At 38.0% G+C, this 72,089-nt stretch overlaps 1 protein-coding gene and 1 long non-coding RNA gene across 7 annotated transcripts; both read left to right on the top strand.

Annotated features, from left to right (window-relative positions):
* The first annotated feature begins 14,808 nt into the window (after nt 1-14,808).
* LOC137622337 (uncharacterized) lies at nt 14,809-32,992 on the top strand. 5 transcript variants are annotated; one of them, XR_011040431.1, is made up of 20 exons: nt 14,809-14,912; nt 20,961-21,010; nt 21,970-22,125; nt 24,872-25,002; nt 25,444-25,488; nt 25,763-25,846; nt 26,024-26,065; nt 26,235-26,282; nt 26,681-26,793; nt 27,925-28,013; nt 28,333-28,377; nt 28,565-28,644; nt 29,754-29,965; nt 30,360-30,401; nt 30,661-30,742; nt 30,917-30,959; nt 31,144-31,190; nt 32,130-32,217; nt 32,582-32,622; nt 32,820-32,992. It is a non-coding gene; the product is annotated as an uncharacterized lncRNA (long non-coding RNA). The 5 variants fall into 5 exon arrangements; XR_011040432.1 differs by having other exon boundaries at nt 32,576-32,622; XR_011040433.1 differs by having other exon boundaries at nt 24,872-25,007.
* An 8,536-nt stretch (nt 32,993-41,528) lies between these two features.
* On the top strand, nt 41,529-70,773 carry LOC137622336 (uncharacterized). 2 transcript variants are annotated; one of them, XM_068352919.1, is made up of 11 exons: nt 41,529-41,734; nt 44,845-44,955; nt 45,343-45,486; nt 50,193-50,315; nt 50,799-50,922; nt 51,762-51,922; nt 52,734-52,855; nt 59,869-59,987; nt 61,422-61,517; nt 66,205-66,344; nt 69,139-70,773. In XM_068352919.1, the coding sequence occupies exons 1-11, from the start codon at nt 41,594-41,596 to the stop codon at nt 69,286-69,288; spliced, it is 1,431 nt and encodes a 476-aa protein (XP_068209020.1). In that variant the 5' UTR covers nt 41,529-41,593; the 3' UTR covers nt 69,289-70,773. The 2 variants fall into 2 exon arrangements, with proteins under 2 accessions (XP_068209020.1, XP_068209019.1); XM_068352918.1 differs by having other exon boundaries at nt 41,530-41,734; nt 51,756-51,922.
* Nucleotides 70,774-72,089: the final 1,316 nt, after the last annotated feature.

Raw genomic sequence — 72,089 nt, 5'->3', positions numbered from 1 at the left:
TCCAATTTTTTGCCTCCCACTCGATCTTCTACTGACTTATAGTAGATCCCAAACATCTAAATTGTTTCACCTGTTCTTTTTTTTTTTTTAAATCTGTAAATCAACGCAGTTAAAGTTAGACTTGACTGTTAAGACTAAGCTTTTCCCGTTGTATACAAATTAATGAAAACTACCATTTTTCCTTTAAGTTCTGTTGGGAGAGGGGTTTCAGTGGTCCACACAAGACTTCTTGAATCCCCATAATAATTACCACACGCAAAAGACCTCTCAACACCGTAAGCTGTTAATATTGATTAACCGAAAGTATTATTATACAAGTGTCTTGCTCATTCACTACTGATCGTTTAATCTAAAATATGCCTATAGACCTTTAATAGGCTTTATTAAACTATTACCTCATACATAGACGTTTTTAAAGTCCTTTAAATTTCTTTTTTTGTTGAAAACAACATGAGCAAAAGTGTAGGCCTACTATTTTCATTTAGACTCGTAAAGGTTGTACTTAGCAGTTGGTCGATCGTCGCAATAAGGATGGAAGGAAGAGAAGATGGTGTGTGTGTGTGTGTGTGAAAGAATGACGCAGGACACTTATCTCCATTCTTATTTTATATATGACTGATCTATTCTAACGTTCTCACTTATATTAACGTTATTCCTCCTTGTTTTATCTTCTATTGTAAATATTTTATTCGTTATTTAATTTATTTCCTTCCCGCAATGGGCTGCTTTCCATGTTGGAGTCCTTGTGCTTACATTGCAATAAAATATTTACTTCTTTATTATCATTGTTACTAACTACGCTACATCCCTAGTTGGAAAAGCAGATTTTTATATAAGCCCAAGGGCTCCAACAGGAAAAATAGCTCAGTGAGGAAAGGAAATAAGTAAACATAAAATAGTGTGCCTGGTGTATTCTTAAGCAATATGTTTACAGTATTTTAACACTAGACAACCTGAAAGACATTACTTCACATCCTGTGAACCATATTCAAGCATTTGTTTCACTATAAATGCATTTAACGCCTAGCCATCCCACGTTAACACCTTTCTGTGCCTTTATATAGCATTTTATTCGCTACCCGGCGAACTTACAACAATTAGCCAACATTGAACAGAAATTGAAATCTCGCATAATCGACTTTGTTCAATTGTAACGAACTAACCGCCAGCTGTAGGTCGACTGAAGTAATGTTTCTCACCACCATTATTATTATTATTATTATTATTATTATTATTATTATTATTATTATTATTATTATTATTATTATTATTATAGGGCCATTGTCGTTAGACCTAAGCATTTTTTAATTTCATATGCAAAACATAAATTATTAAATTAACTAATTAGAGAAGCATTACAACAAATTAATCCAGGTATTTTGAGAGAGAGAGAGAGAGAGAGAGAGAGAGAGCTGTGTGTGCAATAGTCCCATGTTGTGCCAAGTCATGGGACTGGACAAACTCCTTTGAGCCAATATTGACAATTCTTTGTACTTTTCTTCCAAAGCTTGTATAGGAAGATAAAATACACATACACACACCATATATATATATATATATATATATATATATATATATATATATATATATATATATATATATATATATATACTGTATATATAATCAACCGTTACTACTGTGCATTTCAGGGCCGTGTCCAATTGATTTTCGTTGATAAAATCCTATCAAAACATCGGATATGGGTCACATTTTGGAAATAGGTATTTGAAGCCACAGCTTAATTGGCAAAAATATGCAGTAATGTCTAATTTGAATAATAAACGGATTTTGAGCGAAGCGAAAAATCTATTTTTGGGTGAGATAGCCATGGCGTCCTGATGGAAGGTTCCTGTTTGGTAGCTTCCTTGGGTATAAGACTACTAAGATATTCCCAGAGAATTTAACCACAGGTTATCACAGAATTCTAACTTCTGGAGCGAGTATCTCAAAGGTTTCCCTTTAAGACATCGTAATACAACAGGGGACACGCATGTCTGGTCGTGCCACATAGCTATCTCCACCCCGAACAGAGTTAACGCTTCGGTGTGTAAGGGCTGAGAATAGCTGGGAGCCGTTCCACAGCTAATCTCACTCGTGGCTACTACTGATACTCGAGACGTAAACAAACGGACGCCATTGCTCTAATGACGTCACGAGCGTCTTTATCCTGGCGCCAGTTGCTGCCCATCACCATGATACAATTGTGTAGGGTGGGAACAAACTGACGAAGTAGTAGGGAGGGTCCATCAGGACGCCATGGCTATCTCACCCAAAAATAGATTTTTCGCTTCGCTCAAAATCCGTTTTTTGGGCTCAAGCCATGGCGTCCTGATGGAAGAGTACCAGAGAATCAATGTATCGTGGTAGATTTTCCCCCAGAGTTAAGTGCCTAGGCATTGACAAAATAGCAAAGTAATCTTAGATAAGAACCATAGGAACGAAGTATCCTGCCCCCCATTGGTAGGAAGTTCCCATGGGCTATGCCGACGTCAAAGTGGTATTGAAGGACTATTCATCTTGACAGAAGAGCTTTTTAAGAGCTTAGAGATGAAGCAGAATGTTTGATATTTGTATAGGAACATTCTGAGTAGGTCAGTGGTGGTTGGGCACTGTGTGTAGGATTCATCTCCTGATTATCAGAAGTAAGTATTCGAGTAGGAACCTTACTGAGACAAGGTGAATATAATTTAAGGATAGACATCTTAAATTCTTCATGACCATAAGAAAGGAGGAATAAATAAAACTATGACAGTATGTATTTCATAGTAAGTAGGAGCTGAAAGAGACGCATAAGTAATAAAATAGAAATTTTATTTCACAATGCAGAAATTAAATAATTTACAGCAAAAGTAAAGTTCATTTACAGTAATAATAATGTACATAGAAATAAAGGCTTGCTCTTGAATCTGAAAGGGAATTTCAGGATTAGTAGGTACTCGTTCTCGAGGAACGCAAGTCTTTAAATAACACATCATGCTCAAGGCATGCGGCACTTGTGTAACACTATGACATTTCACCTGGGATAAGAACAGTTATAAAAGCACTAAGTGTTTTTAGACATCACTATGAATCACTCGAGGGTCAACATAGGCACCCGAAGAGTTAGAGTCCCAAATAACTCACTGTTCTACGCAGAGTTAGGTGCAGGTTTCATAACACTACCTGCGGCTACCACAAGATGTTTGATTTCGTGCACTTGTTTCGCATAATGTTTAAAGAAAACTCGCGAGGACTTCCAGCCCGTAAAGTTTTTAAGGCTCTCAAAGTCCATGCTCTGAAAGAAGTTCAGAGAAGATGCCACTTTTCTAGGATCATGACCAGCGGGTGTACTGTTCGGATCCGCTCTGCGAATGAAGTAGGTGATTTTCGCTCTTAATTGTTTCAGTGACAGGTCGCTGCCCGATGTTTCTCCTTTGAAGAGTTGGCCTCCACCAAAGTTTGAAGTTCTGCGAAGATAGACCTTGAGGCTCTCTACTGGACATAGAGAGACATCCTCCTTCAGGGGGCATATTCTCCAAGGGCCCCATCTTTTGGTGGGTAATTCATTTTTGGCGAGAAACGTCGGATCAGGGGAGAGGGTCACTTCTCCTGAATCAGCAAACAGGATGTGTCCCTCTTCTCTTGATAATGCCACTATTTCGCTGACTCGAGCTCCCGAGGCGAGAGCAAATAAAAATATAACTTTCTGAGTCAGATCCTTGAGGGGGCATGAATCGTTGTCCAAGTTGGAGGCGAAATGGAGCACCTTGTCTAGTGACCAGGAGATCGGTTTCGGAGGGGGTGCTGGGCGTAGGCGAGCACATGCTTTCGGCAGTTTGTTAAAGATGTCGCTGGACAGATCAATTTGGAAAGCGTATAGAATTGGTCTAGTCAAAGCCGATTTGCAGGTCGAAATCGTATTGGCTGCTAATCCTTGTCCATGAAGGTGAATGAAGAAGGACATGCAGAAATCAATGGTGATTTCTTTAGGATTTTTTGCTTTAACAAAGGAGACCCATTTCTTCCAGGATGATTCATATTGCCGTCTCGTGGATACGGTCTTGTATTCCTCTAGGAAGTCTAGACTTTTCTTCGAGATCCCAAACCTCTTCTTTGCGGCAAGGGAGAGAAAATCATGAGATGAAGGTCCTTGATTTTCGATGATGAAGCGAAGACAGTCGACTTCTGTACTTGTTGAGAGAGAACTGGGCCCGGGAGAGGGATCAGCTTGGGCTGCAGCTCCAGGACCAGGGGGTACCAGTTGCTCCGGGGCCACTTGGGAGCCACTAGGGCCGCTGTCCCTTTGAAGGTTCTCAGTTTGGAGAGGACTTTCAACAGAAGGTTGGTGGGAGGGAACAGGTATATCTTGGACCATCTGTTCCAGTCCAGTGACATGGCGTCCACCGCTTCTGCCTTGGGGTCCTCGTACGGGGCTACGTACAGAGGAAGTTGATTGTTGTCGCTCGTTGCAAAGAGATCTATCTGAAGTTCTGGGACTTGATGAGAGATGAAGGAGAATGATCTTGCGTCTAGAGACCATTCCGACTCTATCGGGTTTGTCCGAGATAGAGCATCCGCTGTCACGTTGCGGAATCCTTGTAGGTGAACTGCAGACAGGTGCCACTTCTTCTTCTCCGCCAGACGGAAGATTGGGAGAAGCACCTGATTTATCTGGGGCGATCTTGAGCCTTGGCGATTGAGACAACGAACTACCACCGAGTTGTCTAGGGTTAGACGGATGTGGATCGAGGGCGGCGGGGATAGCTTCTTCAGAGTAAGAAGGACCGCCATGGCCTCCAAGATGTTTATGTGGAACGTCTTGAATAGTGGAGACCAGGTCCCTTGAGCTTGTTTCAGGTGGGAGTGACCTCCCCAGCCCTCCAGTGAGGCATCCGTGTGGATGTTGAGTGAAGGAGGAGGGTGTTGGAGAGGAATGGACCTTTTCAGGGCCATTGCTTCCGACCACGGCTTTAGGAGGCGTCGAAGTCTGTTTGGAAGCCGTCTCTTGAGGTCTCTTCGAGCGATGGATGCCGATCGTCTCCAGACTCCCGCGGCATCCTTTAGCTGTGCACGAAGCACTGGGTTTGTCACTGAGGCGAATTGTAGAGAGCCTAGAACTCGTTCCTGCTGTCGTCTTGAAATGCGTTTGGATTTCAGTAGTCGCTTGACAGACCCTGCTATTTCCTTCCTTTTCTTCTGGGGGATGGAAAGGCGGTGTGACTGAAGATTCCAGTGGATTCCCAGCCACTGAAACTTCTGAGCTGGAGAGAGGCGAGATTTCTTCTCGTTGATCTTGAATCCCAGGTGTTCTAGGTACTGGGTAACTTCGTCGCAAGACTTTGTACACTCTTCGGGCGATGGAGCCCAGACTAGCCAGTCGTCGAGGTAGGCCATCACCTGGACGTTTCTTAGGCGGAGCTGTTGTACTATGGCGTCTGCCAGCTTCGTGAAGATCCGAGGGGCCACATTGAGGCCGAATGGCATGGCCCGGAAGGCGTAGCTTTTCCTTTGGAGTCGAAATCCTAGGTAGGAGGAAGCGTGATGGTTCATTGGAATGTGCCAATAGGCATCCGCCAGGTCTATAGAGACCGTGTAGGAACCTTGAGGCAGAAGGGTCCTTATTTGTTGAAGCGTCAGCATCTTGAATTTGTTGTTCTCTATGAACTTGTTGAGGGGGGATAAGTCCAGAATGACTCTGAGCTTGTCTGAGTCCTTCTTGGGAACGCAAAACAGTCTCCCTTGGAACCTGGTGGACTTTACCTTCCTTATCACCTTCTTGTTCAAGAGGTCTAGAACATATTCTTCCAGAATGGGGGTCGATTGTTGGAAGAACCGCTGGAAGATTGGGGGTGGTTGCACCCAACTCCAGCCTAGACCGTTCTTGATGATGCTGTGTGCCCAAGGATCGAAGGTCCAACGATCCTGGAATTGGCGGAGTCTTCCTCCCACCGGAAGCACTTCATTGCTTCTGGTGTCCCGAGGACTTGTTGCCTCGGCCGCTAGCTCCCTTTCCTCCTCTACCTCTGGAGGGACGACGAGAGGCGTCTCTGCCTGCACCCCTGGACGAGCCTCTACCTCTGGCATGAAAGGTAGTGGATGGCTGTTCAAAGGCAGGGGTGAAGACCGGTGACTGTGACAACACCGGTTGGGGGACCAATTGAAAGGTCTGTTGTGGTTGGGCAACCACTTGGGAGGTAGCGGGTCCCGGAAACTGACGTCTTTGTTGACGTTGCTGGGGTTTCGGTTTCGGAGGTTTCCTCTTAGGCTGAGGTCCATCGTCCTGAGAGGTTTTCCTTTTCCTGGACATGCCCCACTTGTGGAGAAGGTTCCTATTCTCCGTGGCGGCTCTGTCCGTTATTTCCTTGACAAGGTCCGAAGGAAACAGGTGCTTTCCCCAGATGTTGGAGGAAATCAGCCTCCGGGGTTCGTGTTTCACGGTGGCACCGACAAACACGAATTCACGACAGGCTCTACGAGCCTTTATGAAATGGTACAAGTCCTTCATTACCGTCAGTAAGTGGGATTTGGCCAGTACCATGTAGTGATCGGGTACTGCTGTGTCACAGGCCATAACTTCAAGTTGGACTTGATGAGAAAGAGACGCTGCAAGCCTCTCCTTCGTGTCTTGTTCCCGGCGAAGGAGGTGATCATTGAGCTTAGGGAGGTCTTCATTAAACTGACGTCCGGCAACGTCAGGATCGAGCCTACCCACAACGAAAGTATGTTGGACATCTTTCCATTGTCTAGTGTCAGGGGGCGTTACGATGGAGAAGGGTCTGCACTCCTCCAGTGCAGGGCAGGGTTTCCCTTCTTCCGCCGCCTTAAGGCATGCAGCCAAGGCCTTTTCCAAAAATGGAAGAATCGCAGTGTCGGGAGCGACATAAGTAGGATGCTTCTTGCTCAAGGCAGGAAGCTTAGAGCAGGTAAAGCCCCTGCTCTTAAATGCGGAGGCTAGCATAGCCTGGGCCTTTGCGAGATCGAACACTATCTCTTCCTTAGGTTCGGTCTCCTCCTTCGAGGCAGGTTCAGAACGAAGCCGGACGTAACAGTCCGGGTAGGCCTCGAAGCTTGGGAAGAATTCCACATCTTCCAACGGGACCGTGCCGATTTTGTCACTAACAAAGATCCTGCCGGTCGCAATAACCATATGCTCTGCATACCTCCACGGGTTGGCATGAGAGCAAGCTGGGAGATCCTTAACCGAGATCTTCTTCGGTTCTCTGGATCCAATCATAGACCTGATGGACTCCTGGTTCTCCTTCAGTCTGTCGTCCATGACAGCTCTAATCAGTCGGATCAGTTCTTGTGTAGAGGAAGAAGGATCCGGGGTCGAGGAGGTAGACGGAATGGACACATCCGTCGGTGTAGGAGTAGGCGGAGGGATGGACGAGGGAGTAGCTCCAATCTCCGATTCGGTGTATTCCACCTTGTCTTCGTCCTCTTCGGCTCCTTGAGCCATAAGCGTCTTCTCCGTGTCTTCCGAGACGTCAGAGATCTGTTCATCCTCTTCGGAATCTAGGCGACACTCGTGCATGGACTGAGCCATGACCACATCAGGTTCCACCGTAATTTGGACAGTGGGGATTGCTTCCTTTGGAACCACTGAATCAGGGGAGGCCTTAGGGAACAGCAGGGACCTCAGTTCTTCGGTGGCCAGGTACGGTCCAGTGGCATTCCTCTGAAAACCACGCACCCACTTGCGCAGTTTCTCACGAGCAATGTCTCTAACCTCCGCTGAGGGAGGGTTATGGAAGGCCTCAACTAGGTAGGCCTGGCAGACCGTACAATCCAGTGGATTCCAGAACTTCCAATCCCCTCTCTTGTCTGAGCAAGGGGCGTGAGTCCTGCACGCCGTATGTCCGTAAAACTGGGAGCGTTTCACGGCACAGTATGCGAAATCGCACTTCATCTGCTCCTCCTGTGGAAGAAAGAGAAAATGAGTATGGGGGAGTCATAGGAATGGCTCTTAAATTAAGTTAATATTAATCATTAATTTTAACTTATATAAGGTGTGATGCATAGAGAGTGAAACAGTAAAGGAGAACACGCTCCATGCATCTCGCCCGGCTGGTTACCATAGGCTTGGTCCTGGGATAATCCAAATGACCGAGATCATTGGATATAGTTTCCTAGGATTCCCATTATATTGGAACTCCATGGAAAGCCAAGGACAAGGTTGGGATCGAATTCATTCGGTTCCCAGATAAGAGCCAGAAGGTCTCATTAAGGGTAACTGCTTCTGGCAACCAGCCGTGCTAAGATGCACATAGCATGCTGGAAATAGAAGAATGCAAAGAGACAGCATGATCACTAATAGAGCAGTACTAGGTACTGATCTTAGAAGCAAAGCAGCTTATCTATTTGCCAGGTAGGGCTATCTTAGTCTTATGATAGCTACAGAGAGGGGGTGCAAGTATTCTTGACGCCTCCGGGGTATCCGGCAAGCCGCCGGCACGCCGGAGCTCGCTCCAGCATAGATTCTGGCATTAGAACAGACAATTTTCAAAAGTCAGTTAGATACCAGGATGGCGGCCGCCGGCACAACGGCGGCACGCCGGCAGGGAGCGGCGGCTCCGGCAGCCGGAGGATGCCGGATTGGTGACTGGGGTAAGGATGGTACAGGTAGTATCGGATTGCCGGCAGTATATGCCGGCACTCCGGAGATCGACCGGCAAGCGGACGATTAGATAGGAGTAGGAGAGCCGCCGGTAGTAGCCGGCGGCAGCCGGCAGTCCCTCGGAACACGGGGGGCTGGCGGCAAGGGTAGGGAAGTCACCAAGAGGCAGGTATTGCCGGCATAAGAGGCGGCAAGAGACCGGCACCCAGATAGATAGAGAGACAGGGGGAGGGGGGGAAGGATGCAGGAAGTACCTTCAGGGTTCCAGACATCCCTCCCCCTCCCTGAGGGGGTGTACCCATGATAGAGACAGGCTCTATCATCCATATGCAGGGGTCACTAGGGACCGGGAGCAGGTAGCCCAAGGGAGGACTAGGGAACACCCAAGATGGGGGGGGGGGGAGACTCCCTTATGCAGAGCTACACTAGGAACTAACCTTATAGGACACTATGAAGGTATATGTACCAGAGCGGACTGCACAAGGAAGCTCGGGTAGCCCTACTCATCCACCCTAAGGAGGAGTTGTAGGACAGGGGACAGATGAGTATAAACTAACCTAAGCATAGGCTAGGCTATACAAGAGATAGGTGGGGGGGGAGAAGAGAGGGGTCTTCCCAGGAAGGGTTTCTGTACCAGAGCGGCCACAAAGGGAAGGGAGGACACTCCCTAACCTAAGATTAGGCTGATCGGCTAAAACGGTGCAAGAGTACAGTTTCAGCATGGAACAGAGAAACCTTCCTAACCCGACCTAGATCAGGGCTAAAAGTCCTGAACTAGGCAAGGAAGAAGACGTATCGCTATCGCAGGAAAGTCGCAGACTATCCTAGCCATAGAGGTAGGCTAGCCTAACCTCACTCTCAGACGCAATCCTAAAGGGGGTTCATTCCTTTAGGGAGGACTGAGAGGCGATATAATACTCTATTAGACAATGAATCCCTTTACTCAGAAAAGGGATCAAGGCTAATTAGAGGGAATGCCAAGGCAGGGGATGAAGGAAGCATATAGGGGCCCTAAGGTTAGGTTAGGCTAGTAAGAATCACTGACTAGCCTATCCCCTATATGGTCCCAGAAGGCGAAAACATTTGCATCACTAGTCAAAAGTATTGTAAAATAATAATGCCACTATCTTCATAACTTAGTCTAGGATCACTGATAAATCATGCATGAACACTTGTATATAGGCTCCTGGCCTGGGGGCTATAGTAGCCGACTGGTATGAGGTCAATCGATGACCGATAAAAGCGTCTAAACACGAAATAAAAGTTCCTAGCTATGAAGACTAAATAAACTAATGTATTCGATTAGTATATAAGGCCGGAAGCGTTGTTGTGGCTAACTAAATAAGACATGCAAAACAACAACGACGCCATAAAATGGCGGGTCCGGTAGAGGCACAGCTCTGCCACAAAACATCAATTATTTCGCAAAATAATATTTACTTTACGGCCAGAGCTTAATTAAACAATACTGGAACCTTGTACTCAACTTTCCAGAAGAAGGCGAGGCTGAAGGTAACGACATAGCGAAGATGCAAAACGATAAAGTTCACACAAGGGAAAATCCGTCTCAGTAGGGCAGCTACTAAACAAAGGATGAAGACGCTCGTGACGTCATTAGAGCAATGGCGTCCGTTTGTTTACGTCTCGAGTATCAGTAGTAGCCACGAGTGAGATTAGCTGTGGAACGGCTCCCAGCTATTCTCAGCCCTTACACACCGAAGCGTTAACTCTGTTCGGGGTGGAGATAGCTATGTGGCACGACCAGACATGCGTGTCCCCTGTTGTATTACGATGTCTTAAAGGGAAACCTTTGAGATACTCGCTCCAGAAGTTAGAATTCTGTGATAACCTGTGGTTAAATTCTCTGGGAATATCTTAGTAGTCTTATACCCAAGGAAGCTACCAAACAGGAACCTTCCATCAGGACGCCATGGCTTGAGCCCAAAAAAGGTACTTACCAGAGTAAATATAAGAAATTGAAAGGGTAACTTAGCTAAATTTAGACGCACCCAGAGAGAGGCTAGTTGTGACGTGAACTATGACATCAAACGTAATACCCAGTAAACTTTCCATTCACATTAGTAAACACGCCCATAACAGGAGGAGGACAGCAGAGCATTCATACGTTAAAGCCAATCTGTTGTACGTGACTGCTGTCTGGTGCGTCACTTATGGCAGGCCTGGCAAATTGTCCTCGTGGCTGCAAGACTGCATGCTGCGTGTTTTTGCAGTATGCAATAAAGAAAATAACCGGTTGCGTCATATGATTAATATTAACAGGTAAGTGGATAACAGATCATGCACAAACACCAAATGATTCAGACAGGAAGCCTAAATTAACTTTTATAGGGGTCATACTTGAATGAAGAGTTTGGAAAAAAAATGAGATATAAAAATATTTTGTTTATATTAATGTATTTCTAAATTTTCACAATAAGAATAAGAGATGACAGATTTGTTCTTGACTGCAAACTATCTCACTGACTAGCTTCATCAACCATATTTAACAATTTACCTAGTCTACTGGTCTCCTTATATATATATATATATATATATAGAGAGAGAGAGAGAGAGAGAGAGAGAGAGAGAGAGAGAGAGAGAGAGAGAGAGAGAGAGAGAGAGAGAGGAAGTGTACAGGGTAGCTGTTTGTATGTCTTCATTCATGAGTGGGAGGGCCTTCAATAATGACGTCTACATAGTCTCTCTCTGGGTGCGTCTAAATTTAGCTAAGTTACTCTTTCAATTTCTTAGATTTACTCTGGTAAGTGCCTTTATTATTCACATTAGACATTATTGCATATTTTTGCCATATTCATATGTAGTAGGTTGGCTAGGACACCAGCCACCCGTTGAGATACTACCGCTAGAAAGTTATGGGGTCTTTTGATTGGCCTGGCAGTACTACATTGCACTCTTCTCTCTGGTTACGGTTAATTTTTCCTTTGCCTACACATACACTGAATAGTCTGGCATATTCCTTAAAAATTCTCCTTTGTCCTCATACACCTAACAACACTGACATTACCAAACAATTCTTCTTCATCCAAGGGGTTACCTACTGCACTATAATTGTTCAGTGGTCACTTTCCTCTTGGTAAGGGTAGAAGAGACTCTTTAGCTATGGTAAGCAGTTCTTCTAGGAGAAGGACACTCCAAAATCAAACCATTGTTCTCTATTCTTGGGTAGTGCCATAGCCTCTGTACCATGGTTTCCCACTGTCTTCGGTTAGAGTTCTCTTGCTTGAGGGTACACTTGGGCACACTATTATGTCTTATTTCTCTTCCTCTTGTTTTGTTAAAGTTTTTATAGTTTATATAGGAAATATTTATTTTGGTGGTGTTGTTGTTCTTAAAATATTTTATTTTTCATTGTTTCCTTTCCTCACTGGGCTACTTTTCTCTGTTAGAGCCCTTGGGTTTATAGCATCTTGCTTTTCCAACTAGTGTTGTAGCTTGACTGGTAATAATAATAATAATAATAATAATAATAATAATAATAATAATAATAATAATAATAATAATAATAATAATAATAATTAGGCTGTAGCTTCAAATACCTATTTCCAACATGTGACCCATATCCGATGTTTTGGTAGGATTTCATCAGCGAAAATCAATTGGACACGGCCAAGCATTGCATAGTAGTTCACTGCAGAATAAAGGCCTCAGACATGTCCTACTTGCATCTGTTTATGGTCTCTCTATGCCAGTCCAAACCCACTAACCTCCTTAGTTCGCCAATCAATCATCTTCTCTTCCATGCTTCTTTTGCAATCTCAAGGAACACATTACTACTACTACTACTACTACTACTACTACTACTACTACTACTACTACTACTACTACTACTACTACTACTACTACTTGCTAAGCTACAACTCTAGTTGGAAAAGTAGAATGCGGATATTCTTAATGTCTTTCTATTATCTCTCATTCTCCTTATATGACCTACCCACGTCAATTTCTTTCTATCAAATATTGTTAGAATATCATCTATTTAAGTTTTCTCGCGTATCCATGTTACTCTTTCTATATCTGTGTTATTAGTTCAGTTCAGTTCAGTTCAGTTGTTGGGCGGAGGGATTCGCCTTTCCATCGGCACCTCCTTGGGTTTCTTCTTTATTCTAATTCTTTTATTTTCTTCTCTCTCTTTTTTTCCACATTTGATAAATATATTCTTTCCTTTTCCCTATTCCTTCTTTCTTGAACAGCACGTTTCTTATTATCTCCTTCTTTTCTTCTTCATACGGCTGTTGCAATTCCACTATTTTTCTTCTTTCGTCGCTGAGGTCTGGACAGTCAAGAATGAAGTGGGCAAGGTCTTCATTAACTGCCCCATATAATTTGCATTCTACCATACCTCCTGCTTCATGTCTTTTTCTATCATTTAATTTCAAACAGTTTGCCCTAGCTCTATACATAATAATAGAATTAGGTTTGTTATCATAAAACATTTCTTCTCCTATTTGCCCTTTTCCTTGTTCGTATATTTCTAAACTATTTTTCTCTTTTGTCTCATCCCTCCAATTTTTACCATCTACTTCTCTAATTTTGGCCTTGAGCTCTTCTCTTCCCATTCTCCTGAAGGTTCTATCGTTCATTTCCATATCTTTAATCCCTTTTCTAGTCTCTTTCATCCACCTGTTATTTTCTTTTTCTTTCATTTCTTCCAGAATTGTCTTCAACAAATCATTTCTCCCCTCTTCTATCCCTTTCACAAACCTTAGCCTTCCTCCTGCTATCTTAGTCTTCATTTCGGACATTCCTATCTCTCCCCATAGTGTTGCTACTGCTGCATATGGTGGTGCTCCCAAATTTTTTCTTCCTACTCCGTTTTCAATCTGCTGTAATCGTTTTATTTCACTTTCTGTTATGTTCATTAGTGCCGTGCCATACAGTATTCCCGGTAAGGCTACATTTTTCCAATATGTTTTTCCTATTAGTATTTTTTGGCAGCTTTTCGCAATAATTGAGTAGGTTAAGTTGGCTAGCTTTTCTGCCTTTTCCATCATTTTCTTCTTTTGTTTTTTAAACATATTTCTTTTCCCTTCTATCTCTGTTCCTAAATATTTTATGCCATCTGTTACTTTAATACCCTCTATTTCTTCCGGTTTTTCTTTCATATTATATATGATTATATGACTCTTACTTTTGTTTATTTCTAGCCCACAATCTCTACATATTTCTACCAGTATTTTTGTTTGCTTCAGCATCTACTATATTTTTTGCTACAATTAGACCGTCATCTGCAAAGAACAATGCCCTAATCTTTATTATTTCGTTTTCAAAGCCTTTTTCTTTTCTTTCTAATTCATTTATTATTTTATATGTAATTAGTTTAAATAGAGTAGTTGACCCTGTACATCCCTGTTTTATCCCACTCGTTACTTCAAATTCTTTATCTAATTCATACCCTATGTTTATTTTGGTTTTGTCTCCTACGTAGATTTCTTCCAATGTATCTATTACATTTGGGTGTATTCTATATTCTTTCATAATTTCTATAATTTTTCCCTCTTTATTGAGTCATATGCTTTCTTGAAATCTATTGAAATTACTATTAAACTTTCCTTCCTTTTGTAGCTTTCTTTTACACAGTATTGTAAATTATCAACATTATTCTTTTCATAGCTCGAGACGTAAATAAAAATGATGACAAGATGTAAATATGACACAACACGATTATGAAAAAGCCACAAATAAGATTTAATAGCACTGAAATGGATTTTGAATAAAAAGATAGATTAATATTAGTGTTTTGCTATTTTTATTAATGGTTAAGTCATGTAATTAAAATTATTTTTCATATAAATATCAAAGAAGTATAATTCTTTGGGTCGTACTTTCTACACACCAAGTTTGGATGTTCGAGCCTATATTTTCAAGGGACAATCAGTAATGATTATAAACAGATATTCTAACATATATTTAATGATTTAGTTTACATAATAAATAAGACATTAAAATACAATATAGAATTATAACATATGTTGGTAGTGCTGGTTAATAAACGTTTATTTTACTTCCATCACATCATCAAGAGGCTTATTAAATACAATTTAAATTATGAATATAATCTAAGAAGCTATTTAGAAATTCTAATTCAGCATATATAATTTTTAATTCAACAATTAACTAGAATTTTAACATATACTAGTGTTTTGAAAATTTGAAATTCAAATTTCGAATCGAACGGCTCTGGGCCTGGGGGGCTGGGGTGAGGACTGAGGATAACCAAATCTGCCATTTCACCGGTGGCGATGTTGTTGTCTTGTTGTGTGCGGTCCTCCTCTTCCGTTAAAAAACCTTTCGTATCGTAAGTTTGAATTTGTTTTTTTAATTGTAAGTGATACACTTTAGATATTGTAGTTATAACTATATACTAGTAGTATTATTCATATTAAGAGTATTATTAAAGATTCGTAACATGTTTGAGATAGTTTACCCACGTGATACCATGCGGTTCGAGATACCGTATTATTGTGGGTCATATATCCCTATTATCAAATTGATTTTGGTTTAGCAGTGCACACATATTTCAAGTGAAATCTGTGCAAGGGTGGCATGTAATAGTTCAACGGTCTCAACTCTCATTCTACTATGGCTGTTTCACGTGGTCTGAGAATGGTACCGTAGTGGTAATGCCATAATGCACATCCCCCCTGGGTAAGGACACGGCTTTTATCATTGGTTAGGTGGGTTTTTTAAGTTAGCTTCTCCCGCCAAAATCGTTTGTAGAACGACGGCCACAGTTCAGAGTATTTCCGTTTTCTAGGGGATCTGGCCGTCACCCTACAAAGGCTCCATTTTTACAGACTACAGATCTAACTAGGCTATTCCTTCGACCTCTTAGTTAACCTACTGTAATGACTGACCCTAGGAGGTGTCTGATTAATCCCAAATCTTAAGGTAGACTGATATTTGTAGGATAAATGCTGATAATTAGAGTAAATTGTTCAGCTGAAGCAACCTACATTATTTTATTGCACTGATTTTTTCTTTGGCGTGACGGAGAATTTATTTATTTTTCATTTATTTTTTCCTCGGTGATTCTCTTTTATGCAGTTATTGTGCCGTTTATTCCGGCCGCATTTTTTATGAATCTTATGCTATGGTCTTAATACATATGGTTCTACTATCGTTTTATGATTACTAGTGGTTACATAGCTTTCTTCTTTCCAATGGATGACTGCTTCATTTCTTTTATTTTTGGGGAGCACATGATTTGAATGGACTGAGAATCTCTTGGTGCGGATGACTTTTTTTTTTTTTTTTTAGAGATATGGTAAACCTACTATTACACTTTACAATGGTTGAAGTCGCAAAGTAAAGCTTATTTTAGATAAATATGAAATAATCTTATGAAGCCAGGCCCTTCCTGGTGGCAGAGTGGCTCGTTCGGTTGGACATAGTCACCCCCACCCAATGTTTCTGCTAGTGTTTTCGACATCCCTTGTGAACTGGCAACTACTAATGGTGCACCTAATATCCTTATAGAAGTTAATTTCTCAGGGCAGCTTCAAACTCCTGCTGGTCTCATGGGACCTGTGCAAGTTGGTGCATATGGCAGGAAATTCCCCCGGCAGGGTTCCCCCGTCCCAATCAACTAGGGAGCTGCTATTGTTCACGGATGCATCCATTTGCTCGAGGAGTCAGGGTCAGGAACTAGGACCGCTGAGAAGGCTCTACACTTTTTGGGCGTTTCAGAAAGGGATTCATTCCCTGGCAGTCTAGTAGTGGGGCGAGTGGTAACCCTAATATGTGGTAAGTGGTGGCCCATGTCAAGAAGCAAGGGTGCCTTCGTCTTGGCCGTTATCATACATACATCCTAGGAAATCTCTTGACGGTAAGGTTCATCTATGATGGTTAATAGATTTGGCAGGAGCAACCAGGGGATAGGCACAGAGTGGTCACCATACCCAGTCGTGGCAAGTCGGTTAATATCTATATTGGGTTCCCCTTCCCTTGCCCTCTTTGCAACGAGTCTTGATGAGAAGCCCACTGGTCCCAAACCCATCGGCATTCATGGAGGACGCCTTCCAGCTATTCAGTCTGGCTGAAGACGCTTTCTCCCATCTCCCTTCATTATCATCTTCATCTCCTACGCCTAGTGATGCAAAGTGCCTCGGGAGGATTCATTGGCCAGATACGTCAAAGGATAGCCAGTTCCTTGTTATGCGCAGTGCCTAACTAAGGCAAGTGATCCCTGCCGGTTCATACTAGTTCTAGTAAGATCAACTGCCAGGTAGCAGGAGTAGAAGCCGAAGAGACTGTCCATCGCCTTAAACCCATCCGTCACCCTGCTGCCAGTGCCTTCATCGAGATTCTAGAGGTGCATTTTTTCCACACCCATAGCCCTCATAACTCCACCAAGTTGCTCATCTGCTTATACGAGTATAACCGTTGGCATACACAGATTGCTAAGATATACCTCCTTCATTAGGCTGCGGCAAATCCTGAACAGACTCCTAAGAGTAAACATGGGTCTCCTAAGAATGTAGTACATTGTGATTAGGCCATGGAGCAAATTCTTGGTAATTTATTTTCCTAACTATACTCAACACAAACTACACTACCCGACCTTACAGGTGACTGAGCATGGCTTGTTGTGGGGAACTGTAATGTGGTCCTGAGGGCAGTCGTGGCCCATCATTGTCTGGTTGTATCCTTCTGCCATGGTAGTGTGGTGGGAGGCTTATCCTAATGTTTCTGGTCATGACAGATTCCCATAATGTCCCCAGAAAGTTCTTTGTGGTAACATAACTAGGAAGAAAATTACAAGTTAGTAAATCTGGGGTGTTTGTAGGATAGCGGTCACCTGTGTGTATTATTATGGCTAACTTAGAATACGGCAGTTTAAGGGGGGTTTGTAGGGAACATTATGCCCCTCCCCCCAGTTAGGTTTGTTGGTTAGGGGAATGTTTAGGTCCATTTTTAATTGATGCTTGAGGAACTGGCCGCTGATATACAAAGCCTCCCTAAATCTTATATTTGCTGACTTTTGTGAGCATATGAGTTAGTTAATAATGTTTATTGGACAAAAAATATTTACATTCAAAGATTTACAAAAAGAAAAAAACTCAGTCCAAGCCCATGTGGAGCAGAGCTCTTCGGGCAATAATACAACAAAATATCATCAATTAAGTAAAAATAAAAAATAAAGTAAATATGGATATAGATATACAAAATGTACGCATACATATACATAATCATATGTATACAAATAGATGCATATAAATGAGAATCTTAGCCTAAAAACAAATGGAAATGCATATTTATATGATAAGGAAAGATGGTATATGAAAGCTAATGGTATATACATTGAAAAAATTGCAGATATTAAGCAAAAAACTCAGTAAAAGAACTAGTTTTACAAATAAAAAAATATTCTAAACAATGAAACATACTTGCGTTTTGGTTAGGTAGGCAAGTATAAATATTTATTAATAAAGCTTAATACCCAGATAACAGGAGATTTGTATATGATTTCTTAAAAGACCGAACGCTAAGCAGTGCCTTTAGATAAGCGGGCAGAGTATTCCAAAGTTTAATACCTTGGTATAGATACGATTGCTCGCATCTATTAATACGTATGAAAGGGAGAGTTAAGTTTGAATTTCTTGTTCCATATGGATGAACTGATTGTTCCTGAATTATTTTTCGTCTTAAATCTGGAAATTTGTTCAAAATAAGTGTTTGGAACATCATATTCATTAAGGAGAGCTTATAATTGTCTTCCAGCTTCAATATCGAGAGAGACTGGAAAAGTGGCGATGTATGAGCTAAGTAATCACTGGAGCTTATGATTCTTACCAGTCTTTTTTGAATTACAATTAATGGTTGCAAGACATTTCTACTACTACTCCCCCACGCCGTATTGCAGTAATTTAGGTGAGGAGATACTAACGAGTGATACAATTTTTTTATAATATATAAGGGGAAATACTCTTTTAATCTATATATGATACCCATTACTTTGGCAATTTTATTAACTGTCATATTTACATGCTCACAGAAAGTTAGTTTATTATCAAGAATTATCCCTAAAAATTTACCACTGGACTTCTGATCCAGAGTGTGATTTCCTATAGAAACCCTTATGTTATCAGGAACTCTTCGTAGAGAAAAGATTATGAAGTATGTCTTTCTTTCATTTAAGGTTAACTTATTTGCTAGTAGCCAGTTTTTTACATGAGTTAAATCATTGGTTAGTGTATCACAGAGGGAGTAGATATTTTTATGTCTAAAGTGAAGCGTAGTGTCATCGGCAAAGAGTATGGAGCATAACCTACCTACTGATCGAGGTAGATCATTGATATAGGCGAGGAAAAATAACGGTCCTAGGACTGATCCCTGGGGAACACCTATTTTGACATCCATAACCTCTGAGAGATGGCCATCGAGGGTCACAAATTGTTTACGACTCGTTAAGTAGGATTTTAGTAAGAGTAATGCATTTCCACGTATTCCATAATGTTCGAGCTTTTTAAGCAGCACATCATGAGACACTGTGTCAAAGGCTTTACTCAAATCTAAAAAGACCGCACCAAGGTATTCATTTTTATTCATCGCATTGTAGATATTTTCAAGAAGGTCATTTACAGCATCACTTGTACTAACGCCACGCAGAAAGCCATACTGACAGGAAGAAAAGATATTACATCTAGTAAAGAAAGAGTAGAGTCGATTGTACAATAATTTTTCAAAAATTTTATTCAATAAGGGAAGGCAACTTATTGGTCTATAGTTATTGACATCCGATTTATCACCAGACTTATGTAGCACAGTAACGCATGCTATTTTTAAAATGTCAGGATAAATGCCAGAGGCAATAAAACGGTTGAACAATAAGGATATAGGAAAGGCAAGTAAACTAGCATTATTCTTATATAGTTTAGTAGGGGGAGAATGAATATTTGCTTTTTTGTTCTTTAGTTTTTTTATAATGTTGATTACTTCAAGTGGAGAAGATGGGGTCAAATATAGTGCTGATTTGAAGGAGGCAAATAGGAATGAAAATCTTACTGATTATTTTGAGGCAGGGCATCTCGGAGAGTAATGCCAATTGTAGAGAAATGAAGATTAAAAGCATTTGCAATCTGTTGGCTGTCAGTAATAGTTTCGCCGTTACGACCAATGAGTTTTCTTAGTGAAGTGCGCTTTTTCTTTCCAGGCCTAAGGGACGAAATTATGAGATCCCAGGATTTTTTAGCATCATTTCGGAGTTGATCAAAAGTACTATCAAAATATTTTTTCTTTGCCACGCGAATTAATGTAAGCAACATATTACAATAGTTTCTATAGCGTTGGGCACTATAAGCACCCAATTTCATTCTTCGATATAAATTATGTTTAATGTTAATTGATTTCAGTAGCCCTTTGGAGAGCCACTTATTCACCAATCTTTTAACACTTACATATTTTGTTTTTAAAGGAAAGCATTCATTGAAAAAGCTGTCTATTTCATCCGTAAAAGAGGCCGCCCCCAGGTGAGGATCTAATGAGGCTTGACCATATTCGGTCCAGTCTTTCCCCCTCAGGAGTTCCGTGAATTTCCTGTCATTCACTTCGCTCATATCTCTGAATTGAATTTTTATTTTGTTGTCTACGTTGTTTAATATAGGCATTAATAGACTACAGAAAATTGGGAAATGATCTGTGATATCTGCTAAGAATATCCCACTATTACCAACAAGATTATTTGCCCAGATATGGTCGATACAAGACTGTAGGCCAAAATTTGACGTACAAATAGGTTCTGGGAGCCTATAAAGTTTGTAAGTTGAGGAGAGCCTTATTGTTCTGTCTGAAAACCAATTAATTACTTAGTCTGGGGTATTTCCATAATTTTACCGTCTCTTCTACCTCTCGGTAACGCTTATGCCATCTGTGCCTGGTTATAGAATTTAACATTCTGTCGATATGGATTTTGTTCTAAATGCCACCAATGATAGGTGCATTGTTTTAATCAAATCTTGCACAGAAAATGTGGCAAAATTAATACCAAAGACAAGTTGATTTATTCATAGAATAAAATTTTTTGATCTGTGGTACATTATATTTACTGCAATCTATGACAGAATTATTCATACTAAAAGCTATAATTGTGTAAAATGAGTTCCAATTTGATATTTCCCATGGCACATATTTGGTTTTCTAAACTACTTAATCGACCAGGATTGCTAGACAAAAATTAGGTGAATGTACAATACTGTATACAGTACCATTATGGGCATCTTTTTAAGTTTTTTTTTTTTTTTTAATGGTGTACTGTATTATATTTTTTATCATCAGAAGTTTTAGTGTTAATACTGGCCAGAACTAATCTTTACATGGTAATAATTTTTTCCCCTCTTCGTTGCAGGGTGTCCTACAAAAATGTGATTTGAACATCGTGGAAACCCAACATGAAAGGTAAGCTTTTGAGTACCACAGCCAATTTTGCATGAAAACCCTTCCCTGCCAGGTACCACAGTTGAATGAGGTGTCTTTTGTTATAGGGAAGTGGAATTTGGGGTCCTGATGCCTGTCATGGCCCTAGTAGTGATCTTGCGTCGTAACCTTCTGCCTTGGCGGGTACCTACTGTACTTACCGTTTTTCAGGTTCTATATGGTAGGGGAACCCTACTGACAGGACCTTTACAGTAATTTTATAATGTTCGTTCGAAAGTGTTCAACATTTCACACCACATCGCTTGTTCATTGTTGAATTAATATTTCTGGTCATGATGTAATGTCCTTTTTAGACTGGCTACAGCTTCAAAATTTTTCCAATTTCCATACTGAATTTCCGTTGGGTACATGTTGACTTTCCGTACAGTATATGACCTTTTTAAGGCTGGCTACAGTTTAAAAAAAATTTTCCAATTTCCATACTGAATTTTTGGGGGTAGGTTTGACTAACTCATGGGAATATACTAGACCACAATCCACCTCCCAATTGAGTGATGCTTGTAATGTATACCCAAGGGACATTTACTGTTATCTATGCCTGCTTAATTTGTATTTTGTCCTAAAGGCCACCAATGATAGGTGCATTGTTTTAATCAAATCTTGCACAGAAAATGTGGCAAAATTAATACCAAAGACAAGTTGATTTATTCTCATTGAATGCAATTTTTTGATCTGTGGTACATTATATTTACTGCACTCATTAGTATATAATTTTTTTTCTAAAGGCTGTAATTATGTAAGGGTCCCAACATGCAATTAACCCTTGCACATTTTTATGGGTGGGTTTATTTTTCATTCCTGATGGTTAGTTTGGTGCAGTGTTTCAGCAAAATTATTCACAGGAAGCCTAAGAAGTTTGTGAATTTTCAATACAGGAGCTACTAAACTATACATGAAAATTTAAAACTTCTTTATTTCAGGTGGTCCGACCAAAATGCAATTTGAACAACTTGGAATCCCAAGAAAGACTGGAAATTTGTCGTTTGCATGGCTTATAACCTCGGCAAAATGTAGAGCATGGGCATTTCTTGGCCTTTTAAATTTCAAGATAACATAATGCAGAATGATTCGGCCAGGTATGTTTATGCTAAGTCCCTTGATAAGTTATTTTAGATTTATAGTTCAACTTACTGAGTGTGGATACCGTTCCGTAAAACGGTACTAGTCAGGGACAACCAATTTATATTGGTTTGCCATGAGCGATCAAACAAGTCTCCCGCCATCACCAATCTCCGCTTGCCAGCATGGTGATGGAAATGGTCAAACCTCAGAAAATTATTTCAGGAACACCCATTTTGGATGACATTTTCTTTCTATTTTTAACATCAATTTAATGCTGTAGAATATCCTCATTTCACGTTGCTCCCCAAGGTCTGGATTGTCTCTATGCATGTTAAGTTGCTGATGTGCCTGGCCTTCCCAGAATTAGTTTACAATGATGCATGAGTAAAATAAGAGATACTAGATTTTGACTTGTTTATTAGTGGTTGGTAAAGAAAATTTTAAGTGTTAGATGAATCTACCAACTGAAATTATACATGAATTTCCTAAAGTTGAAATCAGTATCGTCTGTGACAATAAATGCTTGTTAGTACTGTATAAAGAAAGTGATAATGTAATTATACCTAGAATTTAGTGTATGCAATTATAATTTGTCTTAAATGCCACCTGAAGGTTGTGCAATTTTTTCAATTAAATCTTGATGCAAAGGTGGCAATATTATTACCTTAACTCCACTGGAGATGGCTAGCATTTATTCTCATTGAGTAAGTGAAGTTTTTCAGTGGCACACGTTTACTATTAATGCGATGAATAATCCTAAATCTTATTGATACAATCTTCATTGTGTAGCACTTGTTATTAAATATTCCTAAATCTTATTGATACAATCTTCATTGTGTAGCACTTGTTATTGCTAGCTAAGCTACAACTCTAGTTAGAAAAGCAGGATGCGATATGCCCAGTGGCTACAACTGTGAAACTAGCCCATTGAGGAAAGGAAATAAACGACGGGAAGTAATTACAGTATCAATTTTAAAGAATCTTTTTTGTGTGTGTGTATATATATATATATATATATATATATATATATATATATATATATATATATATATATATATCCAAATAAGCCATATATATTTTTGATACATTAATGTCTGGATTCTCTTAATGACCTCGGGATCAGAGCCCCAGGCGAAATCACACAAAGACAAGAGCTTGGCTCCGGCCGGGAATCGAACCCTGGTCGGCAAGCTTGTACAGACAGTGACTAACCCACTTGGCCACGAAGAAAGATAAAAGTCAATGACAATTCTTCTGTACTTATACCTGTCGAATTCAGGTATTTTGTACTTAGAATTGAAATCAACCCATCTTCACCATCGTAGCTAATTGGTAGTTTGTTACTTGGCATTCAATTAATGATAAATTTTGCATATTTTTACGTTTATATATGGCTTATTTGAATATGAAAAACATGTAAAAATGTGCAAAATTTATCATATATATATATATATATATATATTCAAATACGAGAGGAGAAAATTACATAAGACTTTGTCACACCTTGGGCTGCAGAATATATAAAGGTATACTTGATTATTACCACCAGAGAATAGTCCAAGGGGGGTTTGTTGTTGGTCGGTACCATTTTGGGCCAGGAAATCTTATAGTGATTAACTGAGAGACCAATGTCTAGTCTTCAAAAATGTATGATAGCATTCTATATCTCTCTGCCTTCCTTGTGTTATCAACCGTTTTTTCTGGGCTCGAACCTGTGCCGCCCAGTGAATAAGCTCCATTTAGCACTTATTTTAAATTACCTAAGAATAAGTGCTAAATGGAGCTTATTCACTGGGCGGCACAGGTCCTTCGCCCAGAAATAGATTTTTCCTACGTCAAAATCCCTTTTATGTATGACTCACGGGTGATTTTTGTCTCCTGCGAGCTAGTCCAATAATATTATTAGGACTTATTATATACCAAAATAAAGGCCAAGAAAAGGACTTCAAAACAAGCTATCACATATTTTAATATCTTGTACACTGTTAGTTAGGAGCATATTTATGCCGAGATTTTTTTTTAATGTAACGGGAAATTTTTCCTTATAGAAATAATATGTCTGGTATTTGTGATTCAACTTCACATTCATATTCTGGTGTTTCAAGAGCTTTCCTTTGATACCAATATGTGATCCATTTCGACTTGAATGCCATTCTCTATGGTGCATTGTTTTTAATAAATCTTGCATGTATAAAATGGCAAGATTAATACCATTTAGCTCCAATCAAGAGGAAAGAATTTTTTATTCTCAGAATAAATTCTTAAACCAGTGGCACATGTTTACTGGTAATTTTCTGGATATCCTACTTTTCCTGCATTCCTGCTTCCTTTCCTTTAGTTTGTTTTATTGGTAATTAGGACTCGCTGTAGATGCCCTTGTCGGCCAAGAGGTCTCACAGGTCCCATAGTCAATTCATGTTAGCGAGGCAGATTTGCACCAACTCGCATGGGTGCCCGTTTAGCTCGGAAAAGTTTCCCGATTGCTGATTGGTTGGACAAGATAATTCTAACTTTTCCCGAGCTAAATGGGCACTGCTGCAAGTCTGTGCAAATGCACCTCATTAAAAGAAATTGAGTATAGTACCAGTCTATTAATTAAATCTTATTGGCACTACAAGCTTTGAATTATACTTGTTGCTATAAATGATCCCCTAATGACATTACCCTATTATCTGGTTCATTAGAGTTGTTGCTAAACTGCTCGATAATCTTCTTGTATAAGGTCCTACACACAGTAAAAATGTTTTTTTTATGCTTCAGGTGCTCTAATGCCAAGCAAAAAGAGCAAAATGGAAGCTTTAGTATGCTACCAGGGATAAAGAACTTTAGCCCAATTTTCTCTGCAAATCGGACGAGTGATGACTAACTGACGATATCACTGGTGGATTCTGGTAAGGTATATGCAATTCCTAATACTGTAGCTTTTTAGGTAAATGCTTCATATTTCATGTACTATTTGTGGCAAAATCTATTGATAATTTGATTTTTATTTACTGTATTATAGTGGCAGGTAATTCGTTGAAAATGTATACAGAATATAGTGTAAATTGCATGGTTACTGAAGTAGCATTTATATGATGATAATGGATAATCCATTCTCAGAGAGACGTGGAATTTGGGAAGCTGTGGGCATTTTGTTCGCAGTGTTCAGCGACGGAGGATCTAGGCAAGGTTCTCTTGCCCGGAACTTCTGAAACTGGTACACAGGTTTCCTGATGAACACACCAGATTATCTGGCTCAAAGAAGAATAAAAAAGCTGATTAATTTTCTGCTAAGTAGGGTTTTGTTCTTGTGATTTTGCATTTATAACATTTTTGTAATTTTCTTTCAGGCGATGAATATAGTTTTCAATCCGTGAAAGGTGGAAAATCTTCAGGTAAGTTGAGGCTACTTAATTTTTAGATCAATTCTCCCTATGGCCTGTGCTCATTCAAGGAATTAAGCATGTTTTATTTCCTTATTACAAAGGCCCAGAGAAAATAGCTTTTTACATAGAGGGTGTTTCTGAAACATCCTCCAGACAATTGCTATACAGTTAACTGCGTAATTTAGAACTAATATTTTAGTGATAGTGTTAATTGATATTTATATTTGAGATACAAGAGTGGTGTTTTTCATAGAGGTAATTATTATTACTTTTTATTTTTCAGTATGCTGAAAAACGTTGCGTGGACATTGAAATACTTGTCTGTAAGGACTGTGTGTTCTTCTGTATATGTGCTGTACTTTCACGGGTAAGTGTGAGACAACTTTTGGTCTTTGGATTCTGTAGTAAATGATGACTTTATTTTTCAAGCAAGAAAGAAAATGATTGGTACTTGAATCCTCTAAGAAGAACTGAAAGTTTTGATAAGGTTAATTAAGTTGTACTTTCATATTTTTGTATCTTAACAGAAGTGTCTTGTTTACAGATGTATGGAGTTCAGTGCTAGAAAGCTTCCGGTTAGGCTATGGTAAGGATCCAACATATTTGTTTATCTGGTTAACACTAAATGATTAAAAAAATTATTGGAATCATTGATGATGAAAGTTAAATATGCTTTGTAATTTTATGACAATGTTGTGATAACTGTTTGATCTAATGTCTAGTTTTGATTTACAAGAATTCTTTTGTATCTACAGGGGCAAATTAACGTAAAAAGCCTTCGCCTATCATCTTAGCTGTATAAGGTAAGGCGTACAATTTCAGAATTTTTTTTCCATAAATAAATTGCATGCTTTTAAAGTGGATATATAACATTTTACCAAGTGCCAGATTTTTCTCCTATGCTTTTAGTCCATTCAATCCATTTATCTGCAGTGGTCTGTTACACTAGGTCTCTTGAGACTTCAGTCATAGGCACCAGCCTTTAGTTAGTTAACTAGAGAATGGTAGTGTTATATAAAAAAAGAAAGTCTGGTAGTTTATTTTGCACATGATGACGTAATTTCTGTCTGATGTCGGAATCCTAATGCATTCTGTCCAATGTTAGAAAATCATTCTGATCTAATTTAGACTAGTTTTTGTTTTTGAGTTTTTTTTTTTTTTTTTTTGTTTGCTTTAACAATTGCCCCTTTTTCCCTTCAAGGGTCTAAACACAACAAGATCCTAATGTGCATGAGTTGTAAAGTGTCCTTTCGAAAAACACGACTAAAGTGTCCTTAAGAAAAACGACTGGCACTGGCTTCGAAAGACACACAGGTAACCTTTTTGGTTTTGATATGCATGTTAACATTGAATTATTTGGTTAATACAGTATGCCATAGTGGAAGGATGGGAAATCTTTCACCTTTGCAGAAGTGAAATAATTTTTGACTGATAGGTTCAAGCAAATAAATCGAAGTACAGTGAACCCTCGTTTATCGCGGTAGATGGGTTCCAGTCGCGGCCGCGATAGGTGAAAATCCGCGAAGTAGTGACACCATATTTACCTATTTATTCAACATGTATATTCAGACTTTTAAAACCTTCCCTTGTACGTAGTACTGTTAACAAACTACCCTTTAATGTACAGAACACTTAATGCATGTACTACAGTACCCTAAACTAAAACAGGCACAAATATTAAAGGTGATTTTATATCATGCATTTCCTAAACATGCTAAAAAGCACGATAAAAAATGGCAACCAATGTTTTGTTTACATTTATCTCTGATCATAATGTAGAAACAAACTGGAGGTAGAGCTTTGCTTATTACCCAGACATATTTCCCATACTTTTCCCTTAGAACTACATCACATCTTCCTACTTTAGATATATAGATATATATATATATATATATATATATATATATATATATATATATATATATATATATATATATATATATACTGTATATATATATATATATATATATGTGTGTGTATATATATATATATATATATATGTGTGTGTATATATATATATATATATGTGTGTGTATATATATATATATATATATATATATATATATATATATATATATATATATATATATATATATATATATTTATATGTATACACATATACATACCTACATATATACATAAATACATGCATACATATATATATATTACTGTATATATATGGGTTATGGAAAAAATCCGCGAAGTGGTGAATCCGCGATGGTCGAACCGCGAAGTAGCGAGGGTTCACTGTACATTGGTCTTGCCTTCAATCCTCTTTTACAAACACTAGAAAGGATATTATGATTAGCATGATGACGTAATTTCTGTCAGATTGTTGGTTTTTACCTCAATCCATGTTTGAAACAAAGCCTGAGATTTGTTGTAGAATAACCACTGAACGAAGAGTGATACTTTCGTTAACGAGCATACTGTATTCCTTTTAAGGCTGCTTATGACAAGTCTTGCATGGAATTCTGCACAAGTGCCTTTACTAAAAGCAGAATGTGATCATCTTTGAAAAGCAAGTTTATTAGGTGAGCAGTTTTTTTTTTTCAAATTAAGGTAATTTTAAGACTTTCCATAAAATAATCTATAGGTATTAGGAATTTATTAATTTTTTCCTGTAATTGTTCATTTAATTCGGTTTAAATATTTTTTTTAGAGCTTTCGTTGCTGTTATAGCCATTTCTAGTGTAGGTGTGTGCGTATAATCTGAAGTATTTTAATGATGACATCTATATACTTGTTGACAAATAATGATTGTATAAGTATTCGTACTGCCTGAATTTGTCAAGATTTGAATGTTTCACTATTTAAAAGAATAGGAAGCTAATATTACATTTACTTTTATAGGAATGTGGCGAGTTCAGACTGGATTGTGCGAAGAGTATTTTCTTGGTAAGTGGTAATTCTTCCTCGTATTATCCCTGCATAAATTCCAAAGCGTTTGCGTGATGACGTTATTTGCTATCTGAGGTCCATGTTGACAAACCTTACCACCTTAGTGTTACTGATTAGTTGAAGGTTGTAATTTAGTTTTGAAAGTAATATTAAGAGAACTAAGTCTGAATCTCTTTGTCTTCAGGTTCGGTGAGGGAGAGGTCAACCTTCAGTGCTGAAGTCTGGGCGTGAATTGTAGTAATGTTCTGGAAAATGAATACTTCAGTAAGATCATCTTGTGAATTTGTTTTCTTGCGTTTTTGGATGAATTCCAGTTATTTTCTTTAGTGTTTCTATTATAAGATTTGTATTTTAGTAATTTAACTGTCGGATGAACTCCAGTTTGTTTACTCATTGTTGTAAAGTATCCGTAGTACAAGCCAAATAGAGTAATTCTATAATATTTGTTACAATCAAATTTCAATCAAGGTTGCCTATAATGTGAAGGCCATCACTGCTATAGCTCAAATTTTATGGTGGTTGCTGTAATCATAAATTTTTTATTTTTTTCTTACCAAGCAGGCAGGACCTGTCTTGAATGCAAGATATGCCACATAAGATTGGTGCATTGTTTTTACTAAATTTTGCATTTGTCATGTGTGGCAAAATTAATACATTCACTCCACTGTCAGATACTGGGTTTATTCTCATTGAATTTATCTGTAAAGCAGTGGCACATATTTACAGAAATTCCTCAACTTACAAAACTTAACCCTATTACCCCCCGGGCTCTTTGGAAATTTTCAACCCTTAACCCCCAAGGGGTTATTTTTTCCCCAGCACATTTTGCAGTATATATTTTTTTAAATTGCACTAACAGCCTTAATTTTTCTCATAGAGAAGTCAGGTTGGTCTCATTCTCTTGGAAAATGCCTGAATTTTTAAAAAGAATTATCAAAAATATGAAAAGAAAAAAATTTCATAGCATTTTTTTGCAAGGACGTACATGTACATCCATGGGGGTAAAGGGATGAGTTTTGTGAAACGTACCAGTACGTCCTTTTGGGGGTAAAAGGGTTAGGTTCCAAGAAGCTGTTTACATGTCAAATTTTTTGCCCTTGGATAGGCATCATCTAACTCATGCATACAATTTTCAGCTGCAAATGTCAACAAATAGTCCCGTTGCATATGGCAAATATTTATGCTTAGTGCATTAAATTATAATTTTTTTTTTTACTGTATTTCATTATGGGCTCAATACAATATCTCATTCTTGTGGCTTCAGTTGGATCTGTTTGTAAGTTGGGGAGCTTCTACTGCTAATTGCTCTTATAATCTTACCTTGTCTTATGTAAGGTCCTATGCATAGTAACAATTTATTTCTTACTCATCAGGTGTTATACAGAGCTAAGATAATAAGATGGAATTATTTATTAAAGTACCGGGTATAGAGAAGGGTATGGCCCAGCAAGGGAACTTCAGTTACGTTGACTACTAACAGACAAGACCATTGGTAGTATTGCTGGGTCATGTCACTCACTCTGGAAGAAGCAGTTTTCTACAGAAGTGAAATTGTCACAAGGACAAATTTTGCAATTGTGGTTAGGTATGTATGCAATATCTAATATTTTAACTGTACGGTATAGGTGAATGCTTCTCATTCTATGTGCTGTACTTAAAAACAGTTGCTAGCATTAAGTGAATTTTTAAGTACTTTGTTACCCGAGTAAAGTCCCATTGACATGATGATAATGGATAATCCATTCTCAGAGAGACGTGGAATTCAGGAAGCTGCGGACATTTTGTTCGCAGTGTTCAGCAACGGAGGATCTAGGCAAGGTTCTCTTGCCCGGAACTTCTGAAACTGTTACACAGGTTTCCCGATGAACACACCAGGTTATCTGGCTCAGAGAAGAATAAATAAGCTGATTAGTTTTCTGCTAAATAAGTGCTTTGTTCTTGTGATTTTGCAATTATAACATTTTCAAATTTCCTTTCAGGCTGTGGTTGTTTTCAATCTTCAACAGGTGGAAATTTTTAAGGTAAGTTGAGGCTGCTGGACTTGTTCCTTTGGCCTGTGCTCATTCAAGGACTTAGGCATGTTTTATTTCCTTATTACAAAGGCCAAGAAAAAATAGCTTTAATGCATAGAGGGTGTTTCTGGAACATCCTCAAGACTATTGTTGTACAGTTAATTGCATTATATATTGCTTTTATGATATAGTGGTGAAGTGTTGATTGCACTTTATATATAAGGTACTAGAGAAACTTCAATATAAATAATTAAATTTTATCTTTCAGTATGATGATGAATGTTGCATGGTAATTCGTTGAAATACTCATCCAGAAGGACCCTTTCATCTCCAGTATGTGTACTATACCCGTAAGTAAGACAAAACTTTCTTTTTTTTATTAAATTGTAAATGATGACTTTATTTTCAAGCAAGAATAAAAATGTTTGGTACTTGAATCCTCTAAGAAGAACTGAAATGTTTCTGACAAGATCATGAATATTAGAATTTCATATTCTTGCATTTTATCGACATTTTCTTTACAGGTATATGGAATTCCAATGCTAGAAAACTTACAATTACGCTAAGGTAAGGACTGCCTCTTTTTTTTCTTTTCTTTTTCTACTTGATTGATAACTAAATGATTAAAAAATTGATTGGAATCATTGATGATGAAAGTTAAATATGCTTTGTAATTTTATGACAATATCTTAGATGTGAAAGTTTAGTTTAGTATCTACTTTTAGTTTAAAAAATTCCTTTCTATCTACAGGAAGGAATGTTCTCGGAAGTCTTGGACTAGCCTCTATACTGTACAAGGTAAGGCTTGCAGTTTCATATTTTTGTTATAAGTAACTTGCATGACTTTGAAGTGGACTAGATTTTTTTATGCTTTTAGTCAGTTCAATCGATTTATATGCAGTGGTCTATTGTAGTCCCTTTCCCCGAATGTCGAGAACCTTTTTTGTCACTTATTCTCATTGAGAGTTTGAACGGCACCAGCCTTTAGTTGCCCAAAGTTTAGTAACACAATTGAAGAAATGTTCATTTGCTAAAGTCTTGAAATATGCTCAGCAGGTTTTATTTGTAATGTTATTCTATAGTTATCTCAATTTTATTGTGCACTTGACAAATTGTCTGGTCAGAATTGAATGCATTTTGCCCAATGTTAGAAAATTTTAATATCAAATTTCGACTAGATTTGTGTTTGACGTTAGTTATTGCCAGTTGCCACTTTTCCCTTCAAGGGTGAAAACCAAGATTCTAATGTGTATGAATTGTTGAGAGTATATAATCATGGCTGGCACTGGTTTGTAAAGACACTGGAAACCTTTTGTTTTTTATATGCATGGTTAAAAGCCGCTCATGAATGGCAGAGGCATGGAACAGTGATTTTGCCCTATAACGCAAGACAATGCCTTAAAACCTGACCAAACCTGGCTAATACAACCCTGTTGTCATTGAATTTTCTTTATAACGCCTATTAGAAGAATGGAAAATTTTCACATTTTCATAACTAGTAAATTCTAGCAAATACATCTTGAAATTATTTTCCTTTACTTTCAGCCTCCAATCTCCTACAAAGACTAGAAAGCATATTCCACTACATTTCAATAATTAGCATGATGTAATTTCTGTCAGATGGTTGATTTTTATCTCGATCCATGTTTGAAACAAAGCCTGAGATTTGTCGTAGAGTAACCCCTTAATGAAGAGTGACACTTTCGTTAACATGTGCATACTGTATTCCTTTTTAAGGCTTCTTATGACGAGTCTTGCATGGAATTCTGCACAACTGCCTTTACTAAAAGCTGATTTACCATCTTTGGAATGCCAAGTTTATTGGGTGAGCAATATCTTCTGTTTTGCGCAATTGAAGAATGCAATTTTAAAGTTTTATTCCATGAAATATTGATTTATATTCTATTGGAATTTTTTTGCATCTAATTTGATTAAAGATTTTTTAAAACCTATCTTGAAGTTACTGTTTTATCATAGCTATTTGTAGTGTATGTTTTTGCTCAAGTCAGTAAAAAAATTTTATTTACCCACTTATTTTATTAAGGTGTAATGATGATACCTATATACTTATTGACAAGTAATGATTGTAAAAGTATTCGTACTGCCTGAAGTAATCGGTTGAAAATTTCATGTTATGTGAAGAGGATAGGAACCTAATATTACAAATGTACTTTTTTTACAAGAAACAGGTGGGTCCAGACTGGATCAAAAGAAGTATAGATTCTTGCTGGTGAGTGATGATTTTTATTGTTATTGTACTGTTTAGTTTTGAAGTTCCTAAGCATTTATATGATGACTTTATTTGCTATCTGAGGTCCATGTTGACAAACCTTACCACGTTTTTTTTACTGACTATTTTGAAAGTTGCATTGCCTTTTGAAAGTAATATGAGCAGAGTAGTAAGTTTTTTAATCCCTTTGTCTTCAGATTTGATGGTGAAGGGACTAATTAGCGATGTGGAGGTTGAAGTGTCCTTCTCTGGAGTTTGTGAAGTGGAGGAGTTTCTTCACTGATATGGAGAGTTCAACACTTCAGTTAAGGAAGTCAGAACAGTTAATATCATTGTTACTTTGTACTTGATAATAAATGGAATAAATTAATGTACTATGGTATCATTTCCATCATCCCTAATGTTATTCTAAGGTGTATATCATGTATTGCAGTTGGTTTGTTGGAAATATATTGAAATAGAAAGCACTTGTGTATCAAAAGAATGTGTTTGTATGTGTGACTAGACAGTATTGTAAAGTACTCTGTCCTGTCAAAATGAAGGTTTCTGATCCAGGTATATTTTGCATGATCACATCAATTTGGTATGGCTGAAGTTGCTTTTGAGTTCCTCACCAGACAATTTTGGTAGCAACATTCATGGATGGGTACTAGCCTATGGTATTGTTCTAAGTATCTTTTGAAGAGATGCTACTGGATTGTGGAGTAGTGCTTCAGTTGCTGTTGAAAAACTCGACAAATCTGGACCTATGGCCAGTTGTCATTTATTCTACAGTACACAAGGACAGATGTACGGTATATTTAATGGCAGCAGTAATTTTAATTTGATCAAATATAGATGCTACTTTGCTAGGTGCAAATGTTTGACCAATGGTTACGGGTACATTTGATAACCAAGGATCAGTTAGGTGTTGAATATTATATGTATGATTCAACTGTCGAAAAGTCTATAGCACTAGTGTATGGGTCATGACTACTACTCCTGGTCCCTGGGAAAACTTTGATTAGTGCTTTTAAGTCTATTAGTAAGTTGCTTCAAGGTTCTACCATTCCTCATGAAATTTAATTTTGAGGTATATTCAAATGAATCAATTGTATAAAAATGACATGGTTCGAATTGGCTCCTGAGAAACTCTTTCTGCCATATTGGACTAAATTGTGTTGTGTAATTTATTTATACCCGATAGGGCTATGATCATGTGTTATGTCAGGGGTGCAAATTTAAAAGCCAAAGGATGCCCGAAGAAGTGAGAGTAGAATTCAAATAGGTTTTTTAACTAATAAATAATGGTTAATCTTGCCATGCACCTACCCTCTTCAATAATACCTTGTCAACATACAGTATATTCAGGGTTGACATAGTGTCAAATTTATTACCACTGGTCTAGCATATCCTTTACATATTCTGTCCTCGTACACCTGATAACACAGGTTACCAATCAATTCTTTGCTTAAGGGGTTAACTACACTGCAATTTAGTGGATTCTTAATTCTTGGTAAGGTTAGGAGAAAGATGCAACTAATTGAGTTTTTGCCATGTCAGTCACGCCAATACACATATACCAATCTCCTCGAATACATTTGTATTTCTTTAGTTTTTTCTTCTCACTTTTGGTGTTAAGTTTATTTCCATGTATTAAAATCTTGTTCCAGAATCTTTTTATCGAGTAAATAGCCTTTTGAGAACAAACCTTGAGCCCATCTTGCCATCTCAGAATATAAAAAAAGAAATAAAAAAAATAATTCGGGTCATTTCAGGTATCTTGTCAAAATAATTTAGCTAATATCGCTATGTCGGAATGTAGCTAAGTTATATGGAGTTGGTCGAAGGTTGTTGCGAGCAGTGAAAAGTTTCTACAAGTAAAGCATGTGTTAAGATAGGAAATGAAGTGAGCGATTGGTTTTCGGTGAGAGATGTGCCGAGACAGGGATGTGATGTTGCCGTGGTTGTTTAATTTGTATGTTAGAGTGGTGAGAGAGGTGAATGCTAGAGGGTTGGACGAGGATTGAAACTGGTAGACGAGAATGACCATGAATGGGAGGTAAATCAGTTGTTGTTTGCAGATGGTACTGTACTGGTTGCAGACGCTTGGCCGATTAGTGACAGAATTTGGAAGGGTGTGTGAGAGAAGGAAGTTGAGAGTTGATGTGGGTAAGAGTAAGGTTATGAGATGTACGAGAAGGGAGGGTGGTGCAAGGTTGAATGGAGAGTTACTTGAGGAGGTGGATCAGTTTAAGTACTTGGGGTCTGTAGTTGCAGCAAAAGGTGGAGTGGAAGCAGATTTGTCAAGAGAGTGAATGAAGGATGCAAAGTGTTGGGGGCAGTTAAGGGAGTAGTGAATAGTAGGGGGTTGGGCATGAATGTAAAGAGAGTTCTGTATGAGAACCGTGTTGTAGGGAATGAAAGTGACACAGAAATTGAATGTTTGAGATGAAATGTCTAAGGAGTATGGCTGGTGTATCTCGAGTAGATAGGGTTAGGAACCAAGTAGTGAGGGTGAGAACTAGTGTAGGAAATGAGTTAGCAGCTAGAGTGGATATGAATGTGTAGAGGTGGTTTGGCTATGTTGAGAGAATGGGAAATAGCGGTCTGCTAAAGGAGGTGATGCATGCAAGAGTTAATGGGAGAAATACAAGAGGAAGGCCATGGTTTGGGTGGAGTGAAGGGAAGCGCTGGGTGATAGGAGGATAGATGTGAGAGAGGCAAGAGAGCGTGCTAGAAATAGGAATGAATGGAGAGCGAGTGTGATACAGTTCCGGTAGGCTATGGTGCCTTGGAAGACCGCAGAGGTAGGAGCAATAGGGGATTCGGTGTTATGAAGCTTCATATGTGGCGGATAACGGGGTAGGTGCGAATCTGGCACCAATAGCAGTACCAGCCGAACTCAGTCTAGTCCCTTGTCAGGCTGGGAGGAACGTAGAGAGGAGAGGTCCCCTTTTTTGTTTCATATGGTTGATGTCGGCTAATCCCCAATTGGGGGAAATGTCTTGGTATATTATGTATGTATCGCTATGTCGAAATATTTCTCATTCAAATTATCAATACTTTAACTTGAATTGTCTCATTACCAACATACTGGATTGAATATTTTCATAACGCTATTTGTAAAATCCTTAGAATCCACTAGAGGTATTTTTAGAGATATTTTTCTGCTAGTCTCAATGCCAATTCTTAAGCTTTTCAGTTAATTGGATTCACTATATGACCATTTTGTTTTTTCAACTTGATGCACATCTTAGAGAATCTTAATGTTTAATCAGATCCAATGAATTAAAGCAGATTCTTCATCATTGAATACATTTGATATTAATGGGGTTAATTTTCCCCTTTTTCTAGCTTCCTGTAACAGCAATTGTTTTTAAATTCATTCGTTGCTTAGATCTAAATTCACATTTCTATTTAGTTTACCTCTTTTGCTTGAAGGTAAACTCTGACATACTGTTCTATCTTGTTTCTCTTCCTCTGTTTTTTTTTCTTATCTTATTTTCAAGTTTTTATAGTTTTTGAAAGATTTATTTTAACGTTCTTAAACTTCGTGTGTTTTTTCCTTATTTCCTCTCCTCATTGGGCTGTTTTCTCTGTTGGAGCCCTTTGACTTACAGCCTCCAGCTTTTCCTACTAGGTTGGAAAATTCGTCTAATTTTAGTTGATCCTTCTGATGGTTTCATTATCCTACTGGTAGATTTTTTCTTTTAAATTAAGTTTTTAAACATGTCATTTTCTTAACTTTGGGACCAGGTTTGTAAGCATAAGTCGTGTTCTTAATTTTAGAACCATCGGGTTTGAAAATAACTAAATGATTTTGATATTAGTTAGATTACCAAGTATGTCTTTTTTTTTGTGGGGGGGGGGGCGTGTTGGGGTGTGTAGTAGCAGGAGTTGAATCTGCCGAGTAAGCAATGATGTTTCCAATGCTTTATTCCAATTCAGCAATTCTTGTTTTATGTTCTCAAATTGCAACGTTTCTCTTCCATAACTCCATTTTTTTTTTTTTTTTTAGATTTTCATCTTCGCGTTTTTTTTTTTTCATTGCAATTTTTGCTTCATTTACACGTCACACCGACAGAGAATTGTCTATAATTGCTTCACTGGTGTTAGCATCTATTAGGTCACTTCTTGTGGTGTTAACTCGCAAAATGAGAGAGAGAGAGAGAGAGAGAGAGAGAGAGAGAGAGAGAGAGAGAGAGAGAGAGAGAGAGAGAGCTCTGATACGTCTACAGTACACTGGCACGTCCAACCAATACAATATGAAAAAGTAAGTTTTTGGGCAGTTGATGAGAAATTCGTGCTCAAATTAATGTAAGAATTAGACGAGTCCTAAGTCTACGTAAAAAATCAGCAGAGAGAGAACGGACTCAATTGAATTTAAAAGGTTCTCAGAAATGCTGCGTACGAGATTGGTGCTGCTGCTTTTCCTAGAAGACGGCAGCACAGTTGTTGCACAATCAAGATATGATAACTATTTTGGTTGTTTGCGTCTAACATTATTTGATATATATATATATATATATATATATATATATATATATATATATATATATATATATATATATTATTATTATTATTATTATTATTATTATTAAATGCTAAGCTACAACCCTAGTTGGAAAAGCAGGATGCTATAAGCCCAGGGGCCCCAACAGGGAAAATAGCTCAGTGAGGAAAGGAAACATGGAAAAATAAAATATTTTAAGAATAGTAACAACATTTAAATAAATATTTCCTTTATAAACAATAAAAACTTCAACAAAACAAGAGAAAGAGAAACTAGATACAACAGTGTGCCTGAATGTACCCTCAAGCAAGAGAACTCTAACCCAAGACAGTGGAAGGCCATGGTACAGAGGCTATAGCACTACCCAAGACTAGAGAACAATGGTTTGATTTTGGAGTGTCCTTCTCCTAGAAGAGCTGCTTACCATAGCTAAAGAGTCTCTTCTACCCTTACCAAGAGGAAAGTAGCCACTGAACAATTACATTGCCGTAGTTAACCCCTGGGGTGAAGAAGAATTGTTTAGTAATCTCAGTGTTGTCAGGTGTATGAGGACAGAGGAGAATCTGTAAAGAATAGGCCAGACTATTCGATGTCTGTGTAGGCAAAGGGAAAGAACCGTAACCAGAGAGAAGGATCCAATATGGTACTGTCTGGCCAATTATATATATATATATATATATATATATATATATATATATATATATATATATATATATATATATATATATATATATATATATATATATTTCATATTGAGTTTGAACGTGATATCAGCCTTTTAAATAAGTAACTTGGAATTCTACACTGACTACATGTCTACATCACAATGATAACAATATTATATATATATATATATATATATATATATATATATATATATATATATATATATATACATATATTATGATAATAATTATTTTCTAAGCTACAACCCTAGTAGGAAAAGCAGAATGCTATAATCCTAGGGGCTCTTTCAGGGAAAATAGCCCAATGAGGAAAGGAAACAAGGAAAAATAAAATATTAAGAGTAACAACATTAAGATAAATATCTCCGATATAAACTATAAAAACTTTAACAAAAGAGGAAGAGAAATAAGATAGACTAGTGTGCCCAAGTGTACCCTCAAGCACTCACAAAGGCCCTTGGTAACAATGTAATACATTTCTATTCACCATTGTTATCATATCGTAGACATATCTTGACCTTGAAATTGCTTCACTGCTCGTGTAGCTAAATTGCTGTGCCGAAATTTAGCGATTGTATCAATAATACTATAACAACGTAAATCAAACAAATCATGGACTAAAAGTTCCCTCTCTCTCTCTCTCTCTCTCTCTCTCTCTCTCTCTCTCTCTCTCTCTCTCTCTCTCTCTCTCTCTCTCTCTCTCTCTCTCTTGCCTGCATACAACCTAAAATTGTTTCATTTGTATTGTACTTTATCAAGGAATAATTTGGTTTACCGGTAGTTTTTTTTTTTTTTTTTACCTTGTATTTATTTTTTTTTTTCAAATGTATGATACGTATGCAAATAAAACAATTTTTCCTTTGAACATATCCTCGGTATTTTAAAACTGATAAAAATCTAAATATTATTTTAGATCATCTGAAATAATTTTTTACAATTCCAAGCCAAAATCGTTCCGTAACTCCACACATCTACAGAATTGGCAAATGTATGCGTTAGTTTAATGTACATACAATTAAGAACATCGTATTTGTGATAACTGTGAAGCTTATTAGATTAAATGGCGGTGTAAACCAGTTCTGACAAGCTCTCCCTCTCTTCTGCTCTGACTTCTAAACTCGTATCCGCAAAATAAGTTTGTTGGTACTGTATCGCATATTGAATATTTGCAAAGCTTTTAAGCTTATACTTACTACTGCAATTCAGCTGATTTTACCTGTACCATCAACAACATTATTAAAGGAATTGTTAATTTTTACTTTTATCCCATTCTACCTTTAAATCATTTGGGATAATACCATGCTATAATCAGTTTTGGTCAGCTTTTTTTATTTGTAAATTCTTTCAAATCACTTAATTTCTTTTCAAAATATATTTTTGAAATTGTCCGAGTAACTTTCTTCAGAAAAAAAAAAACAAGAAGGTTGTCAATAAATGTTTATATTTAGTAGCTTACAACTCCTTTGGTTTGGTTTAGATACGACAGTGAATGCGTGCAAGAATGTAAAATATTTATTGAACACATAGGACACAGTAAAGAAATCCTTCTCTAGCTAGGAAAGCATGTTCACGGATTTCCTGGAAAATATAATTAACGTATGCCTCTCAGAATGGGAAAACATCACCAGCTGATGTAACTATTTTGTTTTTGCAAGGACGGCTTTCCTGGTCCTACTTTCATGGGAAAACCAAACTCAAGTTGTGTTATTTGATCATTTTGTAGGCCTAGTTCTATTTTTGTGTGTGTGTGTGTGAATTACTTTTAAGAGAGCAGAAAATCATTATTATGACAGGTCTTCATTATTATATTTGTTGTTTTAAGTATCCAATAAACTATTGCAATTAAACATGGGCAAATATTTTCATAAGCACTTGCACGGGAGATCGCGCACTCATAAACACACACATACACACACACACACACACACACACACACACACATATATATATATATATATATATATATATATATATATATATATATATATATATATACACACACACACACACACACACACACACATATATATATATATATATATATATATATATATATATATATATATATATATGTATATATATATATATATATATATATATATATATATATATATACATATATATATATATATATATATATATATATATATATATATATATATATATATATACTAAACTAGCTCGTTCTCATAAATTAAGACCGGAAAAGTTGAAAATTCCAATCATATCACACCACACACACCCAATTTATTAAATTTATCAGATAAGAACTGGTTTATCATTAATAAATTCCTCAGTATAAACTATATCTTCTTTGTTATCGTTCCTGATTTTAATTTGTTAATCCTGTTTACGTTATAGGGGATGACAGACTAAATCTACGCAAGCTCTGTTGCAGTTGATAATTCAGTTGAGCTTTTCGTTAGCTAATTATTATCATACACTTTGATGTTTTAGGGGTAGAACATCGAGAGAGGGGCAGATCATTAGATGGCGAGATAAGGTGAAGGATGATATGGAGAGGAGACGTTTGGTGGAAGAGGGTATCTTTGATAGAAGGCATTGGAGAGGGCGCATATGGCAACCGACCCCTTAATGTAAGGATAACGGTGGGGAAGAAGAAGAAGACGACTTTGATGTTTGATCATAATTATAATTCAATATTATTTCAGAATAGTTGTGAACTAATTCAATTACACTGGATGTAATTAAAGCTAGAAAAAACTTCAATATAACTGTGTAATTAAGTTGTCAGAATCGGACGTACAAAATATCTAAGAGGATTGCTCCACATCGTGCACCCAACAGATCGTGTTAACATCAGAATAGTTCCAGAACAGACGATTTCTAGCCATTGTAGAACCAGTTATTGAGTTTACAAATATTTGAACCCAAGATTATATAACAACTCCCTCTAGACATGAGTCGGACTGCATTAAGACCTCCGTGAAGTTACAGAGTTTTTAAGTTTTTCGATAATGAGGATTGGATAACCAAAGCGGATTACGCTGTGTGATAATCTAAATATTTGAAAATGTGTATGATGAATAACTCTTGTTGAACACATGGTTTCCATGAGTGACAGAGTCAGGACTGGGAAAACAGCCATGAAACAAACGTCACAGTGGGATGACACATTCTCTCTCTCTCTCTCTCTCTCTCTCTCTCTCTCTCTCTCAGACTGAAGAATTAATACAGTATTCGATTCCTGTCACTAATCAAGTAAACAGAAACTGTAATGGCGAATGCATGTAAAATATTTCACGAACACACACACATTTGTATATGTATATATATATATATATATATATATATATATATATATATATATATATATATATATATATATATATATATATATATTCTAATATATATATATATATATATATATATATATATATCTAATATATATCTATTATGTTAGGAAGCTATTTCGCATTATATGCAGGAGAGACTAAGCGTAAGCCAGGGTCGTTCTTTTGACAGCAGGTCGTAGGACCAGTGTTACTAGGTTGGCCCTTTTCAGGCTAAAAACTTCAAATTTGGCCTTTTAAAAAATTGGTTAGCCCGCAGAAATATCATAAAAGTTTGGCCTGAAATGCCATACTTTTGGCCTTTTTTTTGTTTACTAATGGGATGGCATTTTAAAGCTACAGCTGATCAGAAGTTGGCCTTTTCTCACTTGGAAAACCTGGCAACCCTGCGCAGGACTCAGAATTTCTAGCAGACGAATTTCGGCGACCGGGGACAGTTCAACAGAAGACCCCGGTGAGATAACGTCTATCAAAAAATGCTGACCAAACTCGAGCAATGCATCGTGGATTTGCACAAGATTGGAGTGGTGAAATTCGGTGATTTCACCCTCAAAAGTGGAATGCAATCGCCCGTTTACTTCGACTTGAGGATAATCATTTCGTACCCGAAGTTGTTGGTAAGAACTATGCAATTGAGGACACTGGACATTGGGGTTAAACCTCTATTCCGGTATCATATATTTTCTTTTAAATGGATATTGGCTATTTTATGATATATTAAACGGTTGTATAATACATTACTCCTTATATATTAACGTAAACCTCTCACATAGAGTACTACAGTAATCTCAGGAACAATTAAATTTAGGCATAAATGTAGTTCAAGGTCGAGAAATTGACATTGTAACCCATTAAGTAATCTCTTTTTATGTAATTTAAAATGCCCAACAGGCACATAGTCACGACATTATAAGTCTGAGAAAGAATATTTAAGAAATTTAATAAAATCTCTATATATTTATATTGTAAAATGTCTGAAAGGTATTTAGGAGCCTTTGTAGTTTATGTATTGTATAGTATTCGTATTTTCCAAATAATCTGAATTATAAGTTTCCTCAAATATGTTTCAAGTTTCAATGAAACTTGGAAAGAAGAAAATTAGGGAAAATTTAATTCATGATTAAGGTACTCAACTTAACCTAACCTGATATAGGACTCCATGACTAGACCTTCCACCATAAGGTAGGTCATGTCTGTGTAGGCTTCCATAATGAAACATGATTTTTTTTTTTTAAGGGCGTATCTATTTGTGTTTCCTTTGTATAAGTTGGAAAGTGTGACACTTCAAAGTCTGTCGACACCAAGCCCATTTTCAGTTCAATTGCTTCGCGGACGGATTTGCCTTTCCGTTGGCACCGCCATAGTTTTCTCTTTTATATTAGTTCTGTTATTTTCTTACTCTTTTTTTTCACATCTGATATACATTCTTTTCTTTTTCTATCCTTATTTAAACATTATCTCTTATTATCTTCTTTTCCTCCGTATGGTTGCTAGAGTTCTATTTTCCTTCTCTCCTAATATTATTATTATTATTATTATCTTTATTAATATTATTATTATTATTATTATTGTTATTATTATTAGCCAAGCTACAACCCTGGTTGGAAAAGCAAGGTGCTATAAGCCCAAGGGCTTCAACAGGGAAAAATAGCCCAGTGAGGAAAGGAAATAAACAATATGAGAAGAAAATTAATAGAATATCTTAAAAATGGTAACATCAAAACAGTTATGACATATATAGACTATAAAAAGACTTATATCAGCCTGTTCAGCATAAAAACATTTGCCGCAAGGTTGAACTTTTGAAATTCTACCGATTCAACTACCATATTAGGAAGATGATTCCACAACTTGATCACAGCTGGAATAAAACTTCTATCTAGAGTACTGTGTAGTATTGAGCCTTATGATGGAGAAGGCCTGACTATTAGAACTAACTGGATGCCTAGTATTACGAACAGGACATAATGTCAACGGCTTTAAAATTACCCCAGCTTCTATCATTAATGTTCGTTCCGAGGAGAGAAATAAAGATAGTGGCAGTTTGTTTCTTCTGCTGCATTTTAAATTAGTCATTATTAGCACATATCTTGGTGCAAATATATTTTATTAAAGACAACTTTTATCATTGAAAGAATTTATTGCACATGATTGTCAGTGAAGATTCACCTAGACAAGTAATTTTATCCTTAAAATCAATGTAATTCCTTTGAAAAATAATTATGGTAAAGTAAGTCTTTTATATAAGAAATTCCCAAGAATATTTTAAGTGCAAAACAATACAAATTGATCAATTACTGGTGGAATCAGTGGAACGTCACAAATTAGAAATTCAAATATTTTGTAAATTCTTTTCTCTTGAGCAGGTTGACATGAGTTTCGTCTGATTGATCTGTTTTAACAATTAAGAATATAAAATACAGTATTTTATATTTTTAATTTGTTACTTTTATATACATTAGTTTGCTGATTTTGTATTTCCTTTCCTCACTGGCTACTTTCCCAACCAGGATTTTAGCATTGCTAGTAATAATAATAGTAGTACAGTAATAGAAAAAAGCAGTAACTAGAGGGGCACTCAGTGGAGCGCAGACCTCCGCTGTGGCAGCTTATTTCTCTACCTTTTGTTCGACCTTGACCTTTGACCTTAACATGTATCAATTGGCGTTGATTTTCATTGTACACACAAATATGATCCAAGTTTCAAGTCTGTGACAACGATTTCCAAATTAGTGGCTGATAACGAGAATTGGACATTTTGCTTGACTGTGACCTTGACCTTCCAGAATTTATTAATTTTCAGCTTTTTACATGATAGTTAATTAAAATTGTGTCCAGGAATATGTTCACAAACACATGAATTACAAACATGAGTAGGTTTGAAAACATAACCTCCTTCCAACTTTGTTGGCTGAGGTAATAAAAATAGCAAAAGGAATTCTTACTGCATAAAATAAGCTAGCTCACATAATATTAACAAAGAAATGGCAAATGGTATTACAATATGTTAATTCATATCACTATTGTATACAGTAGAAATCCTCTGCAATTTTCATCACGCCCCCTCTTTTTTTTTCCATTGTCATCCCTTAAAACAAACATCTGTAAGTGCCATGTTCCAAGTGTTCTTTTCATTGATTGGATGCTTGTTCCTCTCTTTAGTGGGCTAAAATTTAACATCATAGATTAAGAGTCATGAATGAAATAAAAAGGAAATTGATAATCGGGGCAATTGCAAGAATTAATATTGTATCCGATTTCTGACACTACTTGAGTAAAGTGAAACTGTAACGACAATGTCATGTTGCCTTTAACAAATGAATACCATAAGGTACATACAGTGTTGTTCTCTAGTCTTGGGTAGTGCCATAGCCTCTGTATCATGATCATCTACTTCGGGTTAGACTTCTCTTACTTGAGGGTACACTCGGGCACAGTATTCTATCTCATTTCTCTTCCTCTTGTTTTGTTAAAGTTTTCATAGTTTATATAGGAAATATTTAGAAGTTACTGTTCTTAAAATATTTTATTTTTCCCTGTTTCTTTTCCTCACTGGGCTATTTTCTCTCTTGGGGCCCCTGGGCTTATAGCATCTTGCTTTTCCAACTAGGGTTGTAGCTTAGCAAGTAAAAATAATAATAATAATAAATATTCAGTCACATCAGAATTAAATTCTGTTGAGGCCATTTTGATACTGTATTGATGTACTATTTTAAATATCTTGTAGGAGACCGTAGCAGAATTAATGTGGGAAGCACGGCCGTGTGAAAAGTACGAATTGGTGTGTGGTGTCGCATACACTGGTCTCCCAATTGCAACAGTCATTTCCACCAAACAGGTAAGCATCTACCATAACTTAACAGTAACATAACGTACGATGCAAATAACTCCATTGGTTGTAAGGATATTATGCGATTTGAAGGCTTAGTAAAGAAAGTGGGTAGTATTCCACAAGGAAATTTGAAACACTATGGTAATGTAACTCAGTGTTATAGAATAATTTGACCAAATTTTGTCAATTTACTGTTCATTTCTTCTTGCTTCTATTTCATCATGTAACTGGGAGTACCTATTTTGTATAGCTAAACTAAACTAAAAAGATTTCTTCTTATTTGTTTATCCAATAGATGTAAAACACCATTTTTTTTTTTTTTTACAAAATACAGTCGTAAAAGCTTTTTTTTTTTATGAAGGATGGTCATATCAATGATTCTTATTTCCTCAGGACATTCCGATGTTGATCCGCCGGAAGGAAACAAAGGGTTATGGGACCAAGAAGTTAGTGGAAGGTAACTTCACAGACGGACAGTCCTGTCTCATGATCGAGGACGTCATTGTATCCGGGAGTTCCGTCTTTGAGACTGTCGAGGTATGAGGTTCTCTTACATGTTTGTCAGTGTTGTTCGTTTTACTACCTTTGTATAGTCGTCTCGTATAGTTTTCAGATTTTTTAATTTGTATGGGAGAGACTAAAATACAAATTAATTATAAAATTTTTACAGATATTGCGGCAACTGTACTGTATTGGTAAGGCAATAATGATAGATACAAAGGTTCATTATATCTTTCCATAGTATAGTGTTCCCATGAGGGATATTAATGTGACCAGCATATATTTACAGATCCGTTACTAACCCCCATTAATAAAGGGGCCGACTGTATTACGTTGTAAATTAAATACTTAATAACAATACTGTATCCAACTTTCTGAGAGACGGATAAGTTTGTTTCTACATGTAATACAAACCATTTACCTTCAATGGGAGTATGTCTTCAGCAAACTGGAACCAGCCGTTAAACTTTTAATTAGGCAAAAATAGTTGGTTGCCAGGTAGTGGGGAAGCTCTGCTCACTTGTCTTTTATAGCAACCTCCACTTTGACTTTGGCTGCCTGTGGATACTGATATATTATTTGGTGTCTGCATCTAGTTGTTTTAATCTTTAGCTTTTTCTTTGTCATGTTCGCGGGATTTTGGAAGTAAGAATAGGCAGCGATTCTGTTAACTGTACGTTACAGTTGCCTGGTTACCTGCTAGTATCCAACGTTCTCGTTCCTGTCGTGTGGCATGTTTGTTGCTCTATCCCTTGTGTGTCTGACATCGAACACGGCTACGTGATCCTAATTGAGTTTGCCTTGGATTTCGGTGGCGCTCCGTCGGAAGAAGAGTACATCTGGTTGTTGTGTTCTCTTCCCTCTGAGATTGTCATCTTCGGCAACACAGCTTCAGAGATGAACTTCTAGTTCTCCTCTCTTCTCGCTACATCTTCACTGAAGTATGATTGATAGTTATGTTTGCATATCTTCTACCAGTTATTTCCCTATGGTAGAGTCCCAGTAACCTGTTTTGCAGGAGTCCTAAGAGTTGTCCCTTAGTGGTAGAAACATTGGCGCACACAACCGTAGGGAGTGCCTGGTTCTTGTGCCGGTAGTGAGTGAGTTCTGAGAGTTATCCTTTTGTGGAAAGAAACATCAGTTCTAACAACTCTCGTTAAGACTGAACATATGCACTATCGGGGCGCTTCCCTTCCCCCCCCCCTTCTCTCTCTCTCTCTCTCTCTCTCTCTCTCTCTCTCTCTCTCTCTCTCTCTCTCTCTCTCTCTCTCAGAAAGATGAGTGGTACATACCAAAAATTTCAGAAAGATGAGTGGTACATACCAAAAATTTTCAGTATGCTCTGCTCGTTGACTGCCCTTCGAACATGTGAGGAGGCAGTAACATTTTCAGTTTTTCTAATCGTGAATGATGTGTCCAGCAAAGGGAGAAGGAGAAATGCTCACCTGCTTGTTCTCCTCATTAGAAGCAAGCAGCACACACATAATTGACATGCGCACAATTGTTAAATGACCGAACCACTTAGTCTGGATCTCCAAGGACATGATTATCTTTATCTTGGTCACCACGAGAGAGATCCCGAGCTTTTCCCTGTAGTGACAAGAAATAGCCTGCTTCTACATCTCTTTCAGCACGAGATAAGAAGCAGAAGACTACTGGGTCTCGCTCCCCACAGGACAGGATGGCTCACACTTCCAAGTCCCATTCAGGGCGGAGAAAGTACTGACGCCCCTGTTGGCTTGCTGACAACCAATCTTAATTTCAGCCATTGGTGTGAACGGATGGACTCACTACTGGAGTACTGGCTTATTTAATTTTTTTAAGGGTGTTTGTGTGTGCCTATGGTGAGTACAGTGGTACCTCTACATACGAATTTAATTCGTTCCACAACCGACTTCGGATGTAGAAACGAATTTTCCCTTAAGAATACATGGTAATTCATTTAATTCGTTCCTCAGCCTAAAGACCCATAATAAATCCTTAATAAATGGCTACACATAATTACACATAACAATAACATAACTGCATAATATGAAAGAGGCATGTAAAAAAGATAATTATAAAGAAATAATAAATAAAAAATGTGTTTTATTGCCACTTTACCTTAGAGACAGGCCAACGCAGGTGTAGGATTTGCTACGCCAGGAGGAGACGGACGATCGGCGAGAAGGTAGACATGGTGTTAACATGTTCTTTAAATAAATACTCTCTCTCTCTCTCTCTCTCTCTCTCTCTCTCTCTCTCTCTCTCAGAAAAAATAATAGAACTCTTGTTCTTCTTCACTGTTAGTGTTAGAGACGTCTATTAATTTTTTCTGAGAGAGAGAGAGAGAGATTAAAAAAAAATGTGTTGTGTACATATGATTTTTAACAGCGTTAACGAGTTGAAAGACAGTTAAATGTAACTAAAAAAACAATATCAGCGAATCTGAATTCCTTTATTAACTAAAACAAATATCGTGTGCGTATGCGCAAACACACACACACGCACGAGGAGACACGATCGGCGAGGAGGTAGAGACGGTGACTGCGATAACATACCGTAACTTACACTACGGAAATTTTAATCTAACTTAGCTTAATTATTTTATTTTTTATTTTTATATTTCATGTTTTTTACATTTTTTTTTCTTTTTATTTTTTATTTTCATCACTTTCAGTGACGAGTTACGGTATGTTATCGCATTCACCATCTCTACCTCCTCCCCGACTGTCTCTCTTACTGCGTAGCAGTTCTTGCACCTGTGTGTGTGTGTGTTTGTGCATATGCACACGAGTGTGTTTGTATCAATATTTGTTTTAGTTAATAAAGGAATTCAGATTAGCTGTTATTACTTTCTTTGTTACATTTAATTGTTTTTAAACTCGTTGACGCTGTTAAAAATCATATGTACTCTAAACACATTTTTGTTTAATCTCTCTCTCTCTCTCTCTCTCTCTCTCTCGCTCTCTCTCTCTCTCTCTCTCTCTCTCTCTCTCTCTCTCTCTCTCTGAAAAAAAATGATAGATGTATCTAACACTATAACAGCGAAGAAGAACGAGAGAGAGAGAGAGAGAGAGAGAGAGAGATTTTATTTAAAGAACATGTTAATGCTATGTTTAGAGAGAAACAGAAAAAGAGAGAAGTCTTATTTAAAAGAGCTTGTTAATGCTATCTTGGTTTTCTTTGCTTCACTTTTTTCTTTCTTTCTGTTCATCCCGCTGGCCCTTTTCACAAATGATCGTTGCCAACAATCTTTTTGTCCTTTATCCCTATCAACAAAAGGCGTTCTATCTCTTCCAGGGTATTGCTACGATGTCTTGTAATAATGGTGATCCCCTTCGATGGTTATTTGCTTTAATGGCTGCCTTCAGCTTGATGATCCTCAAGATCATAGGCCTATTCCGGCCATATTGTTTAGCCATACAGTATCACTCACATGCACACTGCTCTCATGTTTTTCTATAATTTCTTGCTTCAATTCTGATGAAAGAATTGCCTTCTTCCTGTACTGAAACTTAGCTTCTTAGGCACCATGATTATAGGTAAAATCAAAAAGGAAATGTGAGAAAAGGAAGAAAATAAGCACTGTTAATAACAGACCAAACAGAGGACAACCACACGATACACACAAGAACAGAGAACTGAGCACTCGACGCTCAATGGCGTAATGTTTACTTCGTATGTTGGAGCAACGCTTCGGATGTCGAGGCAGAAATTTGGTCGAATTTTACTTCGTATGTTGGAAAATTCGTATGTTGGGACATTCGTATGTAGAGGTACCACCGTATGCCAGAGAGATAGATGGACTTGCCTGGGGGTAGGGTTCACTCTCCTTTCCTGAGTGTATTGCTAACACCCAGGCCCTGTTGATAATCAATTCCAGGTTCTCTTCTTTTCAGATCTCTAGCCTTAAAGTAACTGATGATCCTGATCAATTGCTTTTGTGTCTTGTGAAAGTGCTTGGCACTTCCTCAAGAAAACGCACACAGCTTGTCCCCCCATTCACAATCTCTTCATAAGTACTGGAAGAGTAAAGAAGGTGACCAAGAATATGACTTCTGCTTGGATCAGAGGGGTTATAGACTGCACGCTTAGTCCCTCGTCACCTTCCTCTTTAATTAGGACATGAGTCAAAGCGCATGATGTTAAGGGTATTAGTACAACCCTAGCGTTCAGAAAGAATCTCTGTGGGGTAGGTCCTTCAAGCAGATGTCTAGAAACATCAAACTACTTTCACAGCCCACTACCTATAGTCTATTTTTTATAGCGGTGCATATTTGCACCCACTCACAGGGGTGCCCTTTTAGCTCGGAAAGGTTCCTGATACCTGATTGGTCGGAAGTATTTTTGTCCGAACACCTTCATTGTTCTCGAATAATTACCAAGTAATGTGAATCGAAACTTATTTATTAACCTATATTTCTCCATCAGATATATGTTTTGTCAATAAACAATGTGAAAGAATGAATATATTATAAAGAATCGTCTTGGTAAGTCTAAATTTAATAACACAATCCGCCGAAGTCAACGACAGCAGCTTGTTTTCGGATGCACGCTCTGTAATTTGCTTCCAAATTGCTTCCAAATTTGTCATTTCAAATCCTATGCTTCCAAGTGACCTTGTACAGTAAAGAACATTTAAAAAAAGTAATTTATAAATAAATCTTAATTTTTGTACCTATCATTTATATTTGTTATTCTTCATTTGTATATTAAAATATAGTAGGTGAAATTACAGCTTTTACTCTATGGTCTTCCAGACATTAAGAGAACTAGAACTTGATGTCAAAGATGCACTAGTGTTCCTAGACAGAGAGCAAGGGGGTGCAGCCAATCTCAAGTCCATGGATATCAATGTCGTATCTGTCATTTCAATGACAGAGGTGAGTAAAATTGAAGTTGGTGTCGTATTTTTCTTTTTCACTTAGTCAGATTATCTGTTCAAGAAACATACCATTTATAGACTTGTTTCAAAGTAATGTTACTGTGGCTAAACTTTCTTTTATGACTACATAAATCTCGTTGTTTTCCTTCAGTTGTCCCCCCCCCCCTGAATTATTGCTCACCCAAAACACCTGTTGTATATTTTCAATATCAGATTGCAGTAGACCTGTATAGTTCAGGGTATAAATGTATTAGATATATATGTAATGCAGTATGTAAAAGTTATGTGTCAGGAGGATTTGGTGTGTAATGTCCCCAAAAATCATTTGAAACATACAAAGCCCTATTTGCAAGTTGAGTGTAAATGATGATAATTCAAAACAATAATACTGTACAGCAAATCAAAATTTGTCCTTAAGCTACATAGGCCCTGAAATTTCCTCTGGACTAAGTCACACTTATTTCTTAATCACATTCAACAGATGATGTCCATTTTACTCAAACAAGGCTGCGTGACAGAGGAAGTTTCCGATTCTGTCCTGGAGTTTGTCAGATCCCATACTGCTACATCCATTGTCTCGAAGAAGAAAACAACATGTAATAATGGTGAGCTTTTTGTTTACCTGTCCATTTTAGTTGCTTCCATGTCTTGCTAGATTAGTCAATAAGTGAACGTTGATTTTGTGTGGTTTACCGTAATGTGATATAGATCTAAAGCTGTTGTGAGAGAGTACTTTTTATATGCGTTTTAGTAGAAAGGTCAATGGAATCTGAGAGTACTGAGACTTTGCCCCCATAGTCACCCTCGCAAGAGGTATCAGGGACGTAACAAGTATCATCTCCTCCTATGCATATTGGCGCAAAGGGCTTCGGTTAGATTTCGCCAGTCGTCTCTATCTTGAGCTTTTAATTCAATACTTCTCTATTCATCATCTACTTTGCACTTCATAGTTCTCAGCCATGTAGGCTTGGGTCTTCCAATTCTTCTAGTGCCTTGTGGAGCCCAGCTGAACGTTTGGTGAAGTAATCTCTCTTGGGGAGTGCGAAGAGCATGCCCAAACCATCTCCATCTACCCCTCATCATGATCTCATCCACATATCGCACTCAAGTAATCTCTCATATAGTCTCATTTCTAATCCTGTCCTGCCATTTAACTCCCAATATCCTTCTGAGGGCTTTGTTCTCAAATCTACTAAATCTATTGGAGATTGTTTCATTGTCATACCATGACTCATGTCCATAGAGTAATACCGATCTCACTAAACTGATATATAGTCTGATTTTTATATGTAATTTCAGGCTATATTATTACCAAATTTTGCTTAACCTAGTCATTGTCTGATTTGCCCTTTTCAATCTGATAGGAGTTCTCTTTAGAAATTGATAAATAAAAAACTTTTTGTGAGGGAACTCTTGACATAACTAAACAATGTTGTAGGTACAGATGTAATGGACAGAAAGAAATGCTCCCTGGAGTCGCGAATCGCAACGACTAGTCAGCCACTGACGAAGAAGCTGTTTGAAATCATGATTGCTAAGAAGTCCAACCTTTGCGTGGCAGCAGACGTGACAAAGTCGGACGAGCTTTTGGCCTTGGCAGAGAAGGTGGGTTTCAAAGTTCAGATCCTGATAAGAAAATTATTGTTGCTTTGAGTTTAGTCTCGTTTTGTGATTACAGTAGATGGCGTTTATTGTGATGGTAATGGTTTTTTATTTGTTACATTGTTACAAGGTACTGTACACTTTTACAGGAAAAACAATATTGGATTATCTTTAAATATCTGTACCTTCTGGTTTTTCCAAGTCACAAATATACAGTTATCTTGCTTGAGGGTACACTTGGCCATACTATTCTATGTTTCCTTATTACCTTTTCTCACTAGGTTAGGCTATATTCCTTGTTGGAACCCTTGGGCTTATAGCATTCTGCTTTTCCAACTAGGGTTGTAGCTTAGCTAGTAATACCAATGTAAATATACATTACTACAAAGTTTTCAAGTGCACAAAAATATTTTATTTCACTATGCAAGCATATAAATTATAGTAATATAAGTTACAGTCCTGTGAAATGTTTGAAAATTTGTATAGCCTTACCAAACCTTATGAAACTTCTTCATATAAATTTTTAACAAATTACTTGACTCCGCTTGGCAAAAAATTATTAGTGCTAGGAATTTAAGAATTTAGTTAGATCCAAATAAATTTCTATATTTTTCATATAAAGTTTTGAATATTTTATAAAATTTTCATACAAATATATAAGAAAATTCATGGACTTGATAGACCATATGGGGATGAAACCACATGACATCGAATAACGTATTGAAGGGCTTTGAGAAGATTTTTGTCTTCTCTTTAACAAGTGAGAATACAATGTATTTGCTGAAAAGCACTTTTTTTTTATATTTCCTTTCAGCTTGGACCTCACATCTGCCTGTTGAAGACGCACATAGATATCCTCACTGATTTCAGCAAAGATACGGTGGAAAACTTGAAGAATCTGGCTGTCAAACATAACTTCTTGATATTTGAAGACAGGTTAGTTAATTCTACAAGTCCTTACTTTTTATGGAACAGGTTTTTTGTTTCTTTAACTCACTTCAAAAGTAAGCTTTAGCCCTCCATAATATATTGTCTTGGGTGTTGTTGAATTATTGGTACCTGTATAGGGAGTACTGTAGCACTTATTTTTGAATATTTAACTTAGCCGGTGATTATAATAGCTGCAACTCTGTTGCTCGACAGAAAACTCTAAGGTAAAATTCGCCAGCGATCGCTACACAGGTTGCGGGTGTGCCCAACAGCGCCATCTGTCGTCCAGATACCCAGTACTCAATGTAAACAAAGAACTCAATTTTCTCTCTGTCGTGCTCCCGACAAGACGTGCTTATTCGCTGTTGCTAAACTGGATTTGTTTTCACAACTAATTGGTGAAGTACACTATTCTAGTTTTGAGCTTTCGCTATGCAGGTGTTTTATCTTCATCTTAAATCTTGAACTCGTTTTGGATAGATTTAATTATGGTGACAAAGAGAGTATGGACTTTCTTTCACTCTTAAATGGCCGACCCTTCCCTTAGCGGAAGTGTGTTTAGGCTTTTAGTAATTATATCACGTTATAGATTTTCCTCTATATATTTTATATCTCTCCGCCTTTATTAGGCCTCTTCGATTAACGTTCCATTTTTTATAAACATATAAAAATAATTTTAATGTTTTGTTTATATAGACCTTTCCTGAGAGTAGGCGGTCCTAACTTGGAAACCGAAGTTAATCAACGTTGAGCCCTTTATATCGTAATTAGCTTTTAAAGAGCTAAGGATTTAAAACTTTTTAAATATAATTTGTTATGAAAGAATTTCTTTGATAGTCTTCGTACTGTTTTCAAAGATGAACTAACGTTTAGTTTTTTTATGCTACGCAGTTGTTGACGTTCAGGACGTTCAACATGCGCTCTATCGTTACGATAGAGAGAGAGTGTATCACGGTTTCACTTTGCAGTATGAGTAAATCGATTCTGACGTTTTGTTCATTCTTTCTTAGCTTAAATGTTTTAAATTCTATTTTAAAGGAACTTTTTATTTGAAAAACCTTTCAGTTTTTTCCTTTAGTCAAATAACATGTTTTTTTTTGACGAAATATAATTGGGCTCTTCTCTTAGGTGCGAAATCAAGAGAGAAAGAGAGAGAGAGATAGAGACGGAGGGAGAGAGAGGAGAGAAAACGTTCCGTTCAAGCGGGTAACGTTGTTCTCGTGTTACTCTCGTCCCTAGTCGCTGTACGGGGAGGAAGGATAAAACGTTTTAGTTTTTTATTCTCGTCCCCAGGCTATGTGCGGTGAGAGATTGAAAACGTAGTTATATGAACTAGTGTTTAGTCTCTTTCCCAGCCACTGATTTTTTTTTTATCTTTAAATATGTTTTCTGTTTTTTGCTGGTATTAATGAGCTTGCATTATACGACTGATTTCGCAATTACTACCTTTTAATGAAGGGTAGAATTGCGTGTTTCAGGTAGAAATCAGTAAAATTTTCAGTGAAATAAGTGCAAAACAGAAAATCGAAGTGATAAAGTGATATGCGCAAAGTGTTACAGTGTTGCGTCCGAGGGTTCGTCTGTTCGTGCCTGTCGTTCACCTAGTCCGGGACCTCTTACATGCTCCCAAGCCCAGGGGAGAAGTAATGTTAAACGACTTATGGGTTCGAGAGGCCTTGACCAACGAACAGACGTTTTCCCTCTATGGTATCGGGTGTATCTTACCAAGATCTCCCCTACCATAAGACGAGAGAGACGTTGTTTCTCCTCGTCATCCGAAGGCTTTTCGCATAAGAAACCTGTCACAAGGTTTCGAAGCCCTTAAGCGAAAGTCAGTCCTTTCAGGACAGGTCCAGCATCCTGGTTACAACCATTAGGACAGCTCTGACCCTATGCAGTCGTCGGATAACTGCTCGCCGCCTAACAAAAGCGTAACACAGACTCCGAGAGTCTCTTTTTGTAGGCAAAGTGTTGCGGTCACAGACGTTACCCTCGTCTCTTACCACAACCATTTCCGTTGATCCTTAATGGGTTGTATGGCAAGACATGCAGTATATGCTTGCCTCCCTTATGGAAGACTATTCTGCCGATTAGTCCGTTGAGTCTAGCCGTTTATCTCATCGATATCCTGGCTTTCAGCCAACCTAACGTTCCTTTGTGCTTACTGTTGACGTTGGCGTAGCTTAGTCATGTCAGTCAGGTTGTTTAGAACCACACTCGATGCGGTCTCGTGTGGTTTTTCAGCCGCATTTGGACGTTAGGCCACTTGCTGAGGCTCCTGTTGACGTTCAAGACGTTCACTAACAATCGGAGTTGACTTGTTTTGACGCTGTGCGTCAACCTCCGCATTCTAGAGTTGTTTTGACTGCTCAGTCTAGGCAGTCAAAGCAGTCTCGAGTGGACGCTGTGCGTCCTCACGCACCTGTTGTGGTTGACAGTTCAGTTGTTGACAGTTCACAGACTGTCAAGCAGTTACATGACGTTGCGTTCTGGTCCGCTACTAATGCACCAGTGAGTGTGGACTGCTTGTAAAGCATTGCCACCACGGTAGGTCTCTCCCTTGCTTGAGACTCAGCTTTTATCGGACAAGGTTCCTGTAGATGAGGAAGTTGCTGTTCCCCCTCCTACTGATATTCCCTTGAGGACTCTCAGATGGAGAGGAGCCTAAAGCTGCTTAGCCTCCTATGGACTTTAATTAAATCATGATGATTTTTTTAAGGATCTTTGTCCGGATCTTTTTGTAGCTGCTGCTCCTCGTTCGCCTAAACGTCAGAGCTTACACTAGGCCTAGCTACTTCGAAGCCGTTGTTTTTAAGCTAGTGCTCTCTCGCTCTCCTAGAGAGCTTTACGTTGGCTAGGCGACTGGTTTTTCACCAGGAGGAGTTTGGGGGATACAGCCTTTGCTTTCCCTTCTTTTAAACTGGTTTATAGAGCGAGAGTCTGATATGACACGAGAGAAGTTCTCGGCTTGGGAGTTCATGCCTCTGCCCAGATAGACTTCTCAATTCTCGTAGACTCTCCCTGGCGCCTGGCCAGGAGACGCTCCAAGTTGTTTACAGGTCAACTTCACAGCTGTTTTCGAGCCTTTGAAGTTTTGCTGTACAATTATGTCACGCATAACAAGGCTTTCAGGGATGGTAAACGGTACCGCCTCAGTCGCTAACCCCGTCTGTTGCCACACCTGCTCCCGTAGACCCTAAATGGGCTTTGCTGCAAGACATGCAGTCCAAGCTTGCGTCCTTGATAGAGGACTTTAATGCGGAGAAGGTTGCTACCGAACCTTCTGGCCAACAACCTTCCAACCGGTCAGTTGTGCGCCCTGTTGACTCTGAGGTAACCTACTCGCGTCTGCCAGTTGAGGTGGTTCCTCCACCGATGCGACCCAGTGTGGGTTGCCACCCGCACGTTGAAGTTAAGCGACGCTCGGAGGTGGTTGTTGACGTTCAGGACGTTCAACAACCAGCAGAGGTGACTTGTTTTGACGCAGTGCGTCAACCTCAGCAACCCGGTAGGGTGTTGACTGCACAACCCAGACGGTCTAGACAGTCTCGGGTTGACGCTGTGCTTCCTCGCGCACCCATGGTTGTTGACAGTTCACAGACTGTGCAGCAGTTCCATGATATTGCGTCCGGCTCCGTCACGCATCCACCAGTGCGACCGGACTCAGCGAGCCAGACGTTGCCCACTCCGTTGCCGTTTCCTCATCAGTTTTCGGATGAGGAACCCTCTGATGAGGACGTTGCTGAACAACAAGACGATCAGCCCCCAGAATAGATCAAGCCCTGCTATCCATCCAGAAGATGCTGAAGAAGGAACGCTGCTCAATCAGGCTGTGGATGAGTCTGGTAGGGACGCTGTCATCCGTGGAACAATTTGTGTCACTAGGAAGACTACACCTCCGTCCTCTTCAATACCATCTAGCTTTTCACTGGAAAAAGGACAAGACGCTAGAAGCGGTCTCGATCCCGGTTTCCGAAAAGATAAAGTCTTGTCTGACTTGGTGGAAGGACAATATCAACCTAAGAGAGGGTCTTCCCCTGACTGTTCAGACTCCCAACCACGTTCTCTTCTCGGACGCATCGGACGTGGGCTGGGGCGCGACACTAAACGGTCGGGAATGCTCAGGACTGTGGAACTCGAGTCAGAGGAGCATGCATATCAACTGCAAGGAGCTGTTGGCAGTACATCTGGCCTTGAAAAGCTTCAAGTCTCTCCTTCGAGGCAAAGTGGTGGAAGTTAACTCGGACATCACCACGGCCTTGGCGTACATCTCCAAACAAGGAGGTACCCACTCACTGACGTTGTACGAGATCACAAGGGACCTGCTCATCTGGTCAAAAGGCAAGACATCTCCCTAGTAACGAGGTTCATCCAAGGCGACTTGAACGTCATAGCAGATTGTCTCAGTCGGAAAGGGCAAGTAATTCCAACCGAATGGACCCTCCACAAGGATGTGTGCAAGAGACTTTGGGCCACTTGGGGTAAAACCATCCATAGATCTCTTTGCAACCTCGCTGACCAAGAGGCTTCCAATCTATTGCTCTCCAGTCCCGGACCCAGCAGCAATACATATAGATGCTTTCCTCCTAGATTGGTCACATCTGGATCTCTACGCATTCCCACCGTTCAAGATTGTCAACAAGGTACTGCAGAAGTTCGCCTCTCACGAAGGGACAAGGTTGACGTTAGTTGCTTCCCTCTGGCCCGCGAGAGAATGGTTCACCGAGATACTTCGATGGTTAGAAGACGTTCCCAGTAGTCTTCCTCTAAGGGTAGACCTTCTACGTCAGCCACACGTAAAGAAGGTACTTCAAAGCCTCCACGCTCTTCGTCTGACTGCCTTCAGACTATCGAAAGACTCTCGAGAGCTAGAGGCTTTTCGAAGGAAGCAGCCAGTGCGATTGCTAGAACAAGGAGAGCTTCTTCCATTAGAGTCTACCAATCGAAGTGGGAAGTCTTCCGAGACTGGTGCAAGTCAGTTTCTGTATCCTCGACCAGTACCTCTGTAGCTCAAATAGCTGTTTTTCTCTTATACCTGAGAAAAGGACGATCCCTTTCAGCTCCCACTATCAAGGGCTACAGAAGCATGTTGGCATCGGTCTTCCGGCATAGAGGCTTAGATCTTTCCAAACATAAAGATCTGCAAGACCTCCTTAAGTCTTTTGAGACCACCAAGGAGCGTCGTTTGGCTACCCCCGGATGGAATTTAGACGTGGTACTAAGATTCTTCATATCAGACAGGTTGGAGCCGTTACAATCAGCCTCCCTGAAAGATCTCACTCTTAAGACTCTTTTCCTGGTATGCTTAGCCTCGGCTAAAAGAGTCAGTGACATTCATGCCTTCAGCAAGAACATAGGATTTTCGTCAGAAAAAGCCACTTGTTCGCTACAACTTGGTTTTCTAGCCAAAAATGAGCTGCCTTCTCGGCCTTGGCCTAAATCTTTCGATATCCCCAGCTTATCGGAGATCGTAGGCAATGAACTAGAAAGAGTCTTATGCCCTGTTAGAGCTCTTAAGTTCTATTTAAAACGTACTAAACCTTTACAAGGCCAATCTTAAGCTTTATGGTGTTCAGTTAAGAAACCATCCTTGCCTTTGTCAAAGAATGCTTGGTCAGACTTTATCAGATTGTTAATACGAGAAGCTCATTCACATCTGAGTGAGGAAGACCGAACTTTGCTTAAGGTGAAGACGCACGAAGTTAGAGCTGTAACAACTTCCGTGGCCTTTAAGCAAAATATATCTCTGCAAAGTATAATGGACGCAACCTATTGGAGAAGCAAGGCAGTGTTCGCGTCATTTTACTTGAAAGATGTCCAGTCTCTTTACAAGAACTGCTACACACTGGGACCATTCGTAGCAGCGAGTGCAGTAGTGGGTGAGGGCTCAACCACTACAATTCCCTAATTCCATAACCTTTTTAATCTTTCTCTTGAAATGTTTTTATTGTTGTTTTTGGGTTGTCCGGAAGGCTAAGAAGCCTTTCGCATCCTGGTTGATTTGGCGGGTGGTCAAAGTCATTTCTTGAGAAGCGCCTAGATTAGGGGTTTTGATGAGGTCCTGTTGTATGGGTTGCAACCCTTGATACTTCAGATCCTAGGGGTCGATCAGCATCCTAAGAGGATCGCGAGGCTCCGTAAGGAAGACGTACTTAAAAAGGCAGAGTAATTGTTCAAGTCGACTTCCTTACCAGGTACCTATTTATTTTGTTTTTGTTATTTTGATAACTTCTAAAATGAAATAAAAATTCTTAGCTCATGATAATGTAAACATATTTTGCTGGTCTCTACCCACCCCCCTGGGTGTGAATCAGCTATTATAATCACCGGCTAAGTTAAATATTGAAAAATGTTATTTTTATAATAAAATAAATTTTTGAATATACTTACCCGGTGATTATAAATTAAAGGACCCTCCCTTCCTCCCCAATAGAGACGCAGTGGGACGAGGAGAAAATTGAGTTCTTTGTTTACATTGAGTACTGGGTATCTGGACGACAGATGGCGCTGTTGGGCACACCGGCAACCTGTGTAGCGATCGCTGGCGAATTTTACCTTAGAGTTTTCTGTCGAGCAACAGAGTTGCAGCTATTATAATCACCGGGTAAGTATATTCAAAAATTTATTTTATTATAGAAATAACATATTTCATTAGTGTAAGTCCGAAGCTTATGTAGATAGTTTTTTAGAATTACAAAATTCTAGCCTTTTTTTTAAGTTTATCTTTACTGTATGTACAGTAGTAATTCTTTAAAGATTACTGGAATGTACTGTAGTCATTTTTTAAAGATTACTGTAATGCACTGGCATTCATGAAGATTATGGGAAATAGCTTTTTATGATTTATTCTGTAGTCTGGATACAATCATTGTGCTCTTGGCAATTTTATAGTTTTTGCTCTTGTTTTAACCCATAACTGGATAGTTCTTCCTTCTGTAACTATCCTTAGGGCTTTTATTGCTATTAAATATTTCAAATGGAGTAATAGTACAGTATTCCCCGTATTTGTTTTATTACAGAAAGTTTGGCGACATCGGAAACACTGTAGCCAACCAGTATGTTGAGGGAATGTACAACATTGTCGACTGGGCTGATTTGGTGACGGCTCATGGCCTTCCAGGTGATGGGATCATTAAAGGTCAGTTTTTACTCTTTTAAGAAAAACAGAGGACTTCTCTTACATTTTACTGTTTTTTTTCATGGCAGCAGGTGATATGTCTTGGCAGTATTCATAGGTAAAATTAACTTTTAAGTTTAGAAAGCATGTGAAAAATGGGCACTGTAGAAATAGAATAATAGTATTAGCTAACTAAAGAAATCAATTACTTGAATACAAAGGTAGCAGGTGTGACTGGAAAGACATATAGTATGAGATATACTGAGACTTCAGGCTCTTGTAGAGGATAGACAGAAGACGAGGGAAACCTGTATGTGGGTATGGATTGGAATTAGAATATCAAACTTACCAATAAAAACTGAAAGGAAATGTTTTGAATAGTAAAGTAAAAGTTGCTTTTATTCGGTCTTCAGCTGCTGACCCATCTTAATTTGTTGGACAAAACTTGCAGTCTTAAATTCCTAATCCTTGATCTGGATATTAATCTCTGGCTGAGACGTTCAGTTAATTCTTTGTTCTGGTTGCCTAATATATTTCATAATTCTGACTATCCCTTGCTTTTAAATCTTCCGAGTGACTACCATCCAGCATGTTGTATAGAACTAGATATTTGGTCTTGCCTTCACCATCATAAGTCTCAATACAACACTGTATTTTAGATGTTCAATTCCATCTGTTGAAGAGATTGTGAAATTATCTAACTATTCTGATAGTTGAATCAGTGGAACTTTAGGTCAAACTTATTGCATAGGTTTTATTTCATAGTTTATACATTACTCATGCATTTAATGTTCTTACTGATCTTAATACTATATATGTTATCATACTTTTTTCTTATGGTTTCTTATTTATAGTTTGCTTGCTACTTCTCTATTTCCTTTCCACACTGGGTTGCCTTCGTTGTTAGAACCCATGGACTTGCTGCATTTTGCCTTTCCTATTACCTGTATTATTATTATTGTTATTACTTGCTAAGCTACAAGCCTAGTTGGAAAAGTAGGATGCTATAACCCCCGGGGGCCCCAAGAGGGAAAATAGCTCAGTGAGGAAAGGAAACAAGGAAAAAAATATTCTAAGAACAATAACAATATTAAAATAAATATTTCCTATATAAACTCTAAAAACTTTAACAAAAAAATTAGAGAAATTAGATAGAACAGTGTGCCGGAGTATACCCTCAAGCAAGAGAACTCTAACTTGAAACAGTGGAAGACCTTGGTACAGAGACTATGGCACTACCGAAGACTAGAGAACAATGATTTGATTTTGGAGTGTCCTTCTCCTAGAAGAGCTGCTAGTTAGGTTTATAGCTTGGCTAGTTATATACTGTAATAGTGTTGACTCCTTTGGCATTGCTTCGGAAGATGCCATTTTTAATCTACTTTGTATTCTAATGTTAGGACTCTGCTTCTGACCTTATTCAAGGTATCAAAATTTGTTGTTTTCAAATTTTAGGTTTGATGTCGGGCACCAGTGGGAAACCTCGTGGCTGTGTTCTGGTGTCTCAAATGAGCTCCACAGGTGCTCTTACTACCCAGGAGTATGTTAATGGTAAGTCTTCCTATTTTGTAAATGTTAAGACTGATTATGTGACCTTAAGCAGTTGGTTTATGATTTGTCTCCACTGGACTAATTAGTAATTGTTTGTGTAATCTTATTAAATACTAATTGCATGATTGTTAAGGCTATGTTGATGTTACATTACTGTAAATTATTTTTAATGACATAGAGGATAGTAATCATCATTTATTAAATCATGCCATCATGATTTTCATCAACAGTGTGTGAACTACTTTTATTGCCACATGAATGCAATGCTGTAGTAGAGTATTTCCTGGTGTCCTTTTGTTATATTCCTATTTAATTTGATTTTTAAGATTTCAAGTTCTTTATTCAATTAAAGAGCATTAATATTTCTATGAGCCTCCCCTGATATTCATACTTCTCCTTAACTTTTTTTTTTATTTTAAGATTTTCCTGTTTTCTATCGCTTTTATTAAGTACAAGCCTTTAACAAAGGATTGAAACCTTCTAGCAGTAAGTGGTAAGAAGCCTAGAAATGCCACTTTAGATGTTTCTTGTCTTTTCAGTAATGTCTGGCAATCGGCTGCAATTACACATTCTCTAGATCATATATTACACAATAAGATGTCTTCCCTTGATTTGTTAGCAATTATTCCCTGGAATGTGCACGGGCATTATTTCTGTGAGAACATGATCTGCATTTCCTTTCTGTATTGTGTCTGGGGTAACACTGCGATTTGAATAATCATTGTGTAGAGTCTCTCGGTAGCACTCGTGGAAAAGTATGTTTAAACAGTTACAGTGGAATCTCTACATCCGAACGTACCTACATCCGAATTTTCCAACATCCGAAGTAAAATTCCAGCAAATTTTTTACTCTACACCCGAATTTTACTTTGACACATGAAGTAAGCAATTTTCATCGTACCGGTTGTATCCAAATTTTTCGACACGTGAATTACAATTCGAACACGTTCCTACTCTACACCTGAATTTTTGTTTTGACACCCAAAGTAAACAATACTCGTACGCGTAGTCGGTGCTCATAGATCCTAATGTGTTTTTTATTTCCGCCGATAGAAGGCAGCACTTCGACCTCGGAGGGACCCTCAATTAGCGCAGCTTGGGTCAGTCCTCTGTTCTCGTCGGCTTCTTGCAGTTGTGCCCTGTGCGTTCTGCTATTATTGTACCGTTTTAATCGTGATTTTTTACGTGCATCCTTTTACGGTAATTTACGTAAAGTAAGGGTCCTAAAAGGCTTAGTTTTGCAAGTGGTAGTGGTGAGAAAAGGAAGAAGGAAATGCTTTCTTTAGATGTAAAGCAGGAAATTATTGAAAAACAGTATGGCCGTAATATGTCGACGATCTCGACAATCCATAAACAGAAGGAAGCTATTAAAGCAGTGAAACCTAAGGGGATCACCATTATTTCAAAACGCCGTCGCTCTATCATAGAAGAGATGGAACGACTTCTGCTAATCTGGATCAAGGACAGAGAGATTGTTGGCGACACCATCACCGAAACCGTCATCTGCGAGAAGGTGCACGCCATCTTTACGGACTTGAAGGAGGAGAGCTCTGGAGGTGATGCTGGAGAGAGTTCAACCGAACCTTCCTCAGACGATTTCAAGGCATCTCGTGGCTGGTTTGAGAAATTTAAGGAACGGTCCGGGATTCATTCAGTTGTTCGCCGCGGAGAGGCTGCTAGTGCAGACGCAAAGGCTGCAGCTGACTTTGTCAAGAACTTTGAAAGGATCGTGGTGGAAGAAGGCTACGTAGAGCAGCAAGTGTTTAATTGTGATGAAACCGGGCTGTTTTGGAAGAAGATGCCCAGTCGAACCCACATCACCGCCGAAGAGAAGAAATTGCCTGGGCATAAGCCAATGAAGGATCGGTTGACTCTTGCCCTATGTGCCAACGCTAGCGGGGACTTTAAAGTCAAGCCCTTACTGGTTTACCATTCCGAGAACCCTAGAGCCTTTAAGGCACACAACGTCGATAAGGACCATCTTCATGTTTTCTGGCGATCCAACTCGAAGGCCTGGGTCACTAGGCAGTTCTTTGTGCAATGGGTTAACCAAGTTTTTGGCCCTTCTGTGAAAAAGTATCTTCATGAACAGAAATTGCCTTTAAAGTGCCTGCTATGCCTTGACAATGCACCCGCTCACCCCCCCGGACTTGAAGATGATATCTTCGATGAATTTAAGTTCATAAAGGTGCTGTATCTTCCACCGAATACCACCTCTATCCTCCAGCCCATGGACCAGCAAGTCATCTCGAATTTTAAAAAGCTGTACACCAAGCACTTATTTAAGCAGTGCTTTGATGTCACGCAAAGCACCAACTTAACTTTGCGTGAATTTTGGAGGAGCCACTTCAACATCGTGCACTGCTTGAAGATCATAGATCAGGCTTGGGTGGGATAAACTCGACGGACCCTCAATTCTGCCTGGAAGAAGCTGTGGCCTGATGCAGTTTCTCCCCGAGATTTCGAAGGTTTTGACCCCGAACCTGATCCTGTGGTGGGTGCAGCGGAAGACATAGAGGAAATCGTCACTCTTGGCAAGTCCATGGATCTGGAGGTCGACGCAGATGACGTTACGGAACTCGTCGCCGAACATCACGACGAACTTACCACAGAGGAGCTCAAGGAACTCCATGCTATGTCTGAGCACATGAGTGATGACGAGGAAGGGATCGAGGAGGTAGAACATGTGTTAGGTTTGGCGCATATAAAAGAGGTGTTAGGAAAATATCAAGACGTGGTCGACTTCATCGACAAATACCACCCAAAAAAATTGCAGGTTTGTCGTGTAGTTGCGCAGTTCGATGATGTTTGCCTAACTCACTTTTGAAACATTCTGAAAAGCCGTACCAAGCAACTATCTATCGATAATTTCTTTAAAAAAACTACGAAGCGAACTCGTGATGAAGAGGATGGAAGTGATTCAAAGAAAACGGCAAAGAGTGAAGCGAAAGAAAGGGAAACAAAGAAAACGGCAAAGAGTGAAGCGAAAGAAATTCAATCAATTTTAAGTGTAGAGAGTGAAAGTGATTAAAATTAATCATCAAAAAGAAGAAAAGAAAATGTAAAAAAAAAATATAAAATATAAAAATAAAAAAAAAAAATAAGCTAAGTTATGTTAAGGTTTACTTAGTGTAAGTTAGAATAAGTTACGGTAGTGTACGTTTATCGTAGTTAACCTCTCTACCTCCTCGCCGCCCGTCCGTCTCCTCTCTGCGTAGCAAGACCAACAACACCTGCGCTGGAGTTTCTAAGGTAAAGTGACGCTAAGAACCCGTTTCTTATTTATCATATTTTGATAATTCTTCTTTTTTACATGTCTATTATCTAATTTAGTGTGCATTATTCTCATGGGAAATTATGTGTAGTAGTTTATTAAGAAGTTATCATAGGTTTTTGGGCTCAACCACGGATTAATCCTATTTCAATGTATTATTATGGGAAAATTCGTTTCGACATCCGAACATTTTCTACATCCGAAGTCGGTTGTGGAACGGATTAAATTCGTATGTAGAGGTACCACTGTACAAATCAAGTTAACAGTTCTAAACAGAAAAGGAATTTTGTTCTTAGTTCAGGGGAGGAGTCAGGAAAGACTAGGCTAGTTGATTATAGCTGGAATCACAACAATAATAACATGCCTCCACCTTTGGCCAACACACAAGGTCACCCATGTTTTGTTAAAGTGGTGAAGCTTCATAAGCTCTTGACACTACATGCTTTCTTTGTTAAGATTCAGAAGTCCAGTGAATTCTCCATTAATAATAGTAATTCCAGGTCTTCACACCCCATTGCCAAACGTTCACACAGATATGTGCTAATTTGCGCAATAATAATTGATAACCTGGCCTCATCTTGGATTGTGATTTAGTAACGAGTCTTCATTCAATCATTGTGCCTCATAAAAGAAAATCTCTAAATTCAGGTAGGAAGTATAATTGAATCTGTTTCTCAGAGGTCATGTGATCAGTGTAGAGTACGTTCCTGGATAGTTTTGCGAAATTAGATTATATAATAACTGCTCAATTTATTCATGACTAGATTAGTACTGTTGTGACGGTTTTTATGAAACTAGATAAGTAAAAACTGAGAATCATTCATCAGTTTTCATCTAATAGCAAGCAATTGCTTTTCTAGTGATCCCAGCTGTGGCAAAATCACTCTAAAGCGCATGACTTATAGCCAGGGAGCAATTACGTGATGTTTCAGCCTTACAGTACTTGTGTTGAGATTTCAAAGCGTAACTAATGAAGGAGTAATAACAGAAAGAAACTGAAAATTGCAATTAAAAGTTTAATAACTTTTCTGTATATGTTACATTGTGCATCATCAGATTACCAGACAATTAATTGACATTCACAACGATAAAAGACACGTGTAAGCTCTACTAAGATTACTCTCCGTTGTGGGTTAGTGACCTTACTATACTGTAAGCATTACAGTACCAAGGGATCATTAGATTACAATTGTTTTCATCTTCATTCATAATACAAGTGTAAATGTTCTCTGGATCAAATTTCATATATCATTCCACTACTGTACCATATCTCCATTAGGCACTAGTCTTCATGGTATGTTGGCAACAAACATAGCAGTACAGCATTCAACATTACCTTGTAGTACTTTACCTAGCATGCACTTTTCTTCCCTTTATGGAAATACTTCTTTTCACAATGAAATTACATTTCAGGTTGTCAAAAAATTGCAGAGAAGAATGAATACTTTGTTGTGGGCTTCGTATCTCAGAGTTGTGTGAGCGAAAATCCGAGATTTGTCATCTTTACACCAGGCGTTCAGTACAATAAGAAAGGAGATGATCTCGGACAGCAGGTAAATTTACCTTCCTTTTGAGTATTTTGTCTACTGTATATGGTATTGTCTTCCAGGGTTCTAAACTATGTTGCCATATCTATTCAGTACTTTCTTTGCACTATAGTCAATTTCTTTTAGCGAGGCAGATTTGCACCGACTCGCAGCAGTGCTCTTTTACGGCGGAAAAGTTTCCTGATCGCTGATTGGTTAGAATTATCTTGTCCAACCAATCAGCGATCAGGAAACTTTTCCGAGCTAAAAGGGCACCGCTGTGAGTCGGTGCAAATCTGCCTTGCTAAAAGAAATTGACTACAGTGAACCCTCGTTTATCGCGGTAGATAGGTTCCAGACCCGGCCGCGATAGGTGAAAATCCGCGAAGTAGTGACAGCATATTTACCTATTTATTTAACATGTATATTCAGACTTTTAAAACTTTCCCTTGTACGTAGTACTGTTAACAAACTACCCTTTAATGTACAGAACACTTAATGCATGTACTAACGTACCCTAAACTAAAACAGGCACAAATATTAAGGGCGACTTTATATCATGCGTTTCCTAAACACGCCAAAAAGCACGATAAAAAATGGCAACCAAAGTTTTGTTTACGTTTATCTCTGATTATAATGAAGAAACAAACGCATTTACACATCTGTGTATAGGTTAGTTTCTGCATCGATTATATTGATTATTCAGTACAGTATGTTGATTTGGTTATTACTAATGTTTTACTTAATTTTTCTTAGGACTTCCAAATGAAATGTTTTTCTTTATGACGCCGCCTGAAACGACGGCGTCATAAAGTACGCTCAGTAAACAAACTAAGGAATTTAACGCTCATGATGAAAGTGATAAATAATGATATTACAGTAAAAGCTTTAATAAAATATGTTATTACAAATATTATTTACCGTATCTATATAAAATCATACATACGTAGCAAAGCAGGAAAACAATCAACGAGAGAGAGAGAGAGAGAGAGAGAGAGAGAGAGAGAGAGAGAGAGAGAGAGAGAGAGAGAGAGTTGTTTTACATACGTAAATGTAAATTTAAAAAAAAAAAAAAATAGCCCCATTTCATATAAAATAGATTACAAATATTTTACTTTATCATATTACAGTAGTCTGTATAATACTGTAAAGTTCAGTACAGTATGTTGTTGTTAAAGTCGTGGCGATGAAATTCTCACGAAACAAAAACACGCCATTTGAGTACAACAGCTGATTCTCTCTCTCTCTCTCTCTCTCTCTCTCTCTCTCTCTCTCTCTCTCTCTCTCTCTCTTCGTGTTATACAATACTTACATTTAGATGAAGAAGCTAAAATTAGTTTTCTTAGTGTCAATTAAATACGAAACGAAATAATTAGGCCGAGTCTACATCCATTTCAATCATAGCTAAAAATACGGCATCCGATTTCATCAGCAAACCCCTTTTTTTGGGAAATATCATTTTATTCTAGAAAATTGCCACTCTTTAAATAGTTAATTGCACATTAAGAAAGCTTGTACTTTTGTTTTTAAATTACGGGTTTGTTTTAAAAATCGAGTATTGTTGACTTCTTTTTTTTTTTACTTTTGGCTGTGATTAGATCAGCTGTCATCTAGCTGCCGCTCTTGAGTGTGTACGAATACACTAACAAAGTATCATTTATACCATTTCTTAACTTATTCAAACCGTCTACAGTATACAGTTGATATTACATAAGCACCAATGTGTTATAACCTATCAATTTTTTTTGTTTATTACATTTAAACCCCCCCCCCCCTCTCTCTCTCTCTCTCTCTCTCTCTCTCTCTCTCTCTCTCTCTCTCTCTCTCTCTCTCTCTTCTCTCTTCTCTCTCTCTCTCTCTCTCTCTCTCTCTCTGTGGGCTACTTTTCACTACCTCCCATTCCTTACCTCTCTCTATCTCTCTAACAAATGATATCTTTGTTGCTCCTCAAAGTTTCATTTATATTGAAAATCAATCACGATTCAATTTTCCTTACTTTCTCCAATCTCGCACCATCGGTCACTTCGCGGTATTTTCGATATTTCTGGAAAATCCGCGATATATGTATATACATGGGTTATGAAAAAAATCCGCGAAGTGGTGAATCCGCGATGGTCGAACCGCGAAGTAGCGAGGGTTCACTGTATAGTAATGTTTTTAGCAGTATAATTTAGTCTAGTGATTGTTAATCTTTTTGTGTTTGATTTGGATGGACAAAGTCAATAGAGCCACACTAGACTTTTTAACACTGAGATCTTTGAAGAAGGGCTTGACTGTCCTTGAGTTGATTCAATCTGAAACATCCCTTTGCGCAGTTTGTTATATTAACCAATTCTTTCTTTTAATCTATTATGTTCAAAATCCTCTCAATTTTTTTTTTGTTTGGTTCAGTCTCCATTCATCTTGATTAATTTTTGGTTCATCAAATAATTCTCATTTTTGACTAAGCCTTTCCCTCATAAAATGTACTAAATTTTGTTTTAAAGTTGTCACAAGTTAAAGACTTTCTTTAGATGCGATAAACATTTGCTGAAAATCTTCTCCCATGGCCAATAATAGTGACTTTTTTTTTTGCTCGATTGAAATATTGTACGTAAAGTGTAGTGTAGTCTCTGTAGTATAGATTATATATCTTTTTGGCTAACCAAATGACAGAAAAACATTCCTATTTGTATGAGGCATTTAAAAGACCAGTTCAAAGAACCCTCTCTAAATGATGGGCTTCAAATTGAGCAAGGAAATATTAATAAACTATGCAACTGAGTGGGAAGAGGCTACATAGAAATCAGGAATATCAATGCTTAATTTTTTTTCCTCAAAGTACAATACTCCACGAACTGCCGTCCTGGAGAAGGGTGCCGACGTCATCATCGTCGGGAGGGGAATCACGCAAGCTGAAGATCCAGTAGCCGCTGCAGTTATGTATAAAGAAGATGGCTTTAAAGCTTACTTGGAAAGGATTTCTGAATAGTTTAAAGAGAAATGGATTGGCTTTATAGGAAAGATATTGCACAAGGTAACTAGAATTTTTATATTAAGTCTCCTGTTCTGGATATTAGTCTAGACTACATAATCATCACTGGAAAAGATTTGTAATTTTGATAGCCAAATATGTAGGTAGGGTTTCTAATGTATTTCATACAATTGTCACAAAGATGTGATTTCAGTTACAAATGAAAAGTACATCGACACAAAATAATCTCTTGTTAAGATTATCTACTTTATACGTTTTAACTTGGTTGGTTTATTTTTATATGAATTGTTCATTCGTTAACATTAACTTGATTGCATTCAATCTACTTCTTCATAGATGATTTGCATTACCAGAGTGTTCTGCGTCCAGCATGTACTAAGAGCACATCACTTCCATTATTTTTGTATTAAACATGCTTTTAGATATTTTTCAACATTCCAATGCTCAAAGTTATTTGAGAGTACAAGAAATGTGATGATTTGTAAAGTTCCTACTCCTTCTTTTATATGTATGTATACTGCAGTTTGCTTTGTGGTCTTGGCTCACTTGGGTCTGTGAGCGCAATCATTATCTAATTCCACAAGGCTTGTAGAAATAAGTTTATTTTTTATTAATATTAAATTTGAGTCTCTTGTTTGATCTGAATTTGTATAAAGTCACTTTATCAACACTAGCACTTGAAAGTTATATGTTAATTATATAGTAATTGTTATTATAGTATGCATCAGGTTAATATTTCTCTTCTCTTCAACTAGAAGTAACTTAAAGACATTTTGGAGTGTTAAGGGGGAAAAAAATGATTCTATTGAACAATTTCTTCTTAAATTTTGAAATATTCATTTTTTAATTTGTTGATAGTGTATTCCTTTGTATTGCATTACAATCTCAAGCATTGTAATGTTTAAAGTATTGACTTAGACTTAAAGTTAGTACTAGAATTGGAATTTTACCAGTATTTCTTTAGCAATAAGGCTTCAAATCAGTATTTGTGTAGATTAGTTTTGGTGGAAAATTTTATTAGAACTCATAATTGGAAATCCTTTATACCTACAAATTCTAAAGTGATATAGACCTTCATTTTTTTTTTTTGAGGAAATTAATCTTTCCTTGCCAAATGTCTAGCTTTTATCACCTTGTGAAAGCTACAGTAATTTTATTGTGAAGGATTTCCTTTAGCAAGTAGTTTTGAATGACCATTCCAATCTTTTAAGCCTAAGTAAAAAGTGAAGCATAAATATATAAGTATCAAGACCATAAAAGTAGATCTTTTGACATATAGGCATTTTTAATAATATTTAGAGGTGCGAGAGACGAGACTAGACAATTCTGCTTCTGTACCAATGATTTTGTATGTTAGTCATTGTAGAAAATGTATTTTGTTAAACATTATGAAATATATATTTTATTACACTGAAACGAGGCCATTTATATCTAAATTTACTGTACTGGGTGTTTTGCTACAATAAATTGTTATTAAAGTTAGCAGTCTCATGAATTTTCCAGATGAAATATTGTTAGGTACTGCAGGACGTGGGTTACATAATTGATTGCCTAATACAATATGTAGAGAAGAAGCTGTGCCTCGATTATTATAATTTTTGTAAAAGCTGTATTGTAGATTTAGTTTTAGAAAATCCTGAGGGTAAATTTTTGCAAAGGTTATAATTTGTACAGCTCTCCTATCGGTATGTTTGCCTTCACCCAGAATTCAATATTCTTGAAATGTATTATTGTCCAGACTTGAGTATTCTTAGGCAGAGATCTTCCAGACACTGCAGCCAGCTTACAAGAGGATTCTTTTGGCCCTGAAGGAACGTTGAGGGAGATGAATGTGCCCAAAGTCTTCTAAGACTGTTCTCCAGGTCTAAACAATAAACTCTTCCTGTGGACTGTGACCCAGGAAAAGACCATCCTTACTACGTTCAAGATAAAAGAGGCAAGTATCGTAAGGTCTGCCCTCTGGAAAGAAGACCTTGCGCTCAGTGAACCTGAAGGATGCACTTGTCTAGATACCATCGTTCAGTCTAATAGGAAGCACCTCGTCTAGTTTTCAGAGCTTTAGTTACCAGTTCAAAGCTCAAAACTAAGGAGTGTCCACTACTTACATCTTCTGGTTTCAACTCTATAGAGATTTCTAAAAGTTTGACTAATCGAGTTTCCCTCTAGGACCTGACAGCTGGTATTCCTTTACCCACAATCTGAGAATTGTTCAGTTGGCAATCTCAATCTCATGGCCAGCTAGAAGATCAAGGACCAAGAGGAAGGAAGCACAGTTCCTCATGCTTGACCAACAACCTCCAGGTCGATGGAGAATTTGTTCAACACCAGCGATTACTCCAGGGTTGATGGCAGTGGCACTGGTCAACAGCCAGCAATTTCTTCACCTGGTTTTAGTGGAACAGGTACCCAGCCACTGAGGGGGCCAAGCCAGCCTCAACTTGATGCTGGTCCCAAGCCCGGGTAAATGGGGAGGGTTGGCGTCTGGAAAGGCATCCGGCCATGAAAAATTAGCCAAAACCAATATGGCCAGTGAAGACCAAGAAAGTAGACTGAGGTGGTATGGTCATGTCATGAGAAGAGATGAACAGTATATTGGGAGGAGAGTGATGGAAATGGAGGTACAGGGAACGAGAAGGAGAGGGAGACCAAAGCTAAGGTGGATGGACTGTATCAAGGATGACCTTCGATCAAAGGGATTAACCGGTGATGAAGTGTGGGACAGAGATAGATGGAGAAAGCCGGAAGAGATGCAGACAAAGAAGACATTTTAGTGGAACAGGAAACACTGATGATTGGGT

The sequence above is a fragment of the Palaemon carinicauda genome, chromosome 29 (assembly GCF_036898095.1).
Source record: "Palaemon carinicauda isolate YSFRI2023 chromosome 29, ASM3689809v2, whole genome shotgun sequence".
In the NCBI taxonomy this organism is placed as follows: Eukaryota; Metazoa; Arthropoda; class Malacostraca; order Decapoda; family Palaemonidae; genus Palaemon; species Palaemon carinicauda.
The sequence above is the reverse complement of the archived record's forward strand: the minus strand, read 5'-3'. Positions and strand labels throughout refer to the sequence as shown.

Excerpts from the sequence above, each read along its gene's own strand:
- LOC137622336 (XM_068352918.1), top strand. The coding sequence starts at position 41,594 with ATGCTGACCAAACTCGAGCAATGCATCGTGGATTTGCACAAGATTGGA. Across the intron at positions 59,988-61,421 it reads AGGTGATGGGATCATTAAAG|GTTTGATGTCGGGCACCAGT; the intron begins GTCAGTTTTTAC and ends TTCAAATTTTAG. Across the intron at positions 66,345-69,138 it reads GAGATGATCTCGGACAGCAG|TACAATACTCCACGAACTGC; the intron begins GTAAATTTACCT and ends TTTTCCTCAAAG.